Raw genomic sequence first — 71,768 nt, forward strand, 5'->3', positions numbered from 1 at the left:
AGGAAAAATGAAACAGGAATTTCCTTAAGTACTTTCGTATATTAAATACATCTTCAGAAGATCATTTTACAGATCGAGTGATGGGTATAAATAGGCAGGAGAGAGTGGTGAAGTAAGGTGAGGTACAATACTTGGACAACGCAGACGGCCCATTGGCCCATCAGATGCACCCAATTGGCCCATCCGATGTAGCCCAATGGCCCATCTGATACAGCAGACATACAAGCATAATACATAGGTAATTTATAACATAAAGAGGTATATATATATATATATATATATATATATATATATATATATATATATATATACTGTGTGTAGGAGACCACAGTGTGTAGGAGACCACAGTGTGTAGGAGACCACTGTGTGTAGGAGACCACTGTGTGTAGGAGACCACAGTGTGTAGGAGACCACAGTGTGTAGGAGACCACTGTGTGTAGGAGACCACTATGTGTAGGAGACCACAGTGTGTAGGAGACCACAGTGTGTAGGAGACCACTGTGTGTAGGAGACCACAGTGTGTAGGAGACCACAGTGTGTAGGAGACCACAGTGTGTAGGAGACCGCAGTGTGTAGGAGACCACTGTGTGTAGGAGACCACAGTGTGTAGGAGACCACAGTGTGTAGGAGACCACAGTGTGTAGGAGACCACAGTGTGTAGGAGACCACAGTGTGTAGGAGACCACAGTGTGTAGGAGACCACAGTGTGTAGGAGACCACTGTGTGTAGGAGACCACTGTGTGTAGGAGACCACTGTGTGTAGGAGACCACAGTGTGTAGGAGACCACAGTGTGTAGGAGACCACAGTGTGTAGGAGACCACAGTGTGTAGGAGACCACAGTGTGTAGGAGACCACTGTGTGTAGGAGACCACTGTGTGTAGGAGACCACTGTGTGTAGGAGACCACAGTGTGTAGGAGACCACAGTGTGTTAGGAGACCACAGTGTGTAGGAGACCACAGTGTGTAGGAGACCACAGTGTGTAGGAGACCACAGTGTGTAGGAGACCACAGTGTGAAGGAGACCACTGTGTGTAGGAGACCACAGTGTGTAGGAGACCACTGTGTGTAGGAGACCACAGTGTGTAGGAGACCACTGTGTGTAGGAGACCACTGTGTGTCTCTGTCCACTCACAGGATGAGTCGCGGTGCCCAATATACTCGGCCGTCGGGGTAAACAAATATCTCTAACCCTGCCTGTGTAGGACAGGTAAAAATATATGTATTCTGGGGTATGCAGGACAGGTGAAAAATGTAAATATGTTGGGTATGACCACGTCTGTGGTGTAAAAAAAAGTAAATAAATGTACATCTACAAATTTTTTTTACGTCAAAATGAAATTTGTTCAAGCAAGCTAGATTAGAGATGTTTGTTAGTGATGCAGGTGAAGATGGCGCTCAACCATCCATGTATGGGCTCTAGCTCCTTCATGAGACCGTCTACCTCCCACCTTCCCTTCACAGCGCCCCCTCACACCGCCCCCCTTACAGGGCACTGTGCTTCTGCTCACCTCACTCAACACACTCTCCGCTTACATCTATTTATGGGAGTGTCAACACATCTTCCTGGTTGATCTTGACCTTCCATATTCCACCACAACTACAACCGCAACCGTTGTGCGCTACCACACCTCAGCACACAATACACTCCAGCACACAACACACCCCAGCACACAACACACCCTAGCACATCACACTCGCCTCGGGTCCCAGATGTGCTGGGTGCTGGGGTGGCTGCGGAGCCTCCTGCTGTGTGTGGGCCGGCTCCCCCCTGTGGTAGAGGCTGCTGCCGTTCTGCGTCGGGCGTCGGTTCGTCCGGCTGGCGGGACCCGTGTTTCTGGGTCCGCTTCCGGCTCTGGCGATCTCCGGCCGGAGCCCAAGCGTTCCAGGCGTTCGTCGTCTGCCTGGGCCGATGTTGGGGAATTCGGTAACTGTGGGTCCTTGGGAGTTGACTGTGTGGAACCTGATGTGTCGCTGTCTCCACGGTGGGTGGTGGCAGAGGTCCATGTGCCTTCTGTTCCTTCTCCGCCTGGGGACTCTCCACAGTGGGAGGTGGTGGCTCCCACTCCCAGGTATGGTGTGGTTGCTGGTGCTGGGCGTGGCCTGGTTGTGACATTACGGAAGGATGCGCGCCGCCCTGGTTCCCTGCAAGTCGTCTGGTGGTGTACCCGAGGCCGCTGGCGCCCCGGTGGTGGTGTCCTATGTCCGGCCCCCTCCTGTAAGGGTAAGTGTTGGGGACCTGGGGGACGTGTTGCCGGCGTCGGTGATGCCGCCGGGTCACTGGTCGGCGATTGCTGAGTTACTGCTGAATGACGAGCCGGGGGAATTTCATGGTGGTGGTGTTCCCATGATGTGGGGGATTGTGGCAGTTACTCGCGTCAGGAGTGATACCATTTGGGTCCCCTGCTTACGGGTGTTTGTTGCTAGGGTTCCGGGTGACATGGCGTCCCCGGTAGGTGAACGAGACCCTTGGGGGTGGTTACGTTGGGAGGCGTTCAATGTGCGGTTCCCACGGGTCTTGTTCCCGGGCAACTATGTCCGCTGATTCCCTGTTTTTTTTTTTTTTGCTATTTGTAGTGTTGTGTGCCCCTCTGGCGTTTTGTTTGCCCTACTGTCTTGTGTGCCCGTGCCTCTCCCTTTGTTTGTGGAGGGGCCGGTGTTTTGCAGAGTGTGTTCTTCTTTATGTATTTGAATTTGTGTTGTCACTTTCCCCTGTGTATTCTCTTCATGTATTACCATCTTGTATTGTATTTTATTTTTATTTTTCCTTTTGTTTATATTTATGGTTTGTTTGTTTGTGTGAGCATTGTCTTGTGTTATGTGTCATTTTATACATTATGATGTGTTTTGTTGTCGGTCTTTCCGTTGGTGCTTTCTTTGTTTTGTTTTATATTGTTCCTAAGTTTTGTTTATTTGCTTACATTATTTACTTGTTTGTTATTGTTATTGTTTTAGATTTTGTCTTGACGTATGCTGTGTTTCTCGTGCGTTCCTCCAGTTGTGTTAATTATTGTCCTGTGCTGGCGGTCCTTCTGGCCGGTGGCTTCTATATTTGTTTTTACTTTCTGTGATATTTTATTATATTTATTGTCTTTACCTTGCATGAAAAACAAAAAAAAAAAAAAAAAAAAAACTACGCCCACTGTGTGCAGGTTAAATCTGGCGGCTGAATTCACATACAGTCCACTATTTGAAGTAAATAAAAATGCAAAATATATATTCACTAATTAAAAGCATATTACTGTCTGTTAGGAATACCCCACATGACCGCCGCTGGTCCACCCGCTGGTCCACCCGCTGGTCCACCCGCTGGTCCACTCCTCTGGTTCCACTCTCTGGTCCACTCTCTGGTCCGTCTTTTCCGCAAGGAAAAGGGAGGAGAATGTCCCCTTTCAGATTTATTCTTGTTTACAGAAAGAACGCGAGAGCTTCCCACTGAGGACTCGTGAGGTGTGCCAGGCAACTTTGGCTCCACCTTTGAAAATGTCACAGATCTTTGCTATGTGAGACAGTGGCTCAGACTCGCCTCTCCTCCCCTTTCTCACCCACTCGCTTGTCTTGTTGCCCAGGGTTCTGAACCTGTGTCTACACGCTCGCGCACCTCTATGCGTTCATATGATCACGCACTACAACAACTCATGTTTCACATCGGATCTGGCTGAGTTGGCTTTCCCAATTTGTTCCTATTTGCGTGTTCGCGCTCAGTACGCATGTGTACATGCATAGGCCTGTCTTTTTCTCCGATGTCCCTGCTTGAAAAGCGCATTAAAACACACCCAGATTTATGTAATCACTCCGTAGAAACAAAAAGGCAAGTCAGTGTACCTCGCCACCGTGTTCGCGGGACGATCAATGAGGCTGGCAGGAAACCTGTTTACTCTGGGAAAGGAACAACTAGGCTCCTGGTCTAGCCGGGTGAGGCACGGGCGCTAAGAGAGGCGCAAGGACTCCCCTTCCTCACTATGAGTCCCGGCAACACCAAAGAATTGGATTTATTAAGACGATTGTTTTGTAAATATTAACGTTAAGACGAATGGCAAACATCTATTGAGATTGAGAAGGAATTGGGTGTTTTTTCTGAGAATTATTATGAGGTATCATCTCTAACACAAATATCTAGTGACCGCCTCCCTCCCCTGTGGTGATCCTCCCCTGTGGTAACCCCCCCCCCTCTCCCCAGCACCCCGCGATAGAATGCAACACTCCACACCTACTCAACACAAATCATATAACATGATCCTTTTAATCGAAAAATCCCAGTTACAGCCCCGCTCCTGTGCCAGGTAAGTCCACTACGGGGTCACCATAGCCCGTGCTACTTGCAACTTTTGTTCCCAGTAGCTGAATGTTAAACAACAACAACAACAACCAAAAATCTGTATTATGGTTGGATGTGTCGCCAGTGGTGGCTAGGGTGGTGGTGCATAGCGGCCACACACAGCTCTACGGTGGCTAGGGTGGTGGTGCATAGCGGCCACACACAGCTCTACGATAGCTAGGGTGGTGGTGCATAGCGGCCACACACAGCTCTACGATAGCTAGGGTGGTGGTGCATAGCGGCCACACACAGCTCTACGATAGCTAGGGTGGTGGTGCATAGCGGCCACACACAGCTCTACGATAGCTAGGGTGGTGGTGCATAGCGGCCACACACAGCTCTACGATAGCTAGGGTGGTGGTGCATAGCGGCCACGGACAGCTCTACGCAGCGGCATGTTTGGGGAAGGTTCAGGAGCTGTGGAGACTTTTTATCACCGTCTTGGGCAGGTGAAGCGTCGGGGGTTGCTGACGTGTTTATTGACGCAGGTGACACCCGGCGAAGCAGTTGGCGGTAAATATTTGCTTTTCCATCGTGTTGATGTCAGTCGTCGCCTCGGGGAACCTGTGGAGTGCGGGCCTACCGTATACCTGTTGGTGGCCTCATTGTACTAACTAAATATTTAGCCGTAATGTCTCATCCACCTTGCATCCTATTTCAAAAGAGAAACTTTTAATACATGTTAAAGGATCATCTCTATAAAAAAAAAACGGAAATGGCCTGAATTTATCTTATCCATCTTCGTTGTGGATGGCAGAGCCTTGTGTAGGTCCTTGTGTTGGTCCTTGTGTTGGTCCTTGTGTAGGTCCTTGTGTTGGTCCTTGTGTAGGTCCTTGTGTTGGTCCTTGTGTAGATCCTTGTGTTGGTCCTTGTGTAGGTCCTTGTGTAGGTCCTTGTGTAGGTCCTTGTGTAGGTCCTTGTGTTGGTCCTTGTGTAGGTCCTTGTGTTGGTCCTTGTGTTGGTCCTTGTGTAGGTCCTTGTGTAGATCCTTGTGTAGGTCCTTGTGTAGGTCCTTGTGTAGGTCCTTGTGTAGGTCCTTGTGTAGGTCCTTGTGTAGGTCCTTGTGTTGGTCCTTGTGTAGGTCCTTGTGTTGGTCCTTGTGTAGGTCCTTGTGTAGGTCCTTGTGTAGGTCCTTGTGTTGGTCCTTGTGTAGGTCCTTGTGTAGGTCCTTGTGTAGGTCCTTGTGTTGGTCCTTGTGTAGGTCCTTGTGTAGGTCCTTGTGTAGGTCCTTGTGTTGGTCCTTGTGTAGGTCCTTGTGTAGGTCCTTGTGTAGGTCCTTGTGTAGGTCCTTGTGTTGGTCCTTGTGTAGGTCCTTGTGTAGGTCCTTGTGTTGGTCCTTGTGTTGGTCCTTGTGTTGGTCCTTGTGTTGGTCCTTGTGTTGGTCCTTGTGTAGGTCCTTGTGTAGGTCCTTGTGTAGGTCCTTGTGTTGGTCCTTGTGTTGGTCCTTGTGTAGGTCCTTGTGTAGGTCCTTGTGTAGGTCCTTGTGTAGGTCCTTGTGTTGGTCCTTGTGTAGGTCCTTGTGTAGGTCCTTGTGTTGGTCCTTGTGTTGGTCCTTGTGTAGGTCCTTGTGTTGGTCCTTGTGTTGGTCCTTGTGTTGGTCCTTGTGTTGGTCCTTGTGTTGGTCCTTGTGTTGGTCCTTGTGTAGGTCCTTGTGTAGGTCCTTGTGTAGGTCCTTGTGTTGGTCCTTGTGTTGGTCCTTGTGTTGGTCCTTGTGTAGGTCCTTGTGTAGGTCCTTGTGTTGGTCCTTGTGTAGGTCCTTGTGTAGGTCCTTGTGTAGGTCCTTGTGTTGGTCCTTGTGTAGGTCCTTGTGTAGGTCCTTGTGTAGGTCCTTGTGTTGGTCCTTGTGTAGGTCCTTGTGTAGATCCTTGTGTTGGTCCTTGTGTTGGTCCTTGTGTTGGTCCTTGTGTAGGTCCTTGTGTTGGTCCTTGTGTTGGTCCTTGTGTAGGTCCTTGTGTTGGTCCTTGTGTAGGTCCTTGTGTAGGTCCTTGTGTAGGTCCTTGTGTTGGTCCTTGTGTAGGTCCTTGTGTTGGTCCTTGTGTAGGTCCTTGTGTAGGTCCTTGTGTAGGTCCTTGTGTAGGTCCTTGTGTAGGTCCTTGTGTAGGTCCTTGTGTAGGTCCTTGTGTAGGTCCTTGTGTTGGTCCTTGTGTAGGTCCTTGTGTTGGTCCTTGTGTAGGTCCTTGTGTAGGTCCTTGTGTAGGTCCTTGTGTAGATCCTTGTGTAGGTCCTTGTGTAGATCCTTGTGTAGGTCCTTGTGTAGGTCCTTGTGTAGGTCCTTGTGTTGGTCCTTGTGTAGGTCCTTGTGTTGGTCCTTGTGTAGGTCCTTGTGTAGGTCCTTGTGTTGGTCCTTGTGTAGGTCCTTGTGTAGGTCCTTGTGTAGGTCCTTGTGTAGGTCCTTGTGTAGGTCCTTGTGTAGGTCCTTGTGTAGATCCTTGTGTAGGTCCTTGTGTTGGTCCTTGTGTAGGTCCTTGTGTAGGTCCTTGTGTAGGTCCTTGTGTAGGTCCTTGTGTAGGTCCTTGTGTAGATCCTTGTGTAGGTCCTTGTGTTGGTCCTTGTGTAGGTCCTTGTGTAGGTCCTTGTGTAGGTCCTTGTGTTGGTCCTTGTGTAGGTCCTTGTGTAGGTCCTTGTGTAGGTCCTTGTGTTGGTCCTTGTGTAGGTCCTTGTGTAGATCCTTGTGTTGGTCCTTGTGTTGGTCCTTGTGTTGGTCCTTGTGTAGGTCCTTGTGTTGGTCCTTGTGTTGGTCCTTGTGTAGGTCCTTGTGTTGGTCCTTGTGTAGGTCCTTGTGTAGGTCCTTGTGTAGGTCCTTGTGTTGGTCCTTGTGTAGGTCCTTGTGTTGGTCCTTGTGTAGGTCCTTGTGTAGGTCCTTGTGTAGGTCCTTGTGTTGGTCCTTGTGTAGGTCCTTGTGTAGGTCCTTGTGTAGGTCCTTGTGTAGGTCCTTGTGTAGGTCCTTGTGTAGGTCCTTGTGTAGGTCCTTGTGTAGATCCTTGTGTAGGTCCTTGTGTAGGTCCTTGTGTAGGTCCTTGTGTAGGTCCTTGTGTAGGTCCTTGTGTAGGTCCTTGTGTAGATCCTTGTGTAGGTCCTTGTGTTGGTCCTTGTGTAGGTCCTTGTGTAGGTCCTTGTGTAGGTCCTTGTGTTGGTCCTTGTGTAGGTCCTTGTGTAGGTCCTTGTGTAGGTCCTTGTGTTGGTCCTTGTGTAGGTCCTTGTGTAGATCCTTGTGTTGGTCCTTGTGTTGGTCCTTGTGTTGGTCCTTGTGTAGGTCCTTGTGTTGGTCCTTGTGTTGGTCCTTGTGTAGGTCCTTGTGTTGGTCCTTGTGTAGGTCCTTGTGTAGGTCCTTGTGTAGGTCCTTGTGTTGGTCCTTGTGTAGGTCCTTGTGTTGGTCCTTGTGTAGGTCCTTGTGTAGGTCCTTGTGTAGGTCCTTGTGTAGATCCTTGTGGTAGATCCTTGTGGTAGATCCTTGTGGTAGATCCTTGTGGTAAATCCTTGTGATAGATCCTTGTGTTGATCCTTGTGTTGATCCTTGTGTTGATCCTTGTGTTGATCCTTGTGGTAGATCCTTGTGGTAGATCCTTGTGGTAGATCCTTGTGGTAGATCCTTGTGGTAGATCCTTGTGGTAGATCCTTGTGTAGATCCTTATGTTGATGGTAGACCCCCAGCACCAGTGGACCCCTTGTGTTGATGGTAGACCCCCAGTGCCAGTGGACCCCTTGTGTTGATGGTAGACCCCAGCACCAGTGGACCCCTTGTGTTGATGGTAGACCCCAGCACCAGTGGACCCCTTGTGTTGGTGGTAGACCCCAGCACCAGTGGACCCCTTATGTTGATGGTAGACCCCAGCACCAGTGGACCCCTTGTGTTGGTGGTAGACCCCAGCACCAGTGGACCCCTAGAGTTCAGTAGAGACTCAAGATGCTGGCACTGTTTCCTGCCGGGGGAGGAGGAGGGTGGTCACCTCACCAGTATAGATAATACCTGAATTTACCTGAGAACCACTAACACTATTGGCCTCGACTAGGGCAGGAAGCCGGAGGCTTGTCGAAGGTCCCTCTATTTGCCTTGATCTTTTCCAGCTGTACTTTAAAAGTTAAGAGTTTCAGCATTTACGACTTCGGCGGGTAGGCCGTTCTATAGGTTTATAACCCAGTGGGTACAGAAGCATCTCCTATTCTCAGTCCTACATTGTGGCTTGTTGAGCCTGAAACCGTTGCTCATTGTTTGTGTCGCATCTGACCTTTTTGAAAAAATTTCCTGTATCAGTTTCCTTAAAATGGTTCAATATTTTAAAAGCTTCAATGAGATCCGCCCTGTCATGCTTGGTTTGCAGTATTTTTATCCCTGTGGTCCCCAACCGTTCCTGATACGTGAGTTGACTTAGCTCTGGAATTATTTTTGTTGCCCGGTGTTGCTCCTTCTCCAGAGCAGCTATGTCCTTCTGAAGATGTGGTCTCCATGCATGGATACAGTAATCCAAATGGGGGCGCATCAGAGATTTATACAAATGCATCAAAGAGTATAATGCAATCTGCAGCAAGCTGGGCTGCTGTTCGTCCCGGACAATCTGTCATGTTTTCCTCCACCCTCCCCAGAACCTCCTCTTGAAACACGATTAGGCTATTTATGTCGTGCTTGCATTCGTCTTAATCTACCGGGAGCAGGAACCCCACTTACGCCTGACGCTCTCTCTCTCTCATCTCCCTCTTCTCTGGCCTTTCATGTCTGTGTGTGGGGGACTGGTCGCTGTGATCTCACACTAACACATTCCAAATATATTTAGAGATTTTGAATAATAACATTACTTTTTTTTGGCCGAAATGGGCTAAGGGACATGAGAACACCGTTATGTGTCAAGGGACATGACATATGACCCTTGACACCGTCATGTGTCAAGGGACATGACACCTCCGTCATATGTCAAGGGACATGACATATGACCCTTGACACCATTATGTGTCAAGGGACATGACACCACCGTCATGTGTCAAGGGACATGACACCACCGTCATGTGTCAAGGGACATGACACCACCGTCATGTGTCAAGGGACATGACACCACCGTCATGTGTCAAGGGACATGACACCACCGTCATGTGACCTCAAAACCCGTTCACTAAGACTGATGTCACGTGTCACCCGAGAACGCTGTCACCTGTGACCCCAGGACATTACCACGTGTCACCCTAGGATGTATTGACGTGTCGGCCCAGGTTGTCTTGTGACACCCCAGGACGGTGTCCTCACACTCCAGGACGTCATCTTGAAGTTATCTTGAGATGATTTCGGGGCTCAGAGTCCCCGCGGCCCGGTTCTCGACCAGGCCTCCTTTTTGCTACACACACCAAGGAAGCAGCCCGTAGCAGCTGCCTAACTCCCATGTACCTATTTACTGCTAGGTGAACATTTGTTTCCGCCTCCGCCGGGGATCAAACACGCAACCTTAGGACTATGAATCCCGAGTGCTGTCCACTCAGCCGTCTGGCCCCCGGTGTCATCAGGTGTCTCCCCTAACTCATCGATAGGGACACCACCATCACCACCGCCATCACCACCACCACAATCACCATCACCGTCGACCAAGGCGTGACCTTGGAGCTCCGTCCAAGAATAGTGACGGTTGTGGTGGTGGTTCCCCGTCACCACACCACCGTCACCACACCACCGTCACCACACCACCGTCACCACACCACCGTCACCACACCACCAGCACCACGTCACACATCACACAACAGCTGTCAGTACACCACATCTCCGTGATCACAACCTTCCTCCATCCCTGTCACTACAACATTAGCCATCATCACATCCCTCAGATGAATGTATGAACATATTGCATAAGTTTTCCGTTCGGAAGTTTGGAAAGCGAAGAGAACATGCGCCAACCCCTTCTCGCACTTTCGTATAGTCAATATTGACTTATTAAATACGTGCATATGTGACATACTAAACATACTAGCTTACCTTGAAAAGCTTCATAGAAAACACCGACCTTACCTAACCTTCTTAGTATGTTAAGATAAGCATCTTATTGCTTCGTAATTACAATTATTACTTAACCTATTATAGGTATATTTAACCTATTATAGGTATAGGTTAAGTAATAATTGTAATTACGAAGCAATAAGATGCTTATCTTAACATACTGGGGAGCCGGTCGGCCGAGCGGACAGCACACTGGACTTGTGATCCTGTGGTCCCGGGTTCGATCCCAGGCGCCAGCGAGAAACGATGGGCAGAGTTTCTTTCATCCCTATGCCCCTGTTACCTAGCAGTAAATAGGTACCTGGGTGTTAGTCAGCTGTCACGGGCTGCTTCCTGGGGGTGGAGGCCTGGTCAAGGACCGGGCCGCGGGGACACTAAAAAAAAGCCCCGAAATCAACTCAAGATAACCTGCTAAGAAGGTTAGGTAAGGTCGGTGTTTTCTATGAAGCTTTTCAAGGTAAACTAGTATGTTTAGTATGTCACATATGCACGTATTTAATAAGTCAATATTGACTGTAAGAAAGTGCGAGAACGGGTTGCATGCGCACTGGAAGAGCGATTGTCGTCATGACTGATGTTCTTGTTGATCAAGGTGACCTCGGCTTGTTCTGTCGTCACTATACTTGACCCCTGGTAACCCTTGAAAGCACTCTGCTTATGTTAACCAAACACCACAATATAAATTGAAGAGACGACGACGTTTCGTCGTGATACAATCGACTTGATAATGGTCCAGGATGGACCGAAACGTCGTCGTCTCTTTAATTTCTAGTGTGTGGTTTGGTCAACATTTTTCAGCCACGTTATTGTGAGTTTTCATCTGCACTCTGCTTATGTATTTCAAGAGTTTCGTCATAAAAGTTTAAGTAGAAGATTAAGGAAGTGGTTTTCGGTAACTGTTAGGTCGGATGGCGCGTTTTAGCCTCATTAAAACATTAACAGAATTTTACGGATGATGTTAAAGCCAGTCACCGGAATGAAAAAGTTATTATTAAGTTAGATTATATTAATTTATGTAAACTGATTCAAGCACCTCTGATGATTCTGGCACCCAAGACATTGACCACTTACGGGCTCACCATAGCCCGTGCTACTTGGTACATTTTGTTCAGAGTAGCTGAATCTAAAAAAACAATAAGACATTGAATTTAATGTTAAGTGAAAGAGGGTGTAACATATGGAGAAAACGTATAGTAACAAGTGACAACAAACGGACACTAAAAACTATAGACACAACTTTAATTTACAAAGAAGGTAGCACAACAATGGTAAAAACCTCCAGACTGATCCGACCCGTAGCCAGGCTGTGAACTTCATGGAAAAGAACTCGCTCAACGGGGCTTTAAGGTAAGAATATATTGTATATCTCAGGCTCAGCCGAGAAATACAATATCTTTATTGTATTCCACTTTGCTGACCCTCGGCCTACCCAGCCCTCGGGGGGTCATCAGAGGGGCGGCCTACCCAGCCCTCGGGGGGTCATCAGAGGGGCGGCCTACCCAGCCCTCGAGGGGTCATCAGAGGGGCGGCCTACCCAGCCCTCGAGGGGTCATCAGAGGGGCGGCCTACCCAGCCCTCGGGGGGTCATCAGAGGGGCGGCCTACCCAGCCCTCGGGGGGTCATCAGAGGGGCGGCCTACCCAGCCCTCGGGGGGTCATCAGAGGGGCGGCCTACCCAGCCCTCGAGGGGTCATCAGAGGGGCGGCCTACCCAGCCCTCGAGGGGTCATCAGAGGGGCGGCCTACCCAGCCCTCGGGGGGTCATCAGAGGGGCGGCCTACCCAGCCCTCGAGGGGTCATCAGAGGGGCGGCCTACCCAGCCCTCGGGGGGTCATCAGAGGGGCGGCCTACCCAGCCCTCGAGGGGGTCATCAGAGGGGCGGCCTACCCAGCCCTCGGGGGGTCATCAGAGGGGCGGCCTACCCAGCCCTCGAGGGGTCATCAGAGGGGCGGCCTACCCCATCCCTCGAGGGGGTCATCAGAGGGGCGGCCTACCCAGCCCTCGAGGGGGTCATCAGAGGGGCGGCCTACCCAGCCCTCGAGGGGGTCATCAGAGGGGCGGCCTACCCAGCCCTCGAGGGGGTCATCAGAGGGGCGGCCTACCCAGCCCTCGAGGGGTCATCAGAGGGGCGGCCTACCCCAGCCCTCGAGGGGGTCATCAGAGGGGCGGCCTACCCAGCCCTCGAGGGGGTCATCAGAGGGGCGGCCTACCCAGCCCTCGAGGGGTCATCAGAGGGGCGGCCTACCCAGCCCTCGAGGGGTCATCAGAGGGGCGGCCTACCCCAGCCCTCGAGGGGGTCATCAGAGGGGCGGCCTACCCAGCCCTCGAGGGGTCATCAGAGGGGCGGCCTACCCAGCCCTCGAGGGGTCATCAGAGGGGCGGCCTACCCAGCCCTCGAGGGGTCATCGGAGGGGCGGCCTACCCAGCCCTCGAGGGGTCATCAGAGGGGCGGCCTACCCCAGCCCTCGAGGGGTCATCAGAGGGACGGCCTACCTAGCCCTCGAGGGGTCATCAGAGGGGCGGCCTACCCAGCCCTCGAGGGGTCATCAGAGGGGCGGCCTACCCAGCCCTCGAGGGGTCATCAGAGGGGCGGCCTACCCAGCCCTCGAGGGGTCATCGGAGGGGCGACCTACCCAGCCCTCGAGGGGTCATCAGAGGCAGCTGCACTAGAAATAAAGTCACTGCTTGCTGGGACATCAAGTGCATTACTTCAAAGCACTTTGCAATCTACAAGTTTTTGTGTGCCAGGTGAGAAAGAGGGGCACTTGCAGAGGGTGGTGTGTCAACCTCCGCTCCACACCCTGGCTATTAAATCACTTGCTGGCTTTCATCTCATGGCGACACTAGTCAAAACACATCAACAGGCTGCTGAATTAATGAGTGTCGGGTACACATCGGTCATCTATATGCCATAAGCAAAATATTTTGTATTGGTGTTAAGTTAGTTTACTGGTTACGTCAAAGTTGGCTACAGAGAGACCATTCAACACTTACCATGAAGAACCACAAGACTGAAGTTTGTAAATCCTCTCCGCTCGTCTTTATGGGTGGATCAGTAAGACCATATCCGAGACACAGTGCACAGGCGTTCACTGTGACATCACAAGCTTCACTATACCTCTCGTTTCATCAGAGGTGGTCACAGTCGAACACGATCCCCTCTCGAAAACGCACACACCAGGTATGACACTAATAAGGCACGTTGGTGAGGCGGGGGCGTATATAGGCCTGCCAGAGTGGTGAAGTATGTGCGGGCGGGCCAGCAGCACCCGGCGGGTGTGTGGGTGGTGGGCGTGGTAACAGCGGCTGATGGTGGTGAGTTCCGCCTCAACACTGACTAGGCTCTTCAACAACACGTGGTGGATGGGAAAGACCGCTCTCACCCGTCTCGGTGCCACTCTCCTCCTCTCACTTCCCACGCCGGCCGGGCGCAGTGCGGGTGCCAGCGTAAGGTGCCAACCTTCAACCCACACAGGCGGCGTTCACCACCACTAGAGCGGGCAGGAGAGTGCAGTACAGCAGTAGGAGCACCAACAGCAGTGGTGGTGGTGGTCCCAGCCAGGCGGGGAGGAGCCGCCACCACTACACCAGCCACGAGGCACACTAAAAATACCTTGAGGCTGCTGGTGCTGCCCTTGCCTGGCACCCTCGCTCCCTCCCTCTTCCTGTCTTCCTGTCGCACCCTAACCCTTATCTTCCCTACCTTACATACCCACCTCTCCATCTTAAATGTCTAAAAAAGGAACTACAACCAGAAAACCATTGTAGGAATCACATCGCCCTCCGGCCGGCAGAGATTGCTCTTGGTAGCCGAAGAGCATTATCATAGTGACGGGCCGTCAGCTCGCGACGCTGCTCACCTCCACCTGAGAGGGTTCACCTCACACCCCATCCTCACCCTCTCTCACCACAACCTCAACCTAGCATCTCTCATCTTGGAAGCGTGTCTGCCTCCCATTTGCAACGAGAGAACCTAAGAATAAGCCCAGGGAGGATGTATTTGCGGCTCTTACCCTATGAAACCCGAGAGCGCCATCGTGTCATCGACCTGGGTATATAAAGAAAACTTGAATATCGACATTCAATACTATTTTGTCGTTTCGCGCATAAAAGAAAACATTTCACTGATTCTCCGCAGAAAATAATTTAAACTTCGTCCTCTTATTCACGAAACTATATTAAAATATGAACATTAAGGAGTTCCAATTCCAATATTTTTTGTTCCCGGTGAGCGGTATGGGCGACTGAGAGTTTATTATGATGGCGGGAGAACTGCTCGCCCACAACAACAGTGGAAGGTGATGATGCGCACACTACACCATCCCTCACTATACTGGTATACCACACCGCCCCCTTACTATACTGGTATACCACACCGTCCCTTACTATACTGGTATACCACACCACCCCTCACTATACTGGTATACCACACCGCCCCCTTACTATACTGGTATACCACACCACCCCCTTACTATACTGGTATACCACACCATCCCCTTACTATACTGGTATACCACACCACCCCTCACCATACTGGTATACCACACCACCCCTCACCATACTGGTATACCACACCACCCCTCACCATACTGGTATACCACACCACCCCTCACCATACTAGTATACCACACCACCCCTCACCATACTAGTATACCACACCACCCCTCACCATACTAGTATACCACACCACCCCTCACCATACTAGTATACCACACCACCACTCACTATACTGGTATACCACACCACCCCTCACCATACTAGTATACCACACCACCCCTCACTATACTGGTATACCACACCGCCCCTCACTATACTGGTATACCACACCACCCCTCACTATACTGGTATACCACACCACCCCTCACTATACTAGTATACCACACCACCCCTCACCATACTGGTATACCATATACCAACCCGTTCACTACACTAGCAGTCTACAGGCAGTAATATTCCGGGAACATCAACAAATTCTTGTAGACTTGAGGAAAATTGAAAGTCACACCAGTTCCTCCATCTATCATTCTATTATGCAGGAAGTAGCGCACGTCTATGGGTCATAAGGTTAGCAGACTTCTAGATGTTACCACTGCTAGGCTTAGGCTCGGCTACAAGTACCTCTGGGAGTTTGCAACATCTGCTGATGTAGATTTGACTAAATGTAAACTCTGTCAGCAGAACTATTCGCATACTTTGCGTCATTATATAATGGAATGTGAAAAAATCGCGGAATTCAGAGATAACACCATCAATGGAGTCCAAGAAATGTGTAAGTTCTTCATTCATAATGATGTGCTGTTTGGAATCTTAGCGAAGTATCCATTATTTGCTTACTGTAGGTGCAGCCTGCACATGACTGTAAAGCTGCCGCCCAGTTGGGTGGGTGTGGAGCACATGACTGTAAAGCTGCCGCCCAGTTGGGTGGGTGTGGAGTACATGACTGTAAAGCTGCCGCCCAGTTGGGTGGGTGTGGAGCACATGACTGTAACGCTGCCGCCCAGTTGGGTGGGTGTGGAGCACATGACTGTAAAGCTGCCGCCCAGTTGGGTGGGTGTGGAGCACATGACTGTAAAGCTGCCGCCCAGTTGGGTGGGTGTGGAGCACATGACTGTAAAGCTGCCGCCCAGTTGGGTGGGTGTGGAGCACATGACTGTAAAGCTGCCGCCCAGTTGGGTGGGTGTGGAGCACATGACTGTAAAGCTGCCGCCCAGTTGGGTGGGTGTGGAGCACATGACTGTAAAACTGCCGCCCAGTTCGGTGGGTGTGGAGCACATGACTGTAAAACTGCCGCCCAGTTGGGTGGGTGTGGAGCACATGACTGTAAAGCTGCCGCCCAGTTGGGTGGGTGTGGAGCACATGACTGTAAAACTGCCGCCCAGTTCGGTGGGTGTGGAGCACATGACTGTAAAGCTGCCGCCCAGTTGGGTGGGTGTGGAGCACATGACTAAAACTGCCGCCCAGTTGGGTGGGTGTGGAGCAAGACTAGTAACTGTGCAACTCACCATAGATGTAAAGTGTCTTGTATAGTGACTGTGTGGTGTGGTATACCAGTCCTTAAGCTATACTGGTATACCATACCAGCCCTTAAGCTATACCATCACCCATCACAATACTGGTATACCATACCAGCCCTTAAGCTATACCATCACCCATCACAATACTGGTATACCATACCAGCCCTTAAGCTATATTGGTATACCATCACCCATCACAATACTGGTATACCATACCAGCCCTTATGCTATGCTGGTATACCATACCACCCATTGCAATATTGGTATACCATACGTCACTGGTGTTCACTGGTAAATAGGCAAGCTAATGGGAGGGGGTCAATAGATTTGTTAAAGGACGGAGCACAGCAAATTGTATAGTTAATTACTTGGCTAATGACACAGCTAAGTACTCCGTATTTGTTGACATCAAAAGAGCCTTCGACAAAGCACAGGGGATTGCGATCCTGGACGAGCTTGCATGCATGGGTGTCAAGGGGAGACTCATGAAATAGACTGAAGGGTTGACTAAATAGCTTTCCTCACAGGGAGGAAAGCCAAGGTCTGCCACTTTCCGGGTCTTTGATGGTGGCCGACAAGTTGCCACCCGGCCCGTTTAAATATTTAAAATAATCCAGGGGATTTTCAGAATATTTTACTGTAATCTGTACCTGGTAGTTTTAGTTCAGGCGTTTTAAAAGTAGCAACGCCACAGTTGATAGGAATAACGTTAGATTTCTTACGGCATCATTTCTAACATATTAAACTAACTTCATCCATATTATCTATCGTAGATGGTAATATGGGCTAATGCTTTTATGCCATGCTAGTTATCAGCATGGCCTTAGCCATATCATCACTGCCTGCGGGCACCCAACTCGCTCTACTGGATCTTAACTCTTGCAACACTGGATCAAGAAAGTAAATAATAAAATAATACATTAAAACATTTTGCATGAACTCATTTTTTTGTTTGTTTAATATTGCGAGGAAGTTACTGTCCCACCGGGGGCGACTGGGCACCCCGGGTTGTAGCGAGGTGTTCATCTTTACTAATTGTCTAAAATATAATTGTGTTCAAACATCGTGACAGTGCAAATGTCATGGGGACTTAGTAAGACTTCTTGTACATTATTGTCTAGTTACGTAGCAATGTGTCGCCTTCACCTGTGCTTGGATTTGTCGTGTTCTCGCGACCAACTGCCCCAACACCCGGATTCATGGAGGATTTAAGTGCCATCTTACGACACTTGGACATCTTTTCTCAATCATGGCAGCTTAGTTTACATTTACTAAACAGTTTACGAGCTCCGAAGCGCTACGAGGTTGTCTATAATAACAATATTGGGTTATGAAGTTTAGACGTTCGTAAAGTGCTTAATAAATGCAGACTTCACGGCCATAATCTAGGAATGATGTATAAGTTTCTTCAGTAGACACGCAAGAGCTTGGTGAACCAAAGCCCAGCTACTCTCCCCCAGAGAGCCTCCACATCTCGGAAAGATTGTTTAGGAGTTTCCAAACGGCGCGCGTGATGGTGGCGGGTTTCAAGTTCAAGTACGTTTATTGAGACAATAAAAAACATCTCAAAGGGATAGAGTAGCTTAGGCTATTTCTACCCTGGTGGTGGTGGGGAGGTGGTGGTAGGGAGGTGGTAGTGTGGTGGTGGTGGTGGTGGGGAGGTGTGGTGGTGTGGTGGTGGTGGGGAGGTGTGGTGGTGTGGTGGTGGAGGTGTGGAGCCGCACTCCTTCCCGTCACTTATGCCACACCCGCTAATAAAGGTGTCACTTAAAAATATCACAAGCAGAGATTAAGTGTTGCCGAGATGACGACTGTGTGACTGGTGACTGTGTGACTGGCGACTGTGTGACCAGTCACACAGTCACCAGTGGGGGGGCGGGCTGGGGGGTGGGGGGGTCGGGCTGGGGGGTGGGGGGGTCGGGCTGGGGGGTGGGGGGTGGGCTGGGGGGTGGGGGGGCGGGCTGGGTCTGGGGGGTGTGGGGGACGGGCTGGAGGTGTGGGGGTGGGCTGAAGGTTTGGGGGGGAGACTGGGGGTGTGGGGGGCGGGCTGGGGGGTGTGGGGGCGGGCTGGAGGTGTGGGGGTCGGGCTGGGGGGTGTGGGGGCGGGCTGGGAGGTGTGGGCACCACATTAGCAACCTTCCATAACTCTGGCACTCTGCCTGACTATTGATTTATTAAATATGGTAGACAGTGGCTCGGAAAGCTCCTCTTTTCATTCTTTAAGCACCCTGGCAAACACTTCATCCGGCCCTGGGGATTTATTTGGTTTTAGTTTTACTCTTTGTTTAAGAACATCCTCCCTGGTAACTGCCAAACTAGTCAACATGTCCTCGTTCCCACTCACATAGACTTGTTCGGCTGAAGGCATATTGTTAAGTTCGTCTTTAGTAAATACAGATTTAAAATATTTATTAAAAATACTACTCATCTCCTCGTAATTATCCGTTATTTGACCTGTTTCAGTTTTTAATGGACCTATCCTTTCCCTAGTCTTATTTCGATATAACTGAAAAAAAACTCTTTAGGATTTGTCTTCGCTTGCCCTTCTATGCGAACTTTATAGTTTCTTTTTGCTTTCCTTATCTCAGTTTTAACATTTCTAACCGGTTGTGCGAATTCCTCTTCTAAACTAACTTCCCCATTCTTAATCCTTTTGTACCACGCTCTCTTTTCACCTATAAGGTTCTTCAGATCCTTTGTTGTCCACTTTGGGTCATTAGTATTCGATCTATTCAATTTATATGGTATACTACGTTCCTGGGCTTTGCTTAGAATATTTTTAAATAGGTTATATTTTGAATCCACATCGAAATCCCCTTTTACGTCACCTGTCGCTGGGTCTAGCCCACACCCCATTCCCAAGATATTCCAATCTATTTGACCCAAAAAAATTCTTAGGCTATTGATGTGGGAACCGACCTGTGAGATTTATATTATTTGATTTATATGAATTTATATTGAATTTATATTTACGTTAATTTATATATTTCGATAGCAATTGGTAGGATGTTATGTGGACTGTATTTCTGCAATAATCTCACAAATCGATCCACTACACATTAGGGGGGTTTATATTGAATTTATATATATGCAGCCAATCAAACTATAGTATTAAACTACATATATTGTTAAACATTGAAGAGGTTCCTTATCTTATTGTACAGCAGGTCCATCAGATATAACCAGGATGTAGACACCAAATTTTCCTCTTGTGAGGCAGCTTCCATCACCCTGGTAACTGATACACAAAGCATGCTTCCTCGTCTTGACCTGTCAAAAGGGCGCTAGCTATGAAGCCAGAATCCTAATATATGACACCCGTGAGCCTCTGGTCTAAGAACAATAACAATGGCTGACCACTCCCTCACCACTGACGCCTCCCTCACTTTGTAGAGATGTCAGTAACTGATTGAATGGTCACATTTACTTTATTTTAATATTGATAATTAAGTTAATTTATATGAGATGTTTTTATGATGGTAAAGTCCAAAGACTAATGTATTTAAGAATAATTCCCAGCAGAATAGCTGGTGAAATTATAATAGTATGTGGTAATGATATCCCGCTTTCTATAGACGGAAAATTCCACTACAAATTACATTTTCTATGGGTTAACTTGTTTATACAATGCAGCAATATTATCTGCTTGTATGATATTAGTAATTGGTGTCGGATTTTCCGACAATTGAAATCAGCTTTTCGAAAATCAGGCACTTTAACAGAATTTTTTCCTCCAGATTTATTCCATTCTATATTAAATCTCATTTCTTTATGATCACTGTTCCCTAGCTCACTCTCTATTTCGATGTCCTTAATTTGTGTTTCCCTGTTAGTTAACACTAAATCTAAAATATTATATCCCCGCGTTGGTTCCTTAATGTGTTGCGTAAGAAAGCAATCATCAATTAATTCTAGAAAATCTTCTGCTTCATTATTCCCTGTTTTGTTCACCCAGTTTATTCCACTAAAATTAAAGTCAACCATGACATAAATACTGTTAGATCTGTGATTACTGTGCTATTAATTAATATGTGGGATTATTAATTATTAATTGCAATTGTGTGGGTTGTGATTTTGGGGGCAGTGTTACTGATTATCACTGATTGGTGTAACCTGTGTTATTGTGTTTTGCTTGTCTACGCGACAAGGACTTGTCACGCAGGACTTGTCACAAACAAGGACTTGTCACGCAGGACTTGTCAAAAACAAGGACTTGTCACGCAGGACTTGTCAAAAAAAATATCTTTTACGACGTCGTGCGATGCATGGGAGGAGAAAGGAAGGCTGGGTATTTATCCAGATTAACCAGGAGGCCTGGTCGACGACCGGGCCGCGGGGACGCTAAGCCCAGGAAGCACCTCAAGGTAACCTCAAGGTAAGGTGCAGACACTTGCAGTTTTACAGTCTTGTAAAGCCACTACTAGCACACATGGCATCTCGGGCAGATCCTTGATCTAACATAGAGTTTTAAGAAGGTAATTTCTAGCAAAATTAACAAAATATTTACAGGTACATTGTAAGAAAGTATAAAAAAATACATTGTAAGAAAGTATAAAAAATACATTGTAGGAAAGTATAAAAAAATACATTGTAAGAAAGTATAAAAAATACATTGTATAAGAAATTTGACAGGAAAAATGTAAATACATTGAAGAAAATTTAAGGGTTATCCACACGGTTTAGCATAATTTGAGGATTAATGCAAGATATAATGTAGCAAACTATGTGTATAACATGATATAAGATAACAGCAATGATTACAATGATAAAGTTGTATGGCATAGGTACATATTTTGGGATATTGGGTAGCACTAGATACAGTGCGAGTTTCAAGCACTAGGTAGAAAACTATGAAGATAAAATTAGGTACGTTTTATTTTTATTTTTGAATAATCAAAAGTTTGACAGCTTTTCAATTCGTTAGGGAGTGAGTTCCATAGACCAGGACCCTTTATTTGCATAAAGTGTTTACACAGATTATTAAGTTTGACTCTGGGGATATCAAATAGAAATTTATTTCTGGTGTGGTGATTATGTGTTCTATTACATCTGTCCAAGAAGAGTTTCAGAACAGGATTTGCACTTAAGAACAGGGTTTTGTAAATGTAACTGACAAGAGAATGTGTGAAGTGAATTTATGTTTAGCATGTTAAAGGATCTAAATGGGGGGGGGGTTGAGTGTTGTCTGAAAGCCGAGTTTGTTATTGTTCTGATAGCATATTTTTGCTGGTTGATGATGGGCTTCAGGTAGTTTGCAGTGATTAAACCTCATGCACAGATACCTTATGTAAGATAGAGATAGATTAGCGCCATATTATATTGAGAAGAGAGCAGAGTTTGGAACATAATATCTGATTTTAGAGAGTATACCAACCGTTTTTGAGACTTCTTGGTAATATGTTGTATGTGGGTGATGAAGTTGAGTCTCTTGTCCACGTATAGGCCAAGAATCTTTCCATCATTGCTGATGTTAACATTGTCTATCCGAAGCTGAATTGCATTTGTTGATTTGCTTCCAAATAAGATGTAGTAGGTCTTTTCTTTTCTATGTTTAGTGTGAGTTTGTTGGTTGACATCCATAAGTGAACTGTTTTTAGTTCATTGTTTACAACATTATTTAGTGTGTGTGGGTTGGGGTCCGAGCAGATGAGGGTAGTATCGTCAGCAAATAATATAGGTGTAAGAATGTTAGAGACATTAGGCAGATCATTTAGACTGGCTTATGATCCACATCATGATTGCGGTCAAGATTTAGACTAGGATACAAAACATGATTCAAACCATGGTCCAGATCATTATTCTTACCATGATTTAAATTCACACCATATGCAGACGCTGAGTGACAATAACGTGGCTGTGTCTGGGTACAAGTGACAGGATGAACAACCCAGCGGGTTTTCTTCCTATTGGGGAATGTTGTACATGCTGCTATGGCGGTGTGTCCACTCACAGGATGAGTGGCGCTGCCCAATAAACTCGCCCCTCGGGGCAAAATTTAAAAATTTAAATTTAATAACGTGGCTGAAAATATGATGACCCAACCACACACCAGAATGTGAAGAAGGGAATCCAACCCAACCTACAGTACATAAAAAACCACCATCAGCAAAAAACTCGCACCCCACAACAAAGCCCATCTACAACAGAGAGTAGCAGATGTTGGAAATCTCCAACACTTATTTACTAACCCCCAGTACAACAGGATGTATTTCTTGTACTAGGCGTCATAATTAAGTGACCAGTAGTTTAGTGATATTGAGTTTATATAACTAACACGTAATAACGTCATATTTCCCCAGAAATTCTAGTCTTGTGTTGCATCAGCCCACATGACTAGGGGAAAAATGTTTACATTAAGTATATTGTAGTAAATTCTCTTTATTTCTGTATTATTTAATAAGAATCATCAGCCAATAATTCTATTGTCATGGATATTCAGTGAGTTAAGGCTGATAGTAGCCTTATCGTCGAATAAGCTATATAGTATTATCTGCAAGTAATAGTTTATACAGATACAAACTGTTAGAGTAGATACGCCAACTACTCTACACAGATACAGATATCTGTGTAGAGTAGATACGCCTACTACTCTACACAGATACAGATATCTGTGTAGAGTAGATACGCCTACTACTCTACACAGATACAGATATCTGTGTAGAGTAGATACGCCTCTACACAGACGCCGTCTTGTCGAGTCGGCTCTGATACACAACCTTCCCAACATGAACCTTCGTCCTGACTTTGTTGCTGTTGACTCTTCCTTTCACAGTACATACTCAAATGTTCTAAACTTTCTAACAAACGTGACCTAACATGAACCTACCTATCCTTTTATCTCTTTCTTTTCATTTCTCTTATTTTTATTACGTTCCCATTCTTACTCCTATTATTACACCCTTTATTACACCTATCACTTACGCACCTTTCGCCTCTCGTAAGGGATGGGTGAAAATCCTATTTTCAGAAAAGAGGTAAAATCCTCTAAGATTTCCTTCTCCTCACCTCTCTCTTGCTTTACTTATTATGCCTCCCTTGTGCAAAGCAACAACCCATCGTTGCTTGCTCTGCCATGACAATCACCCCATAATTTCCTACTACTGCTCCCGCAGACAGTAAAACATGAAGGTCCATGTTGAAGCCAAGAGAAACAACCCTTCCACTCTGTGACCAGAGTCCCAGGTGCTCAACCCACCACCTCAGCTCCCACTAACCGACCAGAAGACTTTCCAGTCTTACCAAATAGTGGCTCCTCCCACCAGGCGACCCAGCCTTCACAGACTCATGAACCACCCAAGACCCGGGCAGCACAATCAGATGTATTTCCCTCTCCAGCTCCAAACACAAATGCAGTCTACAGAACCACCAACGCTCCTGAAATAGCTTCTACCGCCAATCCACGACACCTGAGCCTCCAGGCTGCAAGATGAAAGACGAAAAGACTAACTACGGATGTAAAGAACTCCTCAGACGAGGAAATCTTAGTAGGAGCTCCTCCACCGCCGCACCACAAATACGACACCTACTCGGTACAAAACCTTCTCATGAAGGCCTCATCAAACTCCAACGACAGCACGGCTCAACCAAAGTATCAGGCAAAAGAAAAAACAGAAGACCTAGAAGTCAACACTAACCCCACCAGCTCCATAACTGGTACAGCCATGAAAACCACCATGAAGACCCCAATTAATCCACAGATCTCTATTATCAGCTATTGGTACAGATAATGGCTCCTAAGAGCCATTATCAATTACAATGCCCGTGCACAGGCATTGTAATTATGCCCAATTACAATGCACGAGCAATGATGAGCCCTTACGCGTTCATCATAGCTCGTGCTACTTGGAACTTTTTGTTCTGAGTAGCTGAATCTAAAACAACAACAACCTCCTTCGCCTCTTAACAATTGAGTTGATAATGCAACCCGTCCTCGACTCAAGTCCATTACATCCAGCGGTCGACCCCACAGACGCATTCATAAATTTTAACATGCTGTTCATTCAATGCGGAAACTTTCTCAAATATAAATTAATATTATAATATATTAGCATATTGTGCATTTATAGGCATAGGTTAGGTTAGGTGTTTAGGTTCTGTCGGCGATTATTTGTATTTGTAGTACGTGGGTGAAGCATTTACAGCGTTGTGGTTCGATCAAAATTAGTCAGAGAAGCACTTGTTCCGGAAGTGTTCGAACGTCAACAGTTGTGAGTCGTGTGTAAACCGTTTTTCATTCATAAACAGGGGGTTTGGCGGGTGGATGGAATCACTTTTGGGTCTGTTTGGAGGACGGGCTGGGTAATGGTCCAGGACGGACCGAAACGTCGTCGTCTCTTCAGTTTCTAGTGTGTGGTTTGGTTAACATTATGTGAAACATGGTGTGAATCATGGTCTGGATTATGGTCTGAATCATGTGTCGAATCATACCAATATCATTGTCTGAATCATGTGTTGTATCATACCAATATCATTGTCTGAATCATGTGTTGAATCATACCAATATCATTGTCTGAATCATGTGTTGAATCATACCAATATCATTGTCTGAATCATAGTATGCATCATAACCTAAATCGTCTTCTCACAGTCTAAATGATTATCTAAATCATGGACTGAATCTTGTTCCGAATCATGGTCTAAATTAGTTCGATGCGTAATCTGAAATATGATCCGAATCAGTGCTAAAATTATGGTCTGAACCATTGTATAGAATATGGTCTGAATCACAGTCTAGAACATGGTCTGAATCACAGTCTAGAACATGGTCTGAATCACAGTCTAGAACATGGTCTGAATCACAGTCTAGAACATGGTCTGAATCACAGTCTAGAACATGGTCTGAATCACAGTCTAGAACATGGTCTGAATCACAGTCTAAAACATGGTCTGAATCACAGTCTAGAACATGGTCTGAATCACAGTCTAGAACATGGTCTGAATCACAGTCTAGAACATGGTCTGAATCACAGTCTAGAACATGGTCTGAATCACAGTCTAGAACATGGTCTGAATCACAGTCTAGAACATGGTCTGAATCACAGTCTAGAACATGGTCTGAATCACAGTCTAGAACATGGTCTGAATCACAGTCTAGAACATGGTCTGAATCACAGTCTAGAACATGGTCTGAATCACTGTCTAAATAATCGTCTGTAGAAATAATGGTCTGAATCAGGATCTTATTTAATGGTTCAAATCTAGGTCTGAATCATGGTCTTGATTGTAATGTAAATTATTGCCTGAATCAGAATCTGAATTATGGCCGAATCTATGGACTGAATAATGTTTAATTCGTGGTCTGAATCATAGTCTAAAGCTTAATCTCAATCTGATCTAAACAATGGTGTGAATCGTGGTGTTAATCATGATTTAAATAATTGCTTTAATCATGGTTTAAAATCTTAAATTAAATTATGGTTGAGGCTTTGTCTGAACCAATCTACATCATAATACGAATAATGGTCTGTATGATGATCTTAATTATCTGACATCTTTGATAGAGTAATGATTGTGACTCAAGGTCTGAATCTTTTTGAATCATTGTCCAAATCATGGTGTGAATGATGCTAAGTAGCGCCAGAACAGGTAATTAGGTCGCCATATGTACTGGCATAGCTCGTAGTTAGCTATAGGCGCTACAAGCCGTTATACAGAATAGTTACAGGAAGCAACGTGTAGGGAAGATGTCCAGAGGAGCCAGAGTGCTATCAGAGACACTGAGGCAGGGAACCTCACGTTTCGTCAGAGACTATCTGACGAAACTCTGATTGTTTCAGAGTTTTTAACTCTGCGTCAGAGACCGTTAGAGAGCGTCAGAGACCGTTAGAGAGCGCCAAAAGCCGACTGGAAGAGTGAAAAAGCTTTCCTTATCAGTATGGCCTCATGACGAGCGAGTTCTGTACACATCACCAAACATGGCCTTATTCCTCGCTTCTAACACCATTTATAGCGCAAGATTATGAGGAATCATCAAAAAAATAATCATGTCCAGGAACAAGCCTCGGTTACATCCATTATCATTATCGTGTATGAGATAGCTGTCCGACGCAGAATCCTGGTAATTATATTTTATATATACATTTTCTCCCAACGATATCGTGGACATAATCGACTCATTGATAAGTACCAAATTAGAGATAAATCTCTTCCTGGTCTTAATTGTTGGTTCAGTAATTGGTGTCAACGACGATATATATTTTTTGTTCTCGAAAACATTGTCACAAATAACAATTTTAATGTTTTGTTTTATCGTTTCCCCCAAAAACAAAAACATTAAAATTACTAATTAGGAAAGTATTTCCGAGAAGATTAAAAAATATATATATATATCGTCGCTGACACAAACATAATGAATAAACAGATAAATTATTAGATGAAAAACTGTAAGTTTTATATGGAAAGTTAAAGCAAACAATAATTAACAGAAACACTTTTACAACAGTCCCCGTGGCGAAGTGGTAACATACTCGCCTGGCTTTCGCGAGGGCTTTGGCCTGGGTTCGTATTCTGGCCGGGTAGGATTCACTGGGCACCAATCCTTAACTGTAGCCTCTGTTCACCCAACAGTAAAATGAGTACCTGCTTGTTAAACGATTTGGCAAGTCGTATTCCAGGGGAAAATTAGGATTAAGGACCTGCATAAAACGCTATGCGTACTGCTGGCTGTACAAGAATGTAAGAACTCTTGTGTATAAAACAAAACTAAAAAAAATAAAGAGTGCTGTAAAAAAACATACCAGCCTAATTGTGTTGAACGTTTTGTACTGTCTGTGCATATTGCTCTTATTTCTAAATAAAGAAAGGAAAATGCTTAAAAAACAAAACACTTAAGCGCACTTAAAGTGATCAATACAAATAAAACTTATTAACTGTCACATATATTAAAACTAATTTAAAATCCATTAAACTACAAGATGAAATTTATAACTACTAAAACAAACCATTCTATTAAACTTACGTGAAGTGATCAGAAGTGAAACTTGATACCTAACACATAGATACTAAACACTATAACAAATATTTATATAATGACTACAAATCTACAAAAAATGTATGTAAAATACAAACAGAATAAACGACAATTATAAAGTACTAACCAAAATCTTATAAAAACTCAAATATTAAATAAAATTAAATACCAAAAAATGTATTATATATCCTAAATAAAAGATTATATTAATGTACAATGTCAAGACTTGAAATAAGTAAGAAAGGGCAAAGACATGGTAAACGAAACAAAAAATTAAACTACCAAAATGAACTAAAAATCAAATTACAGGGCCTACTGTGCACTATACAGTGTACAATTGAACAGCTGAAAGGTTGCTATTTAACAGAGGCCGCCGCTCCTTTATATATAAGGATTCCATTACTCTCAAATCTGACTGGCCATTCATACAAGTGTCCAGAATTTTAAAATCAGATTCCAGCAGAGAATGATCAAACTCATAACAATGGTTTCTAATCTCCGAAAATGCTGGTTTAGACAATGGTAATCCAGTCCTAAAAGATAATCCCCGGTGCTCAAGTATCCTAATCTTAAAGTTCCGAATGGAACTCCCGACATATCCAGCATTACAGCTGGAACAATTATACATATATACGACATTTGAGCACAAGGGGGTAGGCACTTTATCTTTAAATTTAAAATAAGAGCCTATGATAAAATATTAAATTAAAATAAGAGCCTTTTGTTTTTTAAGCATTTTCCTTTCTTTGATAGGCAATTATATTCAGTATGAGTTCTTTGTTTACCAGCTATTTGATTGTGATTTCTGTTTTTTCTTTTAGATCTGATGATGAATACGAGAAGTATTCGAAACGTTATGCATTTTAAAGTAAAGATTCTGAAACAAGATGTTCAGTATATCCCTGGTTTTCCTATTTATCTTAATATATATATATATATATATATATATATATATATATATATATATATATATATATATATATATATATATATATATATATATTTACACAAAACACACACATATATAAAGATCACTGTTGGAAGACCTCATCCAGCTCTTCGGAGAAGGGGTTTGTGCCTAAGATACAGCAAGTATTTCCTCTCTATGGTCAACCAACACAATGTTTATATCCTCGTGTGATCAACCAAGTGTTTATATCCTCGTGTGATCAACCAACAGTGTTCATATCCTCGTGTGATCAACCAACAGTGTTCATATCCTCGTGTGATCAACCAACAGTGTTCATATCCTCGTGTGATCAATCAACACAATGTTCACATCCTCGTGTGATCAAGGAACACACAGTGTTCATATTCCCGTAACAACACTTATGACAAGAGGAAACATACTACAGCAGATTATGGTCTAACAATGTTTCGAAGTTGTAATTTGTATCGTCGTTGGTTAGAAAGTAAAACATGTAGTTTACAAGGGAGGAATCCATGTCGTATACCTGACTCTTTTGCTTTGAATTATCATTGCCATTATTCTCTGCTCTCAACACGATTTTAACAATCAACTGTTCAGGATGGTGCCTCAGTTTCCCACCTGCGTAAGTCCTAGGCTGTCATCATCTTGTGAAGAGAGAATTTTAGGTTTTCATTTAAAGTTATTATATCAGATGTTTGGTGTCTTCACTGTATTGTCGGTTTCTGTTTTTCACTCGAAGAATGTTTAGGAATACATCAATAACAATTATACTTTAATCTCAGTGCAAAAATATTAATTGGGGACCTCGACAAAAGCCTAACATGAATATATTTACTGGCTGCTTGTCCCCAGACACAGTGAATTAATACATTTTTATTCCAGTACTATATTCATTACGTTGTATTTATTATTCAATAGTAGCAATAGTGATCAGAGATAACCTTCACCTGTACATAAAGGTACACACACATAATAAATAAATAAATAAATAAATGTTTATTCAGGTAAAGTACATACATACAAGAGGTTTTACAAGAGTTGATGGATTTATAGATAGAGCTAGTACATACAATGCCTGAAGCCACTATTACGCAAAGCGTTTCGAGCAGGAAAAACATTAAAGACTAAAACTTAATACTAATTGAGATTAAAGTATAAAATGTGTTGAGAACAAATAAAAATAAAAAAAGGGCGGAACATGGCAGAAAAAGCAGCACAAATACAATTAGGTCGACAGACAGCATTGTTTAAAAAAACAGACATAGGTTGACAATATAGGGGTAAGGTAGGTTACAGGGAATTTATTAGGTAGTACTTAGTTTTTATCTTAAACTGGTTGAGAGAGGTACAGTCTTTAACATAATTGGGAAGGTCATTCCACATTCTGGGTTCCTTGATTTGTAGAGCATTTCTAGTTTGATTAAGTCTACTCTTGGAATATCAAAACTGTATTTGTTTCTGGTGTGTTGCTCATGGGGTCTGTTACAACATTCAATGAAGCTTTTGAGGTCAGGATTGGCATTACAGTTCAGGTAGGTACCGCTATGCACAGCACACATGGCAGTTGTACACATGGGACACATACGGAGAGTCATGGCATCTGTACACTCGGCAGGAGTACATATGACACTTGCACATACGAGAGGTATACACAGGCATGGGTGGGCGTCTTCAGGTGTTTGATAAAAGTCCATTTTTGTTCTCGTCCTTTGGCAGGAATATATGACTAGCCTTTATCCTGTCATTGATATCCTTAGGTTAGTGGATGAGTCGTATAGATGGCTCATGCAATCTTAAGGCTGGTGTACACGTCTTAAGGCTGGTGTACACGTCTTAACGCTGGTGCACACGTCTTAAGGCTGGTGTACACGTCCTCAGGCTGGTGTACACGTCCTCAGGCTGGTGTACACGTCCTCAGGCTGGTGTACACGTCCTCAGGCTGGTGTACACGTCCTCAGGCTGGTGTACACGTCCTCAGGCTGGTGTACACGTCCTCAGGCTGGTATACACGTCCTCAGGCTGGTGTAGGCGTGGTGTGGCTGGTGTACACGTGGTGTGGCTGGTGTACACGTGGTGTGGCTGGTGTAGGCGTGGTGTGGCTGGTGTACACGTGGTGTGGCTGGTGTACACGTGGTGTGGCTGGTGTACACGTGGTGTGGCTGGTGTAGGCGTGGTGTGGCTGGTGTAGGCGTGGTGTGGCTGGTGTAGGCGTGATGTGGCTGGTGTAGGCGTGGTGTGGCTGGTGTAGGCGTGGTGTGGCTGGTGTAGTCGTGGTGTGGCTGGTGTAGGCGTGGTGTGGCTGGTGTACACGTGGTGTGGCTGGTGTAGACGTGGTGTGGCTGGTGTAGGCGTGGTGTGGCTGGTGTAGGCGTGGTGTGGCTGGTGTAGGCGTGATGTGGCTGGTGTAGGCGTGGTGTGGCTGGTGTAGGCGTGGTGTGGCTGGTGTAGGCGTGGTGTGGCTGGTGTAGTCGTGGTGTGGCTGGTGTAGGCGTGGTGTGGCTGGTGTACACGTGGTGTGGCTGGTGTACACGTGGTGTGGCTGGTGTAGGCGTGGTGTGGCTGGTGTTAGGCTGGAGGGAGGAGGGGCGGGATGCCACAGGAGTGACGCCACAGGCACTCATCACCCACTACTTTATAACATTTTCCTTTACACTGGGAAGAAGAAAACATATATAAGATACAGATATATTAATTGTAATACTGTTAGTATTAAGCATTAATTCAATTAGCAAAACATTTAATTATATAATCAGTAGGATATTCTCTGGGTCCGCCCAGACACACTCCGTAGACCACGGCAGTAGTAGGGATGGCTGCCATGTGGTCTTTTTTTTATATGGACCTAAAGGTTTCTTTCGGGGGGGGGAAATTCGAGGCAAAAATCCTTCATTTGGACTTAAAGGTTTCTAATGGGGGAAATTCAGACCGAAAATCCTTGCTGTGCCCCACCATTTCCAGGAAAAAAATATGCAGAGATTTGCTTACTATTGTGCCTTGCACGTTTAAGAGATTTTTTTTCAGAAAAAATATGTTCATGGAAGTTTGTTAAAGAAACCAAATGGGGAAATTCAAGGTCGCCTCTACATTCTTAACGAAAATAAACTCTATGGGCATAAACAGATATTTTAAACTGTAGGATTTAAGTAATTCTTATATAAATATACTTTATAAGTAAGTAAAGTGTTCCATTACCTGCCTACAATCTCCTCCCCCGCCAAACGTCACTACTCTCACCCCTCCCTCCCTCCCCCTGAACTATCCTACCACCGCACTAGGCAGGTGGATCACCCTAGCCCTAGTCGCCTAGTCTTATCACCCGTCCACCTGTCCCCCCCCACCCCACCCCCCACCACCGCTCCACTTTGCTCTCTCCCTCACCTCACCTCACCCCCCCCCCTCCCTCCCTCCCTTCTCCCTCACATCGTTCGGTCATTAACATAGTTTTAAAACTTTTTATATAAATCTACATTTCAGACGTCATGAAACATGTCATAATCCTAGTTTCGTGTTCACCAAAACAGGAATAATGCAATAACCTCAGCACTTAACAGGATTAACCATTCATACCTAATTTCACTTAATTGCGAACGTATGAAAACAATATTTGCCTAACCTGCATTGGATGGCCGAGAGCCCGTGCGAGGAAATGATGAACGCCGTGACTGTAGGCTTGTGCTGCAGGGACTACCTTCCTGTAGTCATAGACTTGTGCTGCTGGGACTACCTTCCTGTTGTCATAGACTTGTAGTGCTGGGACTACCTTCCTGTTGTCATAGACTTGTAGTGCTGGGACTACCTTCCTGTTGTCATATGCTTCTACAGCAGCAGCTATTTCCTTGTAGTCTTTTACAGCAGTTGACACTTCATTCCTGTAGCCTTGAGCTGCAGCAACTACCTTTTTAATGCCGTAGTCTGTGTTCTGCGTGTGGCGACCGTCGGCCATCGTGGACATCCCCACCATCACAGTCACTACAGTCAGCCAACCTTTCATGATGCTGACTTGGTTCCCCGACCCTCGCCTCATATGTCTCCTGTCACTTGTAGGATACTGTACCGGCCTTCAACAGGGGGATGGTGCAGGTGTGTTACAAGCAGGTAGTATTGCAGACGTGTTCCAGCAGGTAGTGATGGTGGAGTGCTCCAGCAGGCATGCACTTCTCGACTCTTCTCACTTTTAACTAACCAATAATGCTTCGCTTTGGGTACCTAATATTACAAATATTTGCTTATCACAATCATTTTGTTACCACAGTTCAGCTGGACTGAAAATAAAGAGCCAAACCAATGCAGATAACCAGATATTACTATCATACAGGATGTGCTAATTATTATGGACATTCCCAAACACATTTCAAATATTAATAAAATTAGAATTGCAGAAGTACTCATCTCACAGGGATCCCTCACCTCATAGGGACACCCGTGCCTCACATAGGACCCGCAGGTCACAGAGGCCCCTGCCTCATAAGAGAGCTTACCTCATGGGGGTCCCTGCCCGACATACGAACTTGAGTTCCCCTGACCCAAAGGAGACCATAGCCTCACATGGGACCATAGCCTCACATGGGACCATAGCCTCACATGGGACCATAGCCTCACATGGGACTACAGCCACACATGGGACCATAGCCTCACATGGGACCATAGCCTCACATGGTGTAACACTGTAAAGTCTTTGGTTTAATTTATTTAAAATATATATAGTATATGAGTCAGAGACAGGAATTTGAGAAGGCGCAAGCTTGGTCGGCCTGAGTTTCACACCTCTAAGAGTTAATGACCCCAAGTGACCTGAGGTCAGATCATGCGAATTTCACCTTACTTCTACTAATCTTATAATTGGAGCCTGGTAGCCTTCAAACATGCCGACGTTTAAGGAGTGGCTTGGTAGAGAGCCGGAGGCTATCTACTTGTGGGCGGAGTTAACTACTAGGTTCCCCAATATATACTCGGAGAGCTATCGATTCGAGAGCATTAACAAGACAGACAGAACGGCAGTCAGCAGAGCAGAGAAGACGGCCCTAGAAGGGAGGCTGTCGGCCGGCAGGGCGGGACAGTCTCTGCTCAACTATAGAAACCCCCCCCCTCTATCCAGCTATAGGCAGACACTTGGTGAGTTGAACATTAAGGTGACTTGGTCGTGTTTTACAAGTGTTGTGTGATGATCAGGGGCAGTCAGTTGTAGTGTTCTCAGATTCTTGGAGGATGACTCACTTTACATATATAGATCTTGAACATTGCTTAAATTATGATACTTAGTATGTGAAATATAATTGAATTTATTATTTAAATTGCCTTTGTGTCCCCTAGAGTTGAGTTGAGGTGAGAAAGCCTCTGGGATTATTGGTTCCCTGATTTTACTGAGTACATGATAAAGATGGGACATACTAATAATGACCTTGATAGCATCTTTTGAGAATTTTGTGATACAGACAAGTTCCATTCCTTGTCTTGTATGTAATGATCGTGAATGGATGGTGGCAGCATTTCGTCTTCTACTTCTACCTATCTACACCTCTCCCTCCACCCCTCTCTAAACTCTCACTTTCAATTAATGACCCTCCTCGCTCCTCCCACCTCTCTACCTCTCTCACCCCAAACCCTCACTAATTACTTCACTATCCATTTCTTTCCTTTCGTTTCCTCTTATACGTTTGTGGCAGTGAAATGTATTCTAGAGTTCTCTCTAGGGTTTCAGGTAACTGATCAAGTTACGGCGCCTTGTAGTCTTAGCACCTAGGTAGTCAAATACTTAGGTTACAAGGTGTTGAACGAGAGAGGTTGTCTTAGGAACTCTGGGAGTGCTCTAGAATAGTTAGCTAACTGGGGACGGCATAACGGACTAGAGAGAGCTGTTTCCCCCGGCCTCGTTAGTTAACTGGGGGGGGTGGAATAATGGACAAGATAGAGCTATTTCCCCCACTCCCGTTACAATGGGACCATAGCCTCACATGGGACTACAGCCACACATGGGACCATAGCCTCACATGGGACCATAGCCTCACATGGGACCATAGCCTCACATGGGACCATAGCCTCACATGGGACAATAGCCTCACATGGGACCATAGCCTCACACGGGACCATAGCCTCACATGGGACCATAGCCTTACATGGGACCATAGCCTCACATGGGACCATAGCCTCACATGGGACCATAGCCTCACACGGGACCATAGCTGCACATGGAACCACAGCCTCTCATGGGACAATAGCCTCACATGGGACCATAACCTCACACGGGACCATAGCTGCACATGGAACCACAGCCTCTCATGAGACCATAGCCTCACGTGGGACCATAGCCTCACATATCCCACGTAAGACTGATCCTCACACCTCGTCTTGTAGCCGGGCTCTCTGCCTTAGGTGTTTAATAATCCTCGTCGCCACAGTTAGGTTTACAAATACAAATATTTATTCAGGTAAAGTACATACATACAAGGTGAAATACAAAAGTTGATGGAGTAAAAGATAGAGCTAGTACATACAATGCCTGAAGCCACTATTACGCAAAGCGTTTCGGGCAGGAAAAACACTAAGACTAAAACTTAATACTAACTTAGATTAAAGTACAAATTGTGTTGTGAAAAAATCAGATAAAAATGAAAAAGGGGGGGGGAAACATGGCAGAAAAAGCAAAAGTACAATTTGGTCAACAAACAGCATTGTTAAAAATCGTAGACATGGGTTGACATTTAGGGGTGAGGTAGGTTACATTGAGTTAATTAGGTGGTACTTAGTTTTTATCTTAAATTGGTTGGGAGAGGTACAGTCTTTAACATAATTGGGAAGGTCATTCCACATTCGAGGTCCCTTGATTTGTAAAGCATTTCTAGTTTGACTAAGTCGTACTCTTGGAATATCAAATAGGTATTTATTTCTGGTGTGGTGCTCATGAGATCTGTTACAACCTTCTAGGAAGCTTTTAAGGTCAGGATTGACATTACAGTTCAGCGTTTTATATATATAAAATACACATGAGAGGATGTGCAGTGACTTAATATTTAACATATTCAGAGATTTGAGTAAGGGTACCGAGTGATGTCTGGGGCCAGAGTTAGAAATTGTCCTAATAGCAGCCTTGTGTTGTTGAGTAATTAGAGGACGTAAATGATTTTGGGTAGTAGAACCCCAAGCACAAATACCATAGTTAAGATAAGGATAGATGAGAGAGTAATAGAGTGTCACCAGGGCAGGCGAGGTTACATAATATATGATCTTAGAAAGAATGCCAACAGTTTTTGAAACTTTTTTTTTATATATATGTGATATATATGTTTAGGCCGAAAGAGAAACAATTTCGTAAACACATAGTTTATTCTCAACCACAACAACAATGACGTCCAGGTATACGTTACAAAACTTACTATTTACAAAGTTATAAACAAGAGCATAAACAAAAGAGCATCTGCTCAAAACATGCTACACTTAACGTCTGTAGTACTTAATCCTAACACTGTTGTTGCTCTGGGCCAAGAGCGACCCCATACTGTTGATGCTCTGGGCCAAGGGCGACCCCCATACTGTTGATGCTCTGGGCCAAGGGCGACCCCATACTGTTGTTGCTCTGGGCCAAGGGCGACCCCATACTGTTGTTGCTCTGGGCCAAGGGCGACCCCATACTGTTGTTGCTCTGGGCCAAGGGCGACCCCATACTGTTGTTGCTCTGGGCCAAGGGCGACCCCATACTGTTGATGCTCTGGGCCAAGGGCGACCCCATACTGTTGATGCTCTGGGCCAAGGGCGACCCCATACTGTTGTTGCTCTGGGCCAAGGGCGACCCCATACTGTTGCTGCTCTGGGCCAAGGGCGACCCCATACTGTTGTTGCTCTGGGCCAAGGGCGACCCCATACTGTTGTTGCTCTGGGCCAAGGGCGACCCCATACTGTTGTTGCTCTGGGCCAAGGGCGACCCCATACTGTTGATGCTCTGGGCCAAGGGCGACCCCATACTGTTGATGCTCTGGGCCAAGGGCGACCCCATACTGTTGTTGCTCTGGGCCAAGGGCGACCCCATACTGTTGCTGCTCTGGGCCAAGCTGGGAGTCAACGTCCTTTGTTCTTCAAACAGCCTGCTTTCGCGCATTGATAGCGAGTCTGGCAATTCTGGCAGTCTGTCTGCAGGTCGATCAATAGTTAGTACCCGTGTTCATACCAAACGCGTAGCCACCAGTTAGTACCCGTGTTCATACCACATGCACAACCATCAATAAATACACTCACATATGACATTTCGGACTTTTAAATATAAATGAGTGTAAATATGATATATTTTATCAGTATATATAGGTGTTGTATCTCAAGCATAACGGTGATGTGGGTAAACATTGCCACAACGGAACCCAGTGTCCGGGCCGTGGCGCCCCCCCCAAAAAAAACATCAATCAACGCCCTTCACCAGCAGTTAAGGAAAACACCTCCAACAGCCTCATTTCGACAGAGAACCTACTAGAAGCCATCAAAGTGACATTGGTTGAAACCATGCAGCACATCCCCAAAACTGGCCGCACCCAAGCGGCAGCCAAACTATCCAGCCTCTTGAAAAAGGTTAATGACTCTCCCGGAACCATCCAAGGATGACGCAACCTCCTCCTGTTTGGTAACATATGCCTAGCTGTCCCTGTACGGAAAATCACTAGCCTCTTCAGTCATTAGGGCTTTAAATACTTTTCCAAGAGAGGACATCCAGGTACCCCTCCCCACCAGTGCCAAAAACACCCACCGCAGGAAAGGCTGCTGCGAAAACAGTTAGCCAGGCAGCAGCAGACATGCTGAAGTTAAAACAGCTCTGGTCTGGCATTCCCCTAGGGTGTGAGTATTCAATGTAACAAGCCAACATTGACAACATTACAGAAGAAAATGCCCTGATAGAACTATATATATATATATATATATATATATATATATATATATATATATATATATATATATATATATATATATATATATGTATATGCAAACAAGCCTGAATGGTCCCCCAGGACTATATGCAACTGAAAACTCACACCCCAGAAGTGACTCGAACCCATACTGTCAGGAGCACACTTCTGGCGTACAGGATCTCTTAACCGCTCGACCAACTCGACCGGATAAAAAAGGATGGTAGCCGAGGCTATTTCCATCCCCCCCGCCAGCACTCGGTTGGTAATCTTGGGCATTGTATTTTATCAAATCACCTCATTCTTTGGGGCACACGTGAGGAACACAAATGTGAATAAGCCTGAATGGTCCCCAGGACTATATGCAACTGAAATTCAGGGTTGGAATTTCTATATTTCATTTCAAGCTTGAATGGCTTGAAACAAGCCATTCAGGCTTGTTCGCATTTGTGTTCCTCACGTGTGCCCCAAAGAATGAGGTGATTTGATAAAATACCATGCCCAAGATTACCAACCGAGTGCCGGCAGGGGGATGGAGATAGCCTCGGCTACCATACTCTTTTGTCCGGTTGTGTTGGTCCCTGCCACGAAGAATCGTTTTTACAGCCAAGTACACATTTTACTGTTGAGTTAAACAGAGGCTACAGTTAAGGATTTGCGCCCAGTAAATCCTCCCCGGCCAGGATACAAACCAATCACAAAGTGCTCGCGGAACGCCAGGCGAGTGTCTTACCACTACACCGCGGAGATTGGTTTAATCAGAGATGTAAGCTAGCAAAGAAACTAAGTAAAAGGGCTTGGAGAAACTATAGAAACAACAGAACATTAGAGAGCAGAGAAAGATTCCAGAGCGCCAGGAATGAATACGTCAGGGTGAGAAGAGAGGTAGAGAGGCAATATGAAAATGACATAGCGAGCAAGGCAAAGACTCAACCCAAACTGCTGCATAGCCACATCAGGAGGAAAACAATAGTGAAGGAAAAAGTAATGTAACTGAGGACAGGGGCAGAAAGATTCACTACAAATGACAAGGAAGTGTGTGAGGAACTCAATAAAAAATTCCAGGATGTCTTCACCTCAGAGCAAGTAGAATTCCTAGAGATAAAAGAGGGAATATCAAACCAGACACCACTAGAGGAGTTTGTGATTACTAGTGGGGAGGTGAGTTAGCATCTGCAAGATTTGGATGTGACAAAGGCTATAGGTCCGGATGGAATCTCACCATGGATTCTAAAGGAAGGAGCAGAAGCTCTGTGCCTGCCACTCTCCATGGTGTACAACAAATCACTGGTAACAGGTGAACTGGCAAAATTTTGGAAGACGGCCAATGTAGTCCCAATTTACAAGAAGGGTGATAGGCAGGAGGATCTAAACCACAGGCCAGTGTCCCTAACTTGCATTCCATGCAAGATGATGGAGAAGATTGTGCGAAAAAAACTAGCAGAACATCTGAGCGAAAGAACTTTGTAACACAACATCAGCATTGGTTCAGAGATGGCAAATCATGCCTAACAGGTTTAATTGAGTTCAATAACCAGGCAACAAAAATTAGGCAAGAGGGAGAGAGGGCTGGGCAGACTGCATATTTCTAAACTGCCAGAAAGCCTTTGACACAGTATCTAGAAGAGACTAGTACACAAACTGGAGATGCAGGCAGGAGTGAAAGGGAAGGTACTCTACTGGATAAGGGAGAACCTAAGCAACAGGACACAGCGGTCAGTGTGAGGGGTGAGGTCTCGGAGTGGCGAGAAGTCCCCAGTGGAGTCCCACAGGGATCAGTCCTTGGACCTATACTGTTTCTGATATACGTATATGATCTCCCAGAAGGAATAGACTCGTTCCTCTCAATGTTTGCTGATGATTCAAAACTTATGAGGAGGATCAAGACAGAGGAACTTAGTATGAAGCTACAAGATGACCTAGACAAACTGAAGATCCAACAAATGGCTACTAAAGTTCAACCCAAGAAAATTTAAGGTAATGAAACTAGGAGGAGGAAATAGGAGGCCAGACACAGGATACCGAATGGGAAAGGATGTCCTTCAAGAAACGGACAGGGAGAAAGATCTAGGAGTTGATATCACGCCAAACCTGTCTCCTGAAGCTCCACATCAAAAGAATACCCTCAGGAGCCTATGCGAGACTGGCTAACATCAGAACTGCTTTCAGAAACCTGTGTCTGGAATTCTTCAGAATCTTGTATACAACATATGTAATTTCAATCCTGGAGTATGCGGCCTGAGGGCTGTGTTAGGGTATGTGAGAGACTGAGGGCTGTGTTTGGGTATGTGAAAGACTGAGGGCGGTGTTTGGGTATGTGAGAGACTGAGGGCGGTGTTTGGGTATGTGAAAGACTGAGGGCGGTGTTTGGGTATGTGAGAGACTGAGGGCGGTGTTTGGGTATGTTTATTTATTTATTTATTTATTTATATACAAGAAGGTACATTGGGTTTGTGAGAATACATAGCATGGTACAGTAATTGCACTCTTGTAAAGCCACTAGTACGCGCTGCGTTTCGGGCAGGTCCTTAATCTAACAGATAATTTTAAGTAGGTAAATTCTATCAGAATTAATAAAATGATAACAAATACATTGCAAGAAAAAAAAATGAGATGAGAGAGATTAGTAAGTATATTAAAGCACTGATTGATTACATTGACAGTTTGATTGGTAATTTAAACAAGATTAATAGACACCATACAGCAGATTGACAGTACATATAAGAAGACAGCAATGATCGCAATGATAAAGATGTTCAGATTGGGTACATAAAGATTGGGAGATTGGGTAGCAATAGATACATGTGAGAGACTGAGGGCTGTGTTTGGGTATGTGAGAGACTGAGGGCTGTGTTAGGGTATGTGAGAGACTGAGGGCGGTGTTAGGGTATCTTGAGGTTATCTTGAGATGATTTCGGGGCTTTAGTGTCCCCGCGGCCCGGTCCTCGACCAGGCCTCCACCCCCAGGAAGCAGCTCGTGACAGCTGACTAACACCCAGGTACCTAATTTACTGCTAGGTAACAGGGGCATAGGGTGAAAGAAATTCTGCCCATTGTTTCTCGCCGGCGCCTGGGATCGAACCCAGGACCACAGGATCACAAGTCCAGCGTGCTGTCCACTCGGCCGACCGGCTCCCACAGGGTATGTGAGAGACTGAGGGCTGTGTTAGGGTATGTGAGAGACGGAGGGCGGTGTTTGGGTATGTGAGAGACTGAGGGCTGTGTTTGGGTATGTGAGAGACTGAGGGCTGTGTTTGGGTATGTGAGAGACTGAGGGCTGTGTTAGGGTATGTGAGAGACGGAGGGCGGTGTTTGGGTATGTGAGAGACGGAGGGCGGTGTTTGGGTATGTGAGAGACTGAGGGCGGTGTTTGGGTATGTGAGAGACTGAGGGCTGTGTTTGGGTATGTGAGAGACTGAGGGCTGTGTTTGGGTATGTGAGAGACGGAGGGCGGTGTTTGGGTATGTGAGAGACTGAGGGCTGTGTTAGGGTATGTGAGAGACAAAGGGTGGTGTTTGGGTATGTGAGAGACTGAGGGCGGTGTTTGGGTATGTGAGAGACTGAGGGCTGTGTTTGGGTATGTGAGAGACAAAGGGCGGTGTTTGGGTATGTGAGAGACAAAGGGCGGTGTTTGGGTATGTGAGAGACGGAGGGCGGTGTTAGGGTATGTGAGAGACGGAGGGCGGTGTTTGGGTATGTGAGAGACTGAGGGCGGTGTTTGGGTATGTGAGAGACAAAGGGCGGTTGATGGGTTGATGGTTGACAAAAGCTGAGAGTCTACATTTAACAGTTATATTCGTTATGAATTGTTTATAATTTACCATTATCGGATGCATCTCCCGCCTGACGGGTGAGTCAAAGTCTTTCAAAGCATCGTTGTTTTGATAGGCAGTATTTTCCTCCCAGTAGTTGTAGTCCTGGCTACCGACAGCACCATTTCTGAAGTTGTAATATTGGTCCACTGCAGGTGCCATGTTGTTGTAGTTGTGGACTAGAGGGTTTACTTTCTTGTAGAAAAAGCCTTTTCCGGCATCGGCTACTCTCCAGGCGGCGAAGTCTGTCTTCAGCCTGTGGCGGCCAGCGGCCATCGTGGTCATCGCTAGCAACACAGTCACTACAGCCAGCCAACCCTTCATGATGCTGACGTGATCCCTCGACTCTCGCCTTCTGTGTCTGTCTTGTCCTCTTAAAGTTATATCCGCTCAACATTTTGACACTTAATTATCGTACACTCTCATAGTGCGGATGTCGATAGTGTCATATAATATTATTATCAAATTAAGTCATATCAAAATTTTTCTTCTTACGCAGATGAGAGTGCAAATTAATTATGTAAAATATAAAAACCTGTTTTTATTTAGAACGTTCCTGGCAAAGTGCGCACTGTGTATGTGGATCCTTTTGATAAGGTTACTAATATGATAACCGCGTCCACCACACAGCAGGCTCCACCGCTCAGCTCAGACTCTTTACTACACGGGGACTTTGTGATTCTACTTAAATCGCCCTTTAATTGATCTATTATTAAAGGGCGATTTAAGTAGGATCATTGGAACACATTTGTCTCACTAATTCATTGTAAATATTTACTATTTTATGCTATAATTATCCATGTTTGGGCTTGTGTGTGGTTGCTGCATCGGATGGGCCAATAGGCCGTCTGCAGTGTCCACGTATTGTACCTCACCTCACTCCACCATTCTCTCCTGCCTATTTATGTCCAATATCCGACCTGTAAAATCACTCCTTCTGAAGATGAATTAACATACGAAAGTACTTAAGGAAATTCCTGTTTCAATTTTCCTCCGTGGTCTGACACTGTCACATTTTTAATCACGTGTTTATTTTCGTGATACACACACACACACACATATATATATATATATATATATATATATATATATATATATATATATATATATATATATATGTGTGTGTGTGTGTATGTGTGTGTGTGTGTGTTCTTTTATTAGCCAATATATATATATATATATATATATATATATATATATATATATATATATATATATATATATATATATATATATATATATATATATATATATGCAACAATGATCACAAAAACACTGATCCAAGTATGCAGAATAACCACATATGAAAAATAGAAAATGCTTAACGCGTTTTCGGCTAATTCGCCTTCATCAGAGCAAAGTAGAATGAAGATAAGATTGCTGATCAGACCTTTATATCCGCCTGGGCGGATCACCTGACCACCAAAAATAAGTGGAGGAAAGGAATTATAAGAAAGAAGGTAACTGCAGAAGGCCTATTGGCCCATACGAGGCAGCTCCTATTAATATCTCCAAGTGCCATACGTGTTAAATGATTGCTATATTGTTTTGACGTGCTATATTGAGGCTTAAATAGGGATCCAACTTGTACATACCGGGGCTCACATTAAGGCTGTTGTTACAATGTTTGATCAGAGCAGACTCGATCACGTTTCGTTCAACAAAATCGTTACTTTTAACAATACATTTTGCCCCTGTGAAGTCGATAGAATTCACAGAACAATTCTATGAACAGCTTTTAGAAATCTGAAGGGCCGTTCAGAATCTTGACTATCATTTTCATCAGGCCAATTCTGGAATACGAAGAACTAGCGTTGAGTCCTTATCTCATTAAACCCAAAATGAAGCCAGAGAAAGTCCTGGGGTATGCCACTAGACTAGTCTTGAAGCTGAGAAGTATGAACTACAAGGAAAGACTACAGGCGTTAAACCTCATGCCATTAGAAGAGACAAGAAACAAGGAAGACATAATTACTACATACAAAATACTCAGGGGTATAGACAGGGCAGACAAAGACAGATTATTTAGCACCAGTAGTACACAAACAAGGAAACATAGATGGAAACTAAATACCTAAATAAGCCAGAGACACCAGACAAATTTTGTTATGGCAGAGTTGTGATCAGTTGGAACATGCTAAGAAGTGAAGCAGTGGACACATACTCCACATACACCTTAAATTGTAGATATGACTGTTATGACCAGGATGGTCTTGGATAGTGGAACATGATATATTACAAACAGATGGTGTACACATTAAGTCTGGGCCAGTTGGGATCTCGGAATGCTGCCAACTCATGACTGATTAATAAATAAATAAATAAATGTTTATTTCGGTAAAAGTACCTACATACAAGAGGAATTACAAACAGAATGTTGAATTTCTAAATAAAGCTAGAACATGCTATGCCTAAAGCCACTATTTCGCGCAGCGTTACGGGCAAACGATTAATACTATGTAAGCTCCTGGCTAGTTTTAAGAGATGTTAGTGAGTAAATTAGTTAATTAACAGACAGCCAGAAGGTTACATCATATTTGTGAGAACAATATAGGAGCTTGGTGGTTGTAGAAGATTACCAGGGAAGAGCAGTTATGACAAGTATGGGGCAGCATGGGCAGGGAGAGTCAATCTGTTGCTGAACTGAGTCAGAGAGACTGTGTCAGAGAGGACTGTGTCAAAGAGGACTGTGTAAGAGAGGACTGTGTCAAAGAGGACTGTGTAAGAGAGGACTGTGTCAGAGAGGACTGTGCCAGAGAGGACTGTGTCAAAGAGGACTGTGTAAGAGAGGACTGTGCCAGAGAGGACTGTGTCAGAGAGGACTGTGTCAAAGAGGACTGTGTAAGAGAGGACTGTGCCAGAGAGGACTGTGTCAGAGAGGACTGTGCCAGATAGGACTGTGTCAGAGAGGACTGCGTCAGAGAGGACTGTGTCAGAGAAGACTGTGTCAGGAAGGACTGTGGCAGAGAGGACTGTGTCAGAGAAGACTGTGGCAGAGAGGACTGTGACTCTGGGAGCCAGGTCTTGACCCTGGGAGCCAGGTCTTGACCCTGGGGGCCCGGGTCTTGACTCTGGGGGCCGGGTCTTGACCCTGGGGACCCGGGTCTTCACCCTGGGGGCCGGGTCTTCACCCTGGAGGCCGGGTCTTCACCCTGGGGGCCGGTTCGAGACCCTGGGGGCCGGGTCTGGACCCTAGGGGGCCGGGTCTTGACCCTTCGGGCGGGGTCTTGACTCTGAGGGCCGGGTCTTGACCCACCCCATCTGGTGGTCTTGCTCGGTTGTGTCCTGTAAGTTAGTAAGGCAGGCCAGGAGCACAGTAGAATGTAAGTTAAACTAGACTTTACCACAACAAATGCCACAGACTCGTGACAAGGACAGAACACAATAGACTCTGGAACCTATACACCAGTCGGTTAAGCACACAGAAAAGTCACAATATCGTGATATATCAATGAAAAAGTCCACTGGAACCGCGATGAGGATTCGAACCTATGAACGTCTTTTACCATGTCGTGACGCAGTCGTCTAGACTAGAGCGTGCGTCTGGGAACACCCAGCACATAGGAATCCTCATCACGGCTCCGATTTTCTCAGTCTATTATGTGTTGAGAGACGGGACCCAAGAGCCGTGGCTCAACCCCCACATGTATAACCAGGCCGAGTACAACCAGCAGATTACACGACTAGCTCCACTGCTGAGCTCAGCCTCATTATCACAAGGTAGGCTCCAACACTGCTGAGCTCAGCCTCATTATCACAGGGTAGGCTCCAACACTGATCTTAACCTTAACCGTTAAGGTCTGGCAGTGAAGGCCCTGATCGTCAGAGACTTAACAATAATTGTGCAAATAATTAAGACATGAGTTTGCTGATTTCCATTGTGGAGTACAGGAGGCTCAGACTCGGACCTTCAGAACTTGTAACATATCACCGATCTACTGCCTTACCGTATATCACAGTATAAACAGTTTAATAGTAATAAATTGTGTCGGGGGACAAGCAGACAGTCCCCCGACTCGTCTGTGCTTGAGCACAGACGAGTGCTCAAGGTGCGCTCTAGTTTGAGTTACAGATTACCTGGAAGAACCAGTCTTATCCACCAAAATATTGAGAGAATTTAGAACTGGTTAATGACTTTCCAGTCTCTGATACATACATGACGCTGCCTCTGCTGACTGCTCCTGCCAAACTCTCAACATAAAATGATGTGAAGCATATATGCGGACTGCCAGCTTGTACACCGCTAGATTAAAATTAATCATTCATTTGAGTAAATGAAGAATTTACGTCGATTTTGAAGAAGCATTTACAGGATATCGCAAGAGAAGTGATATACAAGATAATTATGAATTGTGATGAAATGAATGATTACAATGCAAGTTGTGATGAACTTGGGAAACGGGCAAGTACGCTTCACTAGGCTGGCAATGTTCTGGGAAGATGTCTCATACCTCATCTAATGTTAAAAAGTTTCACCTTATAAGTGGGTGCGCATTCTGGCAAGCATTTAAAAGCAGGCAAAGCACTCAACAATTAAAGCACATAACTAGAGAGGAAAATCCATTAAAAGCAGCAAGATACTATCTGGCAGAGCATGAACGAAGGCCAAGATAAAACCACCGAGAGTTCCTTCCTCAACCTGGACACTAGTCAGTTCTGGTAGAGAAGTGTTCTCTGCCTGGGGCGTTGCTTGCCTCCCGAGCACACATGTCCTTCACTGGTGGACCCAGCCCCCACGAAGTGGAGCACTTCACTGTAGTCGTCACCACTACTGCCTGCTGGAGCACTTCACTGTAGTCGTCACCACTACTGCCTGCTGGAGCACTTCACTGTAGTCGTCACCACTACTGCCTGCTGGAGCACTTCACTGTAGTCGTCACCACTACAGCCTGCTGGGGCATTTCACTGTAGTCGTCACCACTACAGCCTGCTGGGGCATTTCACTGTAGTCGTCACCACTACAGCCTGCTGGGGCATTTCACTGTAGTCTTCACCACTACTGCCTGCTGGAGCACTTCACTGTAGTCTTCACCACTACTGCCTGCTGGAGCACTTCACTGTAGTCTTCACCACTACTGCCTGCTGGAGCACTTCACTGTAGTCGTCACCACTACTGCCTGCTGGAGCACTTCACTGTAGTCGTCACCACTACAGCCTGCTGGGGCATTTCACTGTAGTCTTCACCACTACTGCCTGCTGGAGCACTTCACTGTAGTCGTCACCACTACAGCCTGCTGGAGCATTTCACTTCACTACAACTGGAACTACAATTACACTTCTCTACCACCTCCGCCTGCTGGAACGAACACATCTAGTGTAGTCTCTATCAGCAGCTGTTGCTGGAGCAGGCTTACCCCTGTCCCCTCCCTGCAGGAGCGGGACTCTACCACCCCCTTGCTGGAATTGGCTACAACACCTCCTCTCTGCTGTTGCACGCCTCCACCAACCCATGCTAGAGCAGGCCTCCATCCCTCTCTTCCTACTGGAGCAGGTGACAGGACAGGCGAGGGTCGAGGGATCACGTCAGCATCATGAAGGGTTGGCTGGCTGTAGTGACTGTGTTGCTAGCGATGACCACGATGGCCTCTGGCCGCCACAGGCTGAAGACAGACTTCGCCGCCTGGAGAGTAGCCGATGCCAACAAAGGCATTGGCTACAAGGAGAGGACCTCTGCTGCACAAGATTATGGCTACATTTGGAAGGCATCCCATGCAGGCAAAGACTACGGTGGCAATAGGAGGGAAGCCCAAGACTACAATGCTAGGATGAACGTAGCCCAAACACTGAAGCGTTACATGTTTGGTGTTCCTGTGAAGTACCCTGAGTTAAAAGTAAGCAACAGTATAGTAGGAGTAACAATAGAGGGAACACAAGACACTGCCTGCTTACTTAGGTATATGTGTATATTTTGTACTACTAAAAAAAATTTAATTTGGATTTTTTCTAACATTCTTGTAATATAGTGTATTCATCATTATTTCATGGAGAGGGGAAAAGAAACGACAGTACAAGCAAAGCAGAATCATTCATACTATATACTACTGCTTCATGCAGAATCATTAATCACTCTCCAGCTGGATGTCCCCCAGTAGCACCCTGCTACTTCATACAACCAGGCCAAGCCTACTTCCCGCCAGTTAATTAAAATATATGTGATTCATTCTTTAACAAACCAGTTCTTCTCTCCCTCACATAGGACTTGATAATGGTCCAGGATGGCCCAGTTGTCATTTCTCCATCTTCTGATATGTAGTTTGGTCATGATCCCAGCGTGTACATTTGTACACAATCTCTGTCGGTGTCTCGAGGGCGTCACTCTCTCAGGAGCTGCACACTGGTGCTCTCTCCAAGGGCAGGCCGTCTTGGTGTCTACTGTTGTTATCTCAGGCAGTCTTAATGATTATCGTTCTCCCTTCTTGTATTATCCTCACCTTCTATTCTTTCAGTGAGTATGTTGTGCTTGCGGGGGTTGAGCTCTGGCTTTTTGGTCCCGCATCTCAACAGTCAATCTACTGATGAACAGATTCCTGAGCTTCTCAAGCTCTATCATATCTACACTTGAAACTGTGTATGGAGTCAGCCTCCACCACATCACTTCCTAGAGCAATTCATTTACTACCTACTCTGACATTGTAAAAGTTCTTTCTAATGTCTCTGTGGCTCATTTGGGTACTCAGCTTCCACCTGTGTTCCCTTGTGCGTGTACCACCCGTGTTAAATAATCCATCCTTATCTATCCTGTCAATTTCCCTGAGAATTTTGTATGTGGTGACCATGTCTTCCCGAGCTCTCCTGTTTTCCAGTGACGCGAGGTGCAGTTCACGCAGCCTTTCCTCGTAACTCATGCCTCTTAGTTCTGGGACTAGCCTAGTGGCATACCTCTGAACTTTTTCCAGCTTCGTCTCGTGCTTAACAAGGTACGGACTCCATGCTGGGGCCGCATGCTCCAGGATTGGCCTTACAATATGTCGTATACACGGTTCTGAATGATTCTTTACACCGGTTTCTGAAGGCTGTTCTGATGTTAGCCAGCCTCGCATATGCCGCAGATGTGTGTGTGTGTGTGTCTGTGTGTGTGTATACTCACCTAATTGTACCTAATTCTGCTTGCGGGGGTTGAGCTCTGGCTCTGTGGTCCCGCCTCTCAACTGTCAATCAACTAATGTACAGGTTCCTGAGCCTACTGGGCTCTATCTACACTTGAAGCTGTGCAAGTCAGCCTCTACCACATCACTTCCTAACGCATTCCATTTGTTTACTACTTTGACACTGAAAAAATTCTTTCTAAGGTCTCTATGGCACATTTGGGCATTCAATTTTCTCCTGTGTCCCCTAGTGCGTGAGTTCCTTGTGCTAAATAGCCTGTCTATATCTACCCTATCAATTCCTCTGAGAATCTTATATGTGGTGATCATGTCCCCACTAACTCCTCTGTCTCCCAGTGACGTGAGGTTTAATTCCCGTAGTCTCTCCTCATAGCTCATACCCCTCAGTTCGGGTACTAGTCTGGTAGCAAACCTTTGAACCTTTTCCAGTTTAGTCTTATGCTTGACTAGATAGGGACTCCATGTTGGAGCCGCATACTCCAGGATTGGTCTGACATATGTGGTATACAAAGTTCTGAAGGATTCCTTACACAAGTTTCTAAAGACCGTTCTTATGTTAGCCAACCTGGCATATGACGCTGATGTTATCCTTTTGATATGAGCTTCAGGGGACAGGTCTGGCGTGATATCAACCCCCAGGTCTTTCTCTCTCTCTCTGACTCTTGAAGTATTTCATCTCCCAAATGATACCTTGTATCTGGTCTCCTGCTCCCTGTGTGTGTGTGTGTGTGTGTGTGTGTGTGTGTGTGTGTACTCACATATTTGTGCTTGCGGGGGTTGAGCTTTGACTCTTTGGTCCCGCCTCTCAACTGTCAATCAACTGGTGTACAGGTTCCTGAGCCTATTGGGCTCTATCATATCTACATTTGAAACTGCGTATGGAGTCAGCCTCCACCACATCACTGCCTAATGCATTCCATCCGTTAACTACTCTGACACTTAAAAAGTTCCTTCTAACGTCTCTGTGGCTCATGTGGGTACTCAGTTTCCACCTGTGTCCCCTTGTTCGCGTCCCACCAGTGTTGAATAGTTTATCCTTGTTTACCCGGTCGATTCCTGTGAGGATTTTGTAGGTTGTGATCATGTCTCCCCTTACTCTTCTGTCTTCCAGTGTCGTAAGGTGCATTTCCCGCAGCCTTTCCTCGTAACTCATGCCTCTTAGTTCTGGGACTAGTCTAGTGGCATACCTTTGGACTTTTTCCAGCTTCGTCTTGTGCTTGGCAAGATACGGGCTCCATGCTGGGGCCGCATACTCCAGGATTGGTCTTACATATGTGGTATACAAGGATCTGAACGATTCCTTACACAGGTTCCTGAACGCTGTTCTGATGTTAGCCAGCCTCGCATATGCCGCAGACGTTATTCTTTTTATGTGGGCTTCAGGAGACAGGTTTGGTGTGATATCAACTCCTAGATCTTTCTCTCTGTCCGTTTCATTAAGTACTTCATCTCCTATTCTGTATCCTGTGTCTGGCCTGTTTCCACTGCCTAGTTTCATTACTTTGCATTTACTCGGGTTGAACTTCAACAGCCATTTGTTGGACCATTCACTCAGTCTGTCTAGGTCATCTTGTAGCCTCATACTATCGTCCTCAGTTTCAATCCTCCTCATAATTTTTGCATCATCGGCAAACATTGAGAGAAACGATTCTATACCCTCTGGAAGATCATTCACATATATCAGAAACAGTATAGGTCCAAGGACTGACCCTTGCGAGACTCCACTCGTAACGTCTCGCCAATCTGAGACCTCACCCCTCACACTGACTCGTTGTCTCCTGTTGCTTAGGTACTCCTGTATCTAACGGAGTACCTTCCCTTTCACTCCAGCTTTTTCACTAGCCTCTTGTGTGGCACTGTATCAAAGGCTTTCTGACAATCCAAAAATATGCAGTCTGCCCACCCTTCTCTTTCTTGCCTGGTCGTAGAATTCAAGTAACCCTGTGAGGCAGGACCTACCATCCCTAAATCCATGTTGGTGCTGCGTTACAAAGTTCTTTCACTCCAGGTGCTCCACTAGCTTTCTTCGCACAATCTTCTCCATCAGCTTGCATGGTATGCAGGTTAGGTACACTGGCCTGTAATTCAGTGCCTCCTGTCTATCCCCTTTCTTGTATAGCTGCTTTCCAAATTTCTGGCAGTTCCCCTGTTGCCAAAGATTTGTTATACACTATGGAGAGTGGTAGGCACAGTTCTTCTGCTCCTTCCTTTAGTATCCAAAGGGAGATTCCATCTGGGCGTATAGCCTTTGTCACATCCAACTTTAGTAAACACTTCTTTACTTCCCCACTGGTAATCTCAAACTCTTCCAGTGGTTCCTGGTTAGCTATTCCCTCTCTTATCTCTGGGATTTCTCCTTGCTCTAAGGTGAAGACCTCTTGGAATTTCCTATTCAGTTCCTCACACACTTCTTTGTCGTTTGTAGTGAATCCTTCTGCCCCTATCCTTAATTTCATAACCTGTTCCTTTACTGTTGTTTTTCTCCTGATGTGGCTATGCAGCAATTTAGGCTGAGTCTTTGCCTTGCTTGCGATGTCGTTTTCGTATTGTCTTTCTGCCTCTCTTCTCATCCTGACATATTCATTCCTGGCATTCTGGTATCTTTCTCTGCTCTCCAGTGTCCTGTTATTCCTATAGTTTCTCCATGCCCTTTTACTTTGCTGCTTAGGTAGCCTACATCTCTGATTAAACCATGGGTTTCTCATCTTCATTTCACTGTTTTCCTTTTGGGCTGGGACAAACTTGTTTGCTGCGTCCTTGCACTTTTGCGTGATGTAGTCCATCATATCTTGGGCCGTCTTTTCCCTGAGCTCTGTTTCCCATGCTATATCTTTTAGTAATTTTCTTGTCTCCTCATAGTTTCCCTTTCGGTATGCTAACCTTTTGGTTTCGGTATCCCTCCTCGAGTTCAATAACCCTTCTTCAATCAGGTACTCAAACACCAATACACTGTGGTCGCTCATTCCTACTGGGGCCTCAAAACCGATTTCTCTTATGTCAGAGTCGTTCAGGGTGAAGACCAGGTCGAGTCTCGCTGGTTCGTCATTTCCTCTCATCCTTGTGGGTTCACTGACATGCTGGGTTAAGAAGTTTCTAGTCACCACCTCCAGTAGTTTGGCTCTCCACGTATCCTCGCCTCCATGTGGTTCCTTGTTCTCCCAATCAATCCTTCCGTGATTGAAGTCCCCTATGATGAGCAGGTGGGATCTATTTCTACAGGCAGCAGAGGCTGCCCTCTCAATTATAGTGTTAACTGCCATGTTGTTGTTTTCGTACTCTTGACCGGGTCTTCTGTCATTTGGTGGAGGGTTATATATTACTGCTACTACTATCCTTGGTCCTCCCATTGTCATGGTGCCTGCTATATAGTCTCTGAAACCCTCACAGCCTGGGATAGCCATCTCCTTAAAACTCCATTCCTTTCTCATGAGTAGGGCCACTCTGCCTCCTCCCCTACCTTCCCTCTCTTTCCTTATTACTGTGTACTCCTGGGGAAACACGGCATTCAGTTATGATTCCAAAGAGTTTTGTTTCAGTGAGTCCGATTACATCTGGGTTCACTTCTTGTGCTCTTTCCCTTAGTTCACATGCCTTGTTTGTGATCCCATCTATGTTCGAGTACATTACCCTGAAACTGATTCTCTTCTGCTTCTCCTCTGGGGGGGGGGGGGACCTGTGAGGTCTGGGGTCAGCAGGAGCTGGGAGAGTCTGGTGCAGGGAGACTGGTGGAGGAGGAAGGGCTTGGGGGGGGGGGGAGGGTAAGGGGGGGGTGAGAGGGGAGGGTAAGGGGGGGGTGAGAGGTGGAGGGGGGGGGGAGGTGAGAGGGGGAGGGTTGGGGGAGGTGAGAGGGGGAGGGTTGAGGGGGGGTGAGAGGAGGTGGTTTGGGGGGATGGGGGAGAAGGTGAAGGCTGAGGTGGGTGAGGAAGAGGGGAGGGTTTTGGGGAGTGGTGGAGAGGGGAAGGCTTAGGTGGGGTGGGGGAGAGAGGGGGGCTTAGGGGGGGGCGGGGGAAAACAGAGTTTGTGGGTGGGAGAGACGGGAGGGCATGTGGGAGAAGGGAGGGCTTGGGGGATGGGGGAGAAGGGAGGTCCTGGGGGGCGGGGGGAGTGGGAGGAGGGGGGTGGGTGGGGGTTTGGTGCCTTAGGTGGGTACTTAGTGGGGAGCTGACAGGGGTTGGGGCAGGTAGGGTGTCTGTTGGGTAGAATGTGGGGGTGGTGCCGCACTCCCTGTGCCTAGTGCACTGTTTGAGGAGGGTTCCCCACTCCTCTCTGGGATTGTAGGGATCGGGGTTGTGGCTCCCTGAATCCTTTCTCTCTCCCTGTGCTCCTTCCTCACGTCTGCTGCCTGCTTTCTCTCTTCCCTTGTCATATCCCTCTGCAGGAATACTGCAGGAATACCCTCTGCACCTGACTTTCCTCCTCAGCTCTCTCTTGCCTATTTAATGACTGTCCCTACCTGTCCTCATCACAATCGACTTGAGAATGGTCCAGGACGGACCGAAACGTCGTCGTCCCTTCAATTTCTAGTGTGTGGTCTGGTCAACTTATCAATTCCTGCTACTACTTTGTATGTAGTGATCATATCACCTCTTTTTCTTCTGTCTTCTAGTTTTGGCATGTTTAATGCTTCTAACCTCTCCTCGTAGCTCATACCCTTCAGTTCTGGGAGCCACTTAGTAGCATGTCTTTGCACCTTTTCCAGTTTGTTGATGTGCTTCTTAAGATATGGGCACCACACAACAGCTGCATATTTTAGCTTTGGCCTAACAAAAGTCATGAACAATTTCTTTAGTATATCGCCATCCATGTAATTAAATGCAATTCTGAAGTTAGAAAGCATAGCATAGGCTCCTTGCACAATATTCTTTATGTGGTCCTCAGGTGATAGTTTTCTATCTAGAACCACCCCTAGATCTCTTTCTTTATCAGAATTCTTTAAAGATTTCTCACATAATATATAGGTTGTGTGGGGTCTATGTTCTCCTATTCCACATTCCATAACATGACATTTATTAACATTAAATTCCATTTGCCAAGTGGTGCTCCACATACTTATTTTGTCCAGGTCTTCTTGAAGGGCATGACAATCATCTAAATTTCTTATCCTTCCTATTATCTTAGCATCATCAGCAAACATGTTCATATAATTCTGTATACCAACTGGTAGATCATTTGTGTACACAATAAACATCACTGGTGCAAGAAATGAACCCTGTGGTACTCCACTTGTGACATTTCTCCATTCCGATACATTGCCTCTGATTACTGCCCTCATTTTTCTGTCAGTCAAAAAATTTTTCATCCATGATAGAAGCTTACCTGTCACCCCTCCAATATTTTCCAGTTTCCAGAACAACCTCTTATGTGGAACTCTGTCGAAAGCCTTTTTTAGGTCCAGATAGATGCAGTCAACCCAACCATCTCTTTCCTGTAATATCTCTGTGGCTCGATCATAGAAACTGAGTAAATTCGATACACAGGATCTTCCAGATCGAAAACCATACTGTCTGTCTGATATTATATCATTTCTCTCTAGGTGTTCTACCCATTTAGTTTTGATTAGTTTTTCCAATACTTTCACTATTACACTTGTCAATGATACAGGTCTATAATTGAGGGGGTCTTCCCTGCTGCCACTTTTGTAGATTGGAACTATGTTAGCCTATGTTCCACACGTCTGCTACGATTCCTGTACACAGGGATGCCTGAAAGATCAGGTGAAGTGGAATGCTGAGCTCAGATGCACATTCTCTCAGAACCCATGGTGAAACGCCATCTGGGCCAGCTGCTTTGTTCTTACCGAGCTCCTTGAGCATTTTTTCCACTTCGTCTCTAGACACCTCTATGTGCTCTATGTTGTTCTCTGGAATTCTTATTGTATCTGGTTCCCTAAAGATTTCATTTTGTACAAACACACTTTGGAACTTTTCGTTTAGTGTTTCACACATTTCCTTTTCATTTTCCGTGAATCTATTTCCCATTTTCAATCTCTGAATATTATCCTTTACCTGCAATTTGTTGTTTATGAATTTATAGAATAGACCTGGTTCTGTTTTACATTTGTCTGCAATCCCTTTTTCAAAATTTCTTTCTGCCTCTCTTCTCATTGCCGTGTAGTTGTTTCTCGCATCTTTGTATCGCTGGTATATTTGGGGGTTCGGCCTCTTCCTGTATTGATTCCATTTTTGTGTCTTTTGGTCTCTAGCCCTCTCGCAATTTCTATTGAACCAATCCTGTTTCCTAGTTCTGCATCTCTGTTTTGGTATAAATTTTTTTGTGCCTTTATCATATATTTCACAAAACTTGACATACATCTCATTCACTTTCTTGCCTAGCATCAAGTCTGTCCAATTATACTCACTAAAAAAATTTCTAAGGTCACCATAATGTCCTCTCCTGAACTGAACTGAACTGAAGTGTGTGTGTGTGTGTGTGTGTGTGTGTGTGTGTGTGTGTGTGTGTGTGTGTATGTGTATGTGTCTTTAGTCTAGGAGGTTTAATTTAAATCATTTTATTTTTCAGCTAGCTCCCAGGAAACCTCAAGTTACCTAGTTCTTAAGTGAAGTACAAGATATAATGAACCCTGCTACTTGCTGCTTGTTGGACCCTGCTGCTTGCTGGGTGACACTACTTCCTGTTCTTCGACCCTAGAGATGTGACACCACACCTTGGGTTCTTCGTCCGAAATTTTGGTTTTAATATACTTACACTTGTATAATAATAATAATAATAATAATAATAATAAGCGTTTCGCAAAGCGTTTCGGGCAGGTCCTTAATCTAACATATCAGGTATGATGACAAGGTACATTGTAGCAAGGTTTTATATTAACAAATAACTACAACATAAGTTGACAGAGGTGATTACACTGATAAGAATATATGTCTTAAGTATGGTACTAATATTGGGGAAGTGAGTAGTACAAGATACAGTGTGAATTTGAAACACAATTATGAGGATAAAATTAGGTACTTTTTTCTTTTCTTGTGAACAGGGCATAAGTTGGACAATTGTTTAATTCATCAGAAAGTGAGTTCCAAAGACTGGGTGCTTTTATTTGCATGGAGTGTTTACACAGATTTAGTCTGATGGGATATCAAAGATATATTTATTTCTGGTGTGGTGCTCATGGGTTTATTACACCTATCAAGGAAATATTTTAGTTCAAGTTTAGCATTTAAGAACAAGGTTTTGTATATGTAGATAGCACATGAGAATGTGTGGAGTGGGTGTATGTTTAGTATGTTAAGGGACTAAAACAGAGGGGCTGTGTGTTGTCTGAAGACAGTTTGTTATAGTTCTGATAGGCTTGAGGTAATTTGCAGTGGTAGAATCCCACGCAAAGATAACATATGTAAGATAGAGATAGATTAGTGCGGAGTATATTGAGACGAGAGCAGAGTAGGGAACATAATATCTGATTTTATTAAGTATACCAATCGTTTTTTATACTTTTTTGTCTGTGTGTTGATTGTGGGTGCTGAAGTTCAGTCTCTGGTCTATGTATAGGCCAAGGAACTTCCCCTCATTTTTATTGGTAATGTTAACATTGTCTTTCTGAAGTTGAATCTGATTTTATGATTTACTACCAAATAAAATGTAGTAGGTCTTTTCTATGTTTAGTGTAAGTTTGTTTTTGACATCTACGCATGGATTTTTTTTAGTTCACTGTTGACAATATTATTTAGTGTGTGGGGGTTGGGGTCAGAATAGACGAAGGTAGTATCGCCTGCAAATAGTATAGGTTTAAGAATGTTAGAAACATTTGGCAAATCATTGATTTATATAAGAAATAGGAGAGGCCCCAAGATGCTGCCCTGTGGCGCCCCTATTGTCAATGGTAGAGTAGCACCAACTTGTCCAAATGCTAGAGAGGACACAAACACAGTGACCTCCCTACCAAAGCCTCAGATATTAACACAAAGTATCCAGCACTTCCACAAACACGATAACATCAGTTTTATTTGCCAACATCCAGGGGTGTAAAGACACGCAAATATTATAAAGTTCATTTTATAGATAACCTCCTACATGAGGCAAATGCAGTTTTTGCAGCCCTAGCGGTAACCCACACAAAGGACTACCATGATGGTGAAATATGGATCTCAGAGTACAATCTTTTCAGATGTGACAGGAAACACAGGGAGGGGTTAGCCGGTACATCAGACACATTCATCTGTACTGAGCTGCTAAACACCACAAACGATTTGGTGGAAGTGCTGATAATCAAAATAGAGATCATAAATGTAGTTATCGTCATTGTATATAAAGCCTTAGATACCATGGAAGACAAGCAAAAGCTGATGTAATTTATACAGAGGGAAAAGATTCGTTCCTCTCAATGTTTGCTGATGATGCAAAAATTATGAGGAGGATTAAGACAGAAGAAGATAGTATAAGGCTACAAGATGACCTAGTTAACTGAAAGAATGGTCCAACATGGCTACTAAAGTTCAACCCAAGTAAATGTAAGATTATGAAACTAGGTGGAGGAAATAGGAGGCCAGACACTGGATACCGAATGGGAGATAAATTTAGGGGGCATTTTCTCGGTTTTGGAAAAGTTGTTCAATGTCAACCAATATTTTTTGACTAGTTGTATATGAAAAGGGCTGCAAATGTTCCAAGTTTCAGTACTGCAGCGTAAATAGAAAGGAAGATATATTTTTGTTTTTGTTTTTTCAATTTTTTTTACACATTTTCAAGTGTGAATAAAAAACACACCTTTCAGATACATGTACAATCATTCTATGACACTTTTCTGACACATTAGCATACAATAAAGGTTCGTAACTTATGGAGTTTCCAAAACATCTTTAGTTTTCCTAATACAAATATTCAAAGTTTGCCCAAAAAAATTATGCAAATATGTCATGTTTATTGCTATTATAAAATCAATAAATGAACTTAGGAAAAAACGATAAGTTGGGGGTTTAGAGACATATACTTTACATATAAGGTGTAAGTTTCATGTAAATTGAATAAAAAATAAAAAAGTTATTCAAACATTTATGTTATTTTAAAACATTTTAAATATATAAGAAAATAATAAAGTCTAAGGTGCTGCCATCTGTGGCTGAGGTTGACATCAACCAGTTTTCTCCAAAATTGGCACCCTTACAGATAGCCTTATGTGCAGTCAATTGTATAAGTTTCATGAAAATCGTCTTATATATATATATACAGGCATACCTCAGAATAAGAGTTTAATCCGTTCCTGGAGACGCCTCGCCTTCCGAAAACTCGCATTCCGAAGTTAATTTCCCCATAAGAAATAAAGGGAAATGAATTAATCCGTTCCTGACTACCCCAAAAACCCCACATCAAACTAAATTTTTATACCTAATTTACCTAATTCATCTAAATAAACCTACAAAACTGTGTTCCAGTTATTACTTACCTTGCTGTCGAGTGCTGTAGGCGTATGGAAGATGGTGAGGAGGGGGGAGGAGGAGAGGAGTTACTGTTTGGAAGGGGAGTCCCCTTCCATAATCACATCACATAACCCCATGCCTTGTAACACTATGGATACCACTTCTCTTTCTAAATTTTTCAAACCAGCCCCTGCTTGCCTTAAACTCTTTCTTATCTGCATCACTCGTTGCAGGGGTATTCCTTAGAAGGTCTTCGTGCAACACCCTGGCTTTCTCACAAATAATGGCCTCCGAAACACTATCACCCCTCAACTCCTTGTCGTGTATCCAAATTAATAACAACTTTTCCACTTCTTCAAGTATTTGTGGTCTTTGTGCCGTTAATGTTCTTACTCCTTTTGCCACTTTAGCACCCATAATCTTATTTTTCTTCTTAAGTATAGTGCATATTGTTGATGTGGCTTTGTTGTACTGCCTACAAAGTTCAACAACACGTGTACCGTTCTCATGCTTCCGAATGATCTCTTGTTTCTCCTCTATTGTCATCCTCACATGAGCTTTCTGGCCTTTATCCTTACCACTGGCTTTCTTGGGACCCATGGTGAGATATATAATAAATTTTATAGACAAATCACCAAAAATCCAACAAAACACTGAAAATCCGCGAGAAGAATTGATGTGGGGGTAGTCACTGAGCGCGAGACAATGGTAAACTGAGGGGCGGAGGGGTGACGATCGCCGAACCACCACGCGCTAGGTCGGCCTGTACGCGTATCAACAAACTCGCGTCCCGAAGTAACCCTCGCCTTCTGAGACAAATTTTTGGAGTAAATACTGCTCGCCTTCCGAAAACCTCGCATACAGGGACAATCGCATTCCGAGGTACCACTGTATATATAAAATTGAAAAAAAAAAGAACACTTTTTTTTCCCAAAACGGTGGGTTTTCTGAGGAAGAGAAAACGTATGTCTGGAAGCTGACTTTAACCGCCCAAGTTGCGCGCGCAACGGGCCGAGGTTATATAAGCTCGGCCTGCAGACTGTCTGGCCCCCTCTTCCCGACAAGCAAGCAGCTGCTCACTTACAAAACGTAAACACAGAAGTTTAGCCTGCTCAACTGTGCCCCTAGCATGGACCCTACACCAGTTCCTATCGACAATGACTCAGAGCGACCCGTCAGGGGGGTCCTGCCCTTCTCAACATCTAAGGTACAGTGTTTGTGTCTGTGTTTACCCCCCACGCTTGAGCGTGGAGCCCCCCCCCCCCCTGGGTTTATGGGTGCCCCAGTGTTTGGCGTTGCCCAACGCCGTGTCCCTTGTGGTACGTGTTGTGCCCCCTAGGTAAATTTAAATTTTGCCCCGAGGGGCGAGTTTATTGGGCAGCGCCACTCATCTTGTGAGTGGACACACCGCCATAGCAGCATGTACCACACTCCCCAATAGGAAGAAAACCCACTGGGTTGTTCATCCTGTCACTTGTACCCAGACACAGCTGGGACTTGCTTAACTGTCTCAAGTGAACAGCTCCTCAAACAAGAAGATTAACATCTATCAACCCTTAAAAGCTTACGTTATCTTGCGGGTGCAAAATGGGGAAATCTTTTAAGAACAGTATCAATATTTGACAAATAGTGTTTTCCTAACTCAAACAATGTGGGGTTTATTATTCTGCACATATTTCTGATTTCTCTCAGGTGTTCACATTCACGTAGATAGTGGTCAAGGCGGTGTCCATCACTCTCACCACAGATTCTGCAACTTCGCTGATCAACTGTTGTTTCCATTCCATATCTCCATGAATATTTGTATCCAAGGCGAACCTCCAAACCCATACCAATGAATCAGACCCCTCCACTGTCTCCCATCTGCCTCCCCCTCCAGGCACTCCTGAACCCCAGGAGGTCGTCACTCAGGTTTGTGTTACAACAATATTAGATCGCATGATAAGAGCTCATCCAGTAGTCCACCAAATATTGCAAAAGCAGACAGAACTTGAGAAAGCCCTCTGCCAGATTAAGAAGACTCAGGAACAAATCCTCCAAATCCTGCAACGGCAGAGTCCATCAAGTGGAGGTCCTGCAAGCCAGAGCCTGGTGCAAGATGATGCAACACATACTGCCGAGGTACGTCAGCAGACACAACCAGGACACCAGCACATCAGTGCACACAGTAGCACCAGTGCACACAGTAACGCCAGTGCACACAGTAACACCAGTGCACACAGTAACGTCCCCTAGGTGTTTCCTCCCTCCCTGGCCGAGCCGGAAGGCCTAGCTGCTTCTCTCCGGGGCGCTCAGCCGTGGTTGCTCGGCAAGGTCCCTCTGTGGCGCGCCTGGCGCGCCCCTGAAGCACGCCTGTTGGTTCAGCCTTGGTGACCAAATGCAGGTGCAGTGGACCTAGAGGGGGAGGTGACCCTCGGTGTTGTTCTGGGGCACTGGGTTTTTTCCAGTAGGTGGCTGTTATTCGAAGCACAATCGGGAGGAGGCCTGTCCACCCCCCCACCCCCCACCACCCCCATCTGCTGCTCAGCCCTGTACCTTAAGCTCCCTCACCCAGTCGACGTGAGGTCTGCCGCTTGGGCGACTTATTTTGTAGCCGTTAATTATTATTTATTTATGTTCTTCATATAAGTGCTTCTTTACAGTCTGACTGTTAGTCATGGCGTGCTTCCTCACGCTACAATATTTCCTGTAATTTTACCTTGCTTTCGCCCCATGCCTATGTTTATATATTGGGTAGTGCTGTTATTGTTATTCCAGGACATTTAATGCTCAAGTCAGCTCCTATTTAGTGCTGTTGTTGACTCTACTCTAAACGCTGGCTATATAAATTTTTATATTATTGAACTTTCAGTTACGATGTGTTATGCCTCGCAATTTATTTAAAATTTTTTAGCATTGCTCAAGCCCCTGGCTTTAAGTTTACACCCTGGACGTGCAACCACGTTTTGACTTCCCTCAGCAGCTTGTTCTGCAATTCATGATTTGTCCAGGCTTCCTGTTTCTTCCTTAACCCGGGTTCTCAATTATGTATGTTTAATTTGCTTATCGCCATTGAGTTTAGGTAAAGTCAGCTGGGTTGTGCCAGTTGCCGTGTTGCGGGCCCAAGCCTCTTGCTTTTACATTATCTTGGGCTTGCAACTACGATTTGTTTCTCTCTGCAATTTATTATTACAATTTATGCATTGCCCTCGTGCATGTTTTATTAACTTATTAAAACTCTTGCTTCTTGTATTGAGTTAAGTAAAGTAACCTAGGTTGTGCTAGTTCCTGAGTTACAAAATCAAATGAAATGTTTATGTTTATTTAGGTAAGGTACATACATACAAGAGATTTTACAAAGAGTGATGGATTAATAGATAGGGCTAGCACATACAATGAATAAAACCACTATTACGCAAAGCGTTTCGGGCATGAAAAACTTTAAATGACTAAAGCTTAATACTAATTGAGCATAGAGAATAAAATGAGTTGAGAACAAATAAAAAAAAAGAGATAAAAAGGGGGGAACATGGCTGAAAAAGCAGCACAAATACAATTCGGTCGACAAACAGCATCATTTAAAAAACACAGACAGACCTCACGCCTTTGACTTTAAGATTATCTTGGTATTGCGTACCATTAATTTACCTCAATTTATTACTGCAATTTATGCAGGCTCAAGCTGCATGTTATTTACTCTTACTGGTTTTGCAATTGTGATTGTTTAACAATTGTTTGCCATTAAGTTATTAAGTAACTCGGCTAGGATGTGATAGGCGCAGTGTACGGGCCAACCCCTCCCCCCCTTGCCTCTCGCTTTAAGATTATACTGGCCCTGCATTTACGTTTAGTTACTTCAGCTAATTATTCCCGCAATTTATGCAGCGTCTTGCTGCATGGTTATTTATTTATTACTGGTTTACAATTATGTTTGTTTAACATTTTGCTTATTGATTTAAGGTACCAGATACGCCAAGGTGCATAGCGCTCCTGGCTATCTGGGTTCAAATCCTTCTGAGGTGTGGAGTTTTCAGTTGCATATTGACTTGGGGACCATTCAAGCTTGGTCGTGTATATGTATATGTATATGTATATGTATATATATATATATATATATATATATATATATATATATATATATATATATATATATATATATTAGTGTGTTTCTGTTTTTGTTTGTGCACTGTTTATTCTTTTGTAAAACAGTAAGCTGATTAATTCTCAGTTACAAACATTTCTTTTAAGTATACTGAGATGTACTGTATATGTTTTTTTTATTTATACCCAAGCATAATCAAAGACATTGCTGGTGATGTCTATATAAATGTTTCTTCAAAGTAGAAAGACGAGCAGAACAATAAGAACAATGAGGACAAGGGTAAGGTTTTTCTTGAGTATGAGTACGAATGTGATTTTTCAAAACACCACTTCGAGTGCTTCTGTAAACACAGTGTGGACACGAATATGGTTTTTCTCCTGTATGACTTCGAAGATGGATTTTCATTAGAGATTTATGTACAAAACCTTTGGAACATATCTGACACACAAAGGGCTTCCTAGGATGCCTTTGACTACTCGGCAAAGAAGAACTTCCAGCAATATTCCTAAAATATTTTGGATCAGTGTAGCTTTCATTTGTAGCAGTTGTGTTGATCCCACTTCCTTTCTCCCTGAGCATATGATCAGCAACACCTACCTGCAAGAGACAACAGTGTAATGATATTATATATACAATATTAGGTAAAATTTGTTTATTTTTTGTCAAAGTTAGTTCAACACAGTTAAAATTCCATCAATGAATGTAAAGAAATGCCTCTTTCTGTTGGGCTCCTGAGCTACCCACTTGGTGACTTCCAACCCTTGGGTACTTTATCAGGCTCTAATGCTTCATGTGTGCCTGCCAAAGACCAGACCCAGAATCTGCCCCCCCCCCCTCCTCAGAAAAGGGAGTGTGGAAATACAGGACCTCCACAGAATTGAAGGAATAACTATCAGAAAGGTGGTGGACCAAAACAAGTTATGGCATGGACAATATTTGCAACCCTGATGTAAACTATGCACTGACTCTTTGCCTAGATCCAACTAATAGTAACAACACTCCAATCACCCCAATCATTTACCCGCCACCCAAGAAATAATCAATGAATACCACGCGAAGCAGGGTAAGGGTGACATCAGGGAGCCACCAAGAAACCTGCAAGAAAGAGGTTATCTTGAAATGATTTCGGGGCTTAGTGTCCCTGCGGCCTGGTCCTCGACCAGGCCTACACCCCCAGGAAGCAGCCCATGACAGCTGACAAACTCCCAGGGTACCTATTTACTGCTAGGTAACAGGGGCATCAGGGTGAAAGATACTCTGCCTATTGTCTCTCGCCAGCGCCCAGGATCGAACCCAGGACCACAGGATCACGTGACTAGTGTTCTGTCCACTCAGCCACCGGCTCCCAGTGTTTCATTACATTCAATGTTGGATTTCTTGGAAAGTGTCCCTAAATGGCTGACAGAGTTACCTCACCATAGAGAACAAACAGAAGACAGGCTTACCATGGGAGAGGGAGGAGGAGAAGCCAGGAACTCCGGAGAGATAAGTGCACTGTTAACAGACTTAACACCATGGATGCCTGGTGCTGCCGAGGGATACAAATCAAATACCAAAACAACAAACCCTGAATTGATATCACGAATCCACAAGCCTGAATATCCACCACAGGATATATTTCAAAAGGCAAACAGCACTGCAAACCTGTTGAGATGATTGGTATAACAAAAAACCAAGGAAACAGAATAAACACATGAGTCAAAGTCCTGAGTCCCATGGATGACATGCATGTAGCAGTACACCGGAAATCACACCTTAAGCACCAAAGTAATCACACCAATTGTGATTACTTTGTGATGGCGGCAGCCATCAAAAGATGGTCGCCGCCATCACCACAGGGAATGTAAACACACCAACAGATGATGGTTTCAAAGGATTCTCACCACAACATATAAGGAAAGGAGGTGCTCTTGGCAGGTTAGAGATAATTGAGGATATGTAAAAGAAGTATGAAGAAAAACTGCGTCGGGGGAGTTCTGCTTTGACCCAGCTGTCAGGCAGGGGGTTGCCACAAAGATATAATTACCTAATTATTTCAATGTCTCTGATTTTTTCTTAGTTTTTTTACTCTAATATTATTCAGTAATGTGTAGTGCAATATATTTATATAATAAAATGTGTGAATCAACACTGTACGCAAAATTATGGTATGCAAATTATTGATTTCAATTATTATGTTCATAAAACAGTGAACAAATACTTTGTCGGTTATTACACTATATACACAGGTTATATATAAGTATCTACATTTGTGTTTCCCCATAGTGAACCACTAATCTTGCATGGTGACGGCAGACAGTAACAGGTGGCCACACACAACTCATGCTGCCTCCCTCCCTCCCTTCCATTGTCACTGGTTCAAGGCCAGACGTACTAACATGCCTCTTACAAGTATACTGTTGTGGTGTTATTATCCTATATACACACATTATATATAAGTATCTCCATTTATGTTCACCATAAGGAATCACTAAGTTGGTATGCTGAGTCAAACAGCTGCAAGGAATGACCACCACACACCAGCTAGCATGCCACTGGCTGCAACTTCCTCCCTACCTCACCAACCTTCTCTTCCCACCATACTGTTTTTTGCTTTTATTTGCTATATATAGACGTTATATATAAGTATCTGCATGTTTTGTTCACCATAGCGAACGACTAAGCTGGTATAGTGAATCCAGACAGTAAAAGGTGGTTACACGAGTCAGAAGATAATGCTACCTCCCTCCCCACCAAGCTTACTCCTCCCACTACAGCGCTAATTATCACAATAATCCTACTATTATCAGAATCCTGGACATTTTTATCACAGTCAGGGGTCTTCTGTAATACTATCATCGCTAAATAACAGTATGTACTTATATATTTTGACATTTTTAGGTGATGCTGTGGACACAAGCTGAACAGCAGTGCTGTGAGCTCATACTGCGTGCGCCAGCCTTGGTGGCTCACTCAGTACTGAGCTCCTAACACCCAGGAATGTTGCCCACGATTTAAAAAAAAAAAATGGTGTCTGTTTACAAGAGCCCTGATGAAGGTGAGGTGAACCCCATGGCTCCGTGAGACATTTAAATCTCGCGTAGTACACCAACACGTTATATGACGTGATGCTCAATTTTGGGTAAGTTATTCAACATGTCATATGATGTGTTGCACAGTTAATGGTTAAAGATGACCCGACAGAGCGCAGGAGAAGTAGTCTGCCCTGCCAGCCTCAAACCCCCTGGAGGAGGAGGGGCCACCCAATGCCACTGCAGGCCACAAGAAACGACCCAAAAAGCCCACGAAACTTGGGACCAGGCATGAGCAAACAGTGCGAGCCTCCCCCCCATTGCCCGGTCAATGGGACAAACTGCGAAAGGGCTGATGCCCCTTATGAGAAGCCGACTTATGAGCAGAGCGATCACCGCTCCGATCAGAGCTATGTCAACAGGCCATTGTGATCTTTGTGTGTGATCTCTGTGTGTGATGATGTAAGGGCGAAGAGGGAGAACGGCCTGTTGACATAGCTCGGGTGCAGGGGGGGGTGTTGTGTAAAAGCCTGGTTTGTGTCTCGGAGAGGCTACGGGATCCAGTAAGTTCAGTAGAACTTCGGTTTCAACCCTTTTACCCTGTCGTAGCTCAGTCGATTAAGGCAGTGTCTGGGATGCTCCCGGACACAGGTTCAAATCCTCGTCACGGCCTTTGTGAATTTGTTCATTTGATGCATCACGTCCTTTTGAACGCATTTTATGTACAATAACACCATGGTCACATTTGTTGAAGGCTTTTGCGAAATCTGTGTAAATTACATCAGCGTTTTGTTTGTCTTCCATGCCATCTAATGCCATGTCATTGTGGTCCAGCAACTGTGACAGGCAAGAGCGCCATGCTCTTGCCATGTTGAAACCATGTTGTCCGGGGTTATGGAGATGCTAGAATTCCAGGTATTTTGTGATCTTACATCTCTTAGTACTCTCTCATTGCATTTTTATGTGTAATGTTAGTCTTTTCGGTCTGTAATTTTTTGCCTCTGCCTTATTTCCTCCTTTTTGGAGTAGTGTTATCTCTGCTGTTGTTAGTTTGTCAGGGATAACGCCAGTATTTAGACTGTCTCCAAAGAATGTGAAGGGCCTGCGAGTGTTTTTTTTTTACAGTTCTTGATGAATATGGAGTTCAAAGAATCAGGGGCCTGGTGCAGAGTGCATAGGCATACTGTTTATGGCTTTTTCAAAATCCAGTGGGGATAGGGTGACATCTGATATATGATTTGATGCTGGTATCATATCCATGAAAAATTCATTTGGGTTATCAATCTTTAGTGTGTTTAGTGGTTCGCTGAAAACAGAGTCATACTGCTTTTTCGGTATCTCGCTCATTTCTTTGTTCTCATAGGTAAAAGTTCCATCTCCCTTTTGCAGGGGCCCAATACTAGATGTGGTTTTTTATCTTGATTTTGCATAGGAGAAAAAATATTTCATTGGTGGCCTTTTGCTCTCTCTGCCTCTCTTGGGTTTTGTACTGTTTTGTACCTCCAACTAGAAGAGGCTACTTGTAGATACAACACCACTGCAGACTCTGCAAACAGCAAAGGACAAAAAGGCATAGAAAACCTAAGAGCCAGGACCTACGCAGATTTTACAAACTGAGCGAGCACTGCCTGCCAGCATGCAAGACCAGAAGCAGAGAACAGAGACACCGCCTCTCGCAGATTCGGCACAAACAGCTTCAATGGAGCAGGTGATGGCCGCACCGCCGAGATCAGCACACCAGACCCAGGATCGGCCCCAAGCACCTCCACATCCTCCTCAAGCCAGTTTGAAGACGGCTCGAGAAGGGGGAAAAGAAATGCAAGACCACAGTCAAATGGACATGGGTGCACTAGTCCTCAGTTACCAGGGCAGCTGAAAGGGAGGGAACCTACATGTTAAGCTGAACAAGACCGGCATCCTGAGGAAGGGCAGGGGCAAACAAACTTGCATCGAGGTACTCAAACTCAACCCTCAGGTAAACCTGTACAACAGTAAGGGCTCTTGCTATTCAAGCGTGCAGGACCAACAGAACGTATGCCTCCCAACAAAAAGATGGACAATCTACCAACCAGGATGACTGCGGAATGTTGTAATGAACCAAATAAGGAAAAGAAAAACCGAACTCAAAAGAGGCAGGATTAATTATCGAGGCGGAATCCAGGTCGCGCAGGAGGTAAGCCACAATGGCCTCCTGCACCTAGTTGATACCTGGTTGGTGGGGTTCTGGGAGTTCTTCTACTCCCCAAGCCTGGCCTCTGACTTGTGAGAGTTTGGTCCACTAGGCTGTTGCTTGGAGCGGCCCGCAGGCCCACATACCCACCACAGCCCGGTTGGTCCGGCACTCCTTGCAGGAATAAATCTAGTTTCCTCTTGAAGATGTCCACGGTTGTTCCGGCAATATTTCTTATGCTTGCTGGGAGGGTGTTGAACAACCGCGGACCTCCGATGTTTATACAGTGTTCTCTGATTGTGCCTATGGCACCTCTGCTCTTCACTGGTTCTATTCTGCATTTTCTTCCATATCGTTCACTCAAGTACGTTGTTATTTTACTGTGTAGATTAGGTACTTGGCCCTCCAGTATCTTTCAGGTGTATATTATTTGATATCTCTCTCGTCTTCTTTCTAGTGAGTACATTTGGAGGGCTTTGAGACGATCCCAATAATTTAGGTGCTTTATTGCGTCTATGCGTGCCGTATATGTTCTCTGTATTCCCTCTATTTCAGCAATCCCTCCTGCTCTGAAGGGGGAAGTGAGTACTGAGCAGTACTCAAGACGGGACAACACAAGTGACTTGAAGAGTACAACCATTGTGATGGGATCCCTGGATTTGAAAGTTCTCGTAATCCATCCTATCATTTTTCTGGCTGTCGCAATATTTGCTTGGTTATGCTCCTTAAACGTTAGGTCGTTAGACATTATTATTCTCAAATCCTTCACATGCTGTTTTCCTACTATGGGTACATTTGATTGTGTTTTGTACTCTGTATTATGTTTAAGGTCCTCATTTTTACCGTACCTGAGTACCTGGAATTTATCACTGTTAAACATCATGTTATTTTCTGATGCCCAGTCGAAAACTGGTCCTCCTCATACCACCTCATGCGGTGGTATACGGGAGGTCGAAAACCTCCAGAAAGAAGGAACCGAAGTACCCAGGGGAGCCCAGAACCGAATCCAGGAAGGGATTGACGCCTTATCAACCTTGTACAAGCAGGAGGGGGGGGGGGGGTTAAAGAAAACCCACCCCCTTCAACAACAAGCTCTGCTCAGAGGGTACCAAATCCCAGGTGGGGTCAAATGGGGCCCAAGCCCCCAAGTCAACCCCTCCCCTGCCCCAGGAACTTCAACATCAGGACCTGAGGCTGAGTCGTCCTTCAAGCTCCCCCTGCCACTGAACCCCAGTGGGGTTTTTCCAGGGCCGTTAGATGCTCTGCTAAGGGAAACCCAGGCAAGGTACTGGTAACTGGCACCCCAAACTACCAAGCAAACAGCTAATAGCTGAACCCCTGTGATGTATACATACTCACAGGGACCTAGTAAAGAACCACAAAGAATACAATATATATAAGTGGCAATAACACCAAGGGCAGACTGTCCGCCAGGCAGAAAACAAAAATAAAAGAAAAACCCTGTACGAGTACAATGTACCCAGATGGAACAGAGCCGGCTGCTTTATCAGATGAAGAACAGCTGCACAGTACCTTACAACAACAACAAAGGGCAGGGGTAGGGCCTGCCCTTGTTGTGTTGTGTTGAACCAATTTAGACCAGCTATGAAACCACCTTCTACCCAGGGGCAAACAGAGGCGCATGAAACATCCCAGCAGACTCTAAGGGTGGGCAGTTACTGCGCAGTAAAAGACCTCAACGGAGGTAGCCCCCCAAGCAACTTGTGGAAGATAACCCCCAAGCCACAAGGGCAGTACTTACAGGGCACCTATGGAAGGTAACCCTAGGTGCATTCAGCACTGGTGAAAATACTCCTGGCTCGCACACCACCACAGGGCACGTTCACACCTCAAGGCACAGCACTGAATAGAATCTGGAGTCAGAGTTGAACAACCACAAGGTCTCACATTAGCCACAGAACTGATGGGTTGGATAGCCAGCACAGGGGGGCTGGAGCTCTCCCATCCCCCTCCTGGGATGAGGGGAACTGTGCAGACAGCAGCGCGGTGACACTTGTGATGGTATGCTCATTTTTCGTTTGGGGAGTTCTGTCCAACAGTTCGGCTTTCAGTAGCAATATTTTAACCAGATAGGGTTTGTTTTGGGGCTCCTACCTTTCTGGGTGCCTGACCTGGTCAATGGAAGACATAGAATGCTTCCAACCACACGGGGGATTTCTATATGCCATTGCTCCTCGTGCTTCTCTAAGGGGGGCCAAGTCCTGGCTCGCGGTCCCCGTATAACAGGGGCCAGCCTTTACCCTCACTTACTGGTTAAATGCTGGTCATTATTAAGTAAATATACAGAAACCAGAGTTCTACTGTGTAACCTTCAGTTCAACTCCTCAAGATTTAAGAACGTTCGACCGTTTAGATATCATGGCTCGAAGATACTGTACCCTTCTATGCTACACTGCAAACTCTGAATTACGCCGCCACCACCTGCTACCCACTGAGTAATTCCCCCAATTGACAGTGAAGCAGGATACCGTGAATTAGGTATAAAACCCCGAAAATGTATCCTCAGTTATTCAGAAAGGAGGGATAAGATTTATGTTAAGTGTGGGAATTAAATCAAAGTACAAAGGGATTATCTGAGGTATTAAATAACTGCTTGTAGGCTTGCAGAGGGAGCCTAGTCTCACGCATGGGCTCAAGGCTAACAGCAATGTAAAATAAACGTTGGAGGAAATTCTACTAAACACCATAAATTCAATAAAAGATTTATTAAATCAAAGATTAACACTGAAAATAAAAATTAATAAAACTATCGAAACACTTCCTAACCGAACATTTTCCTAACTGAGGCAATTGGTAATTAACTACAATTAATGTGGATTTCTACATTATAATAAACTCAAGACAGAGATACCTTAAAATATCAGTCAGGCCTCAATGTTCTGCCGTGACTCCAGGGGATCAGTCCGAACCCAGTTGATAAACAGCCCACACTGACTAACCTCTCCACACTGACCTTGTGTGAGGCTGAACCTAGCTCAATTGCCAAATTAATCTTTGAAGATTACTAACTAAAAATCCTAATGGTGACTTATTATCCCAAAACAATTGGGAATAATCTAGATATGAGAGCCAGGCTAATTACAATATTCAATAGCCCTTGCATTTCATTAATTTACAGGAATTAACAAACAAGTTGATAGTACCTATTTTCCAGTGACGAAATATGTCTTACCTATATTCAGATCTTAATGAAGTCAAATGCTTCTTTGATAACATACAAGACTTATTCATTATTCTCAATTGACGTTAATTTTAACATAAGTACTTAACCCCGATTGATAATTCCTACTAATTCTGTAATACCTTTCATTATTCACCTAGTTGGATGACTTGACACAGGGGAGTCTGTGGTGCTGCCATTTCTACATTATGAGCTCACATCGCTATGGGGGGGTGACCCTCTCTAGCCAGTCAGGTCACTACCAACTCCCTACCACTTTACAAAGGCCGTATCCTCCCTTCTAGTGAACTACAATATTTCATGTTAGATCTTATGGACTTTCTATATTAACAGTCCTACTGTTAAACCCAGTAGGCCTAGAACTCCATTCGCTTTGACTGATGCCAGGCCCAAATATGTTCATATCAGCCTGGATAGCTCAGGGGAGCCGAAGGTGCTTCCCCCAGAAAATGTTCCCATTTCTGATACCAATCTTTTTATTACAAAATTAAATTCATGATTATTGCAAATGTGTTCAATAGTCATTCTTTTTATGTAATCACAAATTTTGAAATATATACTGTACCTCACTTATTCGTATGTACTTTTATTTGTGTGTATTTATATTAAAACTTCTAATCTTTTTTTTTAAGCTATTAACTGAGTACAGTACATATAAGTATGCTTCACACAAGGTAATTCAGTAAAAACTACAGATGTTGCTCAGCTATATGTCGTTTAAGATTGCTGAACTTTGCTGAATTATAGGAACAGTCAGAACATGTGTAAGACTGCTCTCTAGAATGAATCCTCATATGAGTTTTCAGAGCACCACTTTGAGTGCTTCTGTAATCACAGTGGGGGCATGAAAAGGGCTTCTCTCCCGTATGAGTCCGTAGATGAACTTTAAGGATTGAATTGTACATAAAACTTTTGGAGCAGTGTGGACAAATATATGGTTTCTTGGTGTGTTTCCGAATATGAATAAGCAAAGGAGAACTGCTGCTAAAACTCTGGTAACATATAGGACACTCGTAGATTTTCTTTAAACTGCTCGTCATCTCCCAGGGTCCCCAAGCTCCCTTTTGATCATCATCCTGATATACCTGTAAGAGATAGCAGTCTTACAACTAGATATGATTCAACCGCAGGAAAGTGATAAAAAAAATATATCTACAAGCTGGCATTCCTCAGGATATGGAGTGGGTGTTGTAATGAATATAGAAGGTACAATAAATACATGAAGTAATGAGTACAGGGGGATTACCTTGGTTACCTTACTTTGTGGTGATTCCGAGGATCAACGTCTCCGTGGCCCTGTCTCTGATAAGGCCACCTGGTTGGTGGCCTGGTCAACTAGGCCGTATGATGCAGTTGCTTGCAGCATGACATATGAATCATAGCCTCTTGAGGTTATCTTGAGATGATTTCGGGGCTTTTTAGTGTCCCCGCGGCCCGGTCCTCGACCAGGCCTCCACCCCCAGGAAGCAGCCCGTGGCAGCTGACTAACACCCAGGTACCTATTTTACTGCTAGGTAACAGGGGCATAGGGTGAAAGAAACTCTGCCCATTGTTTCTCGCCGGTGCCGGGATCGAACCCAGGACCACAGGATCACAAGTCCAGCGTGCTGTCCGCTCGGCCGACCGGCTCCCTGGTTGATCATGTAACCTCTGGAGGTATTTATCGAGTTCTCTCTTTAACACTATGAGTGGCCGGCCAATTATGCCTCTTATGTGCAGGAGGGAGAGTGTTAAAAAGTCTTGGGTTCTGGATGTTGATAGAGTCCTCTCTGTATTCCTATTGTACCTCAGCTTTTCATTTTGGGGCTATTTTGCACATCCTGCCATGCCTCCTGGTCTCATGTGATGTTATTTCTGTTTGCAAATTTGGAACCAGTACCTCTAATATTTTCCGGGTGTAAATTATGATCTCTCTCTTATCTGCAATCTAGACA

The 71,768-nt window shown here is 44.8% G+C and overlaps 4 protein-coding genes and 2 long non-coding RNA genes across 14 annotated transcripts in view; 1 reads left to right on the forward strand and 5 right to left on the reverse strand.

Annotated features, from left to right (window-relative positions):
* Positions 1 to 4,998: 4,998 nt before the first annotated feature.
* Positions 4,999 to 14,321, reverse strand: LOC138355971 (ankyrin repeat domain-containing protein 11-like). Its single transcript, XM_069311511.1, has 4 exons — positions 14,299 to 14,321; positions 11,359 to 11,410; positions 8,490 to 8,743; positions 4,999 to 7,918 (listed from the first exon to the last, which is right to left on the reverse strand). Exons 1-4 carry the CDS (start codon positions 14,319 to 14,321, stop codon positions 4,999 to 5,001), a joined length of 3,249 nt encoding a protein of 1,082 aa, XP_069167612.1.
* Positions 14,322 to 24,940: 10,619 nt separating this feature from the next.
* On the reverse strand, positions 24,941 to 25,852 carry LOC138355972 (clumping factor A-like). The gene is made up of 2 exons (XM_069311512.1): positions 25,789 to 25,852; positions 24,941 to 25,449 (listed from the first exon to the last, which is right to left on the reverse strand). Exons 1-2 carry the CDS (start codon positions 25,850 to 25,852, stop codon positions 24,941 to 24,943), a joined length of 573 nt encoding a protein of 190 aa, XP_069167613.1.
* A 3,106-nt stretch (positions 25,853 to 28,958) lies between these two features.
* LOC123775213 (uncharacterized) lies at positions 28,959 to 32,383 on the reverse strand. Its single transcript, XR_011224097.1, has 2 exons — positions 31,813 to 32,383; positions 28,959 to 30,851 (listed from the first exon to the last, which is right to left on the reverse strand). It is a non-coding gene; the product is annotated as an uncharacterized lncRNA (long non-coding RNA).
* Positions 32,384 to 35,500: 3,117 nt separating this feature from the next.
* LOC123775280 (mineralocorticoid receptor) lies at positions 35,501 to 41,250 on the reverse strand. Its single transcript, XM_045770279.2, has 2 exons — positions 40,903 to 41,250; positions 35,501 to 36,320 (listed from the first exon to the last, which is right to left on the reverse strand). The coding sequence occupies exon 2, from the start codon at positions 36,286 to 36,288 to the stop codon at positions 35,653 to 35,655; it is 636 nt and encodes a 211-aa protein (XP_045626235.1). The 5' UTR covers positions 36,289 to 36,320; positions 40,903 to 41,250; the 3' UTR covers positions 35,501 to 35,652.
* Positions 41,251 to 45,531: 4,281 nt separating this feature from the next.
* Positions 45,532 to 57,378, forward strand: LOC123775281 (uncharacterized). The gene is made up of 2 exons (XR_011224098.1): positions 45,532 to 46,724; positions 54,519 to 57,378. It is a non-coding gene; the product is annotated as an uncharacterized lncRNA (long non-coding RNA).
* Positions 57,379 to 60,655: 3,277 nt separating this feature from the next.
* The window catches only part of LOC123775282 (zinc finger and BTB domain-containing protein 14), a 52,254-nt gene continuing 41,141 nt past the window's right edge, over positions 60,656 to 71,768 (reverse strand). For 3 of the 9 annotated variants that reach the window (XM_045770285.2, XM_045770281.2, XM_069311599.1), the window contains exon 6: positions 60,911 to 62,048. In XM_045770285.2, the coding sequence (XP_045626241.1) occupies positions 61,647 to 62,048 (402 nt within the window). In that variant the 3' untranslated portion in view covers positions 60,911 to 61,646. Of the gene's footprint in view, positions 62,049 to 69,341; positions 70,920 to 71,768 lie in introns of those variants that run through there. The other 6 variants (XM_045770291.2, XM_045770283.2, XM_045770288.2 and 3 more) reach the window with 5 other exon arrangements.

Source organism: Procambarus clarkii, chromosome 70 (genome assembly GCF_040958095.1).
Source record: "Procambarus clarkii isolate CNS0578487 chromosome 70, FALCON_Pclarkii_2.0, whole genome shotgun sequence".
Lineage (NCBI taxonomy): Eukaryota > Metazoa > Arthropoda > Malacostraca > Decapoda > Cambaridae > Procambarus > Procambarus clarkii.

Coding starts and splice junctions, on each gene's coding strand:
- LOC138355971 (XM_069311511.1), bottom strand. CDS start 14,321: ATGGCGCTCTCGGGTTTCATAGG. Junction 11,411..14,298: donor GCGCTCTCGGGTTTCATAGG/GTAAGAGCCGCA, acceptor TTGTTTTTTTAG/ATTCAGCTACTCTGAACAAA. Junction 7,919..8,489: donor CAGGCTCAACAAGCCACAAT/GTAGGACTGAGA, acceptor ATCTACCACAAG/GATCTACCACAAGGATCTAC.
- LOC138355972 (XM_069311512.1), bottom strand. CDS start 25,852: ATGATTTGGACAATGATTCAAAAAGATTCAGACCTTGAGTCACAATCA. Junction 25,450..25,788: donor ATCATTACTCTATCAAAGAT/GTCAGATAATTA, acceptor TTATTTCTACAG/ACGATTATTTAGACAGTGAT.
- LOC123775280 (XM_045770279.2), bottom strand. CDS start 36,288: ATGCGCGAAAGCAGGCTGTTTGAAGAACAAAGGACGTTGACTCCCAGC.